Source organism: Cryptomeria japonica, chromosome 8, assembly GCF_030272615.1.
Source record: "Cryptomeria japonica chromosome 8, Sugi_1.0, whole genome shotgun sequence".
Lineage (NCBI taxonomy): Eukaryota > Viridiplantae > Streptophyta > Pinopsida > Cupressales > Cupressaceae > Cryptomeria > Cryptomeria japonica.
This window is the reverse complement of record NC_081412.1, coordinates 29,568,829-29,640,917: the sequence shown is the minus strand read 5'-3', so window position 1 is coordinate 29,640,917 and position 72,089 is coordinate 29,568,829.

Genomic DNA, 72,089 nt, shown 5'->3' with positions numbered 1-72,089 from the left:
AGTTAATTTCTAAAACTTAAATGCCAACTTGTCCTTTTTGAGTCTGCATCAACTTGATTGCTAAGTATTGTTTCATCGAAGTTTGTTGTAGAGCAATTTCCTTCAGGCGAATAATCAAGTTTCTTGTGCTTTTCTTGATAACTCTTGGTTTGTTCTCAAATACTGTTGTGTGAATTACTTCATTAGAGGTCTGTGCTAGTTGCTAGTGGTATAATTGTTTGACCAGAATGGCACCCAGAAGAGAATTGACAGGGAAGGTGAATTACCCGGACCGAAATATCTGTGATGATTTTTTAGAGCAATTAACCATGTCCACCAATGTTGGGGCTAAGGCCAAAGAGCTAGTACCTAAGAACCCTCGTCTAAAAATTGGAGATGGCCTTTATGATAAGGGTAATTGGTTGAGGGACCCTGAAATAGGATTGTCAGGCTTAGGACTCTTCAAAGTCAGTTTTGGGCAGAGGACTTCCCTAGCTCCTTTGAATGGCATATGGGAGTAGGATGTAGGAAAGCTTGTGGTCCCAGGTGTTTTTATGGATGTAGATCTGTTAGCTCTGATTGCATAGAATTATGACTCTGTGGCAAGATGCATCAGGAACATAAAGGGATCAGTCTTGATTGAGATAAATGAATATGAATTCAGGAAAGTGTTTAAACTTAGTGAGTCCTCCAATTTGCTAGAACCTATTGACTTTGAGTCATTAGCCTAGGTTTACAACACACAAAGGGATCATCTTAGAAGTGGCCCATTGAAAGAATTCTTTGTAAAGATAGGGGGGTTAACAGTTGTAGGCCCCAGCACAATGGAACCATTCTCTCTCAACCTATTCAGTCTGAGAGCTAAGGGTATGTATTGGGCATTATGCCAGATTTTTGGAGAGGATGCTGAAAAGAATATGCCAACCCATTATATGTTAATGATTGCACAAATTCTAAACCCCTCCCTAGCAATAACATTTGATTATGCCTCATACCTTGCTGATGCAATTCATAAAGGGCTAGTAGGAATCAAAAATGGTAAGGTGGATAGGCCATTTGGATGGTACTCCATGTTAATGCATATGTTTCTGTTCAAAGGGGTTGATTCTTTTGGAAAGGAGATGGACCTGATTAAGGTCAAGGATAAAGAGGAGATGCCAGTGCAATTGTGGAGTACTATTCTATCTTGGGATAGAGAAGATGCAAGCTATTTAAAGTTTGATAGATGCTTTGCATCTAAAATTAGGATTCTTCTATACAAAGAAAACCCTAGAATTCCTAAGGCTCTTTTGGAGTTTCTCATACCAAAGGAGTTTGCAGAGGATATCAAGATTGTTCACAATTGGGGAGACATATATTTGTACCCTGTGTCTACTATTTTTAGAGTGTTTGGATTTAGAGACACCCCCTTTTTACTACCCTATCAGGTCCCATTGAAGATAGGGATTGCAGAAGTCCTGAGACAAATTGGGGGAGTACAAGAAGCAGAGCTAACCAATAGAGGTAAAGGGACTATTTTCCCAATTATTACCATGGCTCACTATTTTGTGATCACTAAGGGTGGATGGAGATTTTTTGAAGAATTATTTAAGCCATATAGGCTGTCTACTGCAGTGTCAAGATGTGCAGACCCCGACGATTTTTTCAATGGCATGTTCAGAAAAAGAGCAATGTGCAGAGGTAGGCCACATCAATTTCAATTCCCAAAAGATCTGATTAGAAATGAATTCAGCTTAGATGAGCAAGAACTGAGGAAGGAGAAGTGGGTGGCATATAAGAAAGCCCTTGATTTTATCCATCAATTTGACATTGGCTATGACCCCCTTTCTAGCTTCAATCCATTTGAGGAGAAAATAAAATTCCTGATTCTTTATTTTGAAGATCTCATGCAGACCTTAAAAGAAAAGAGGGATGCCATAATGCAAAATGAGCCTGATAAGGCTAAGATGGTATTGGCTAAGTCTGCCTTTGCTAGAGATATCCCACCTGGTGACTATGTAATGCACAAAAGGTCAAAGTACACTGTGATAATGCCAGTGACAGGTGAGCCTTCCACTTCAAAAGGGAAGAGGAAAATTGAAGATGTCAATGACATCTAGGATTCCCCTAAGAAGCAGAGAGTGGGAAAGGAAATTGAAACTGATGAGCCTCAATATTCTCCATCTCAATCTCCTATCCACATTGGAGATGAACAAGTTGTGGCTGAACAATTATTGCAGTTAGGGAGTCTCGGTGAGATTGCCTATACCTATGAGGAGACCCAAGAGGGGATGCCTGAAGAGCCACCTAATGCTGAAATGGATTTGACTAATGGTGAGTTAAAGGGCCAAGAAATGGACCTTACTATTAAGCAAGCTAGTGAAGAATTCCCAGCTGACAGTAATTTTGTCACATCAGGAGCTTTTATACAGTTTCTATGGAAGCAAAATATTGATCAATTCAAGACTAGATGTGAACAAAGGAAAAGTGAACAGCCTCTTAAAAATACAACTCAGGTAGAAGAAGAGGTTAAGCAAGAAATGATGGAGGAGTTTAAAGCAATCACCCCTAAGAAAGGAAGAGAAATGGTAGCAAAGGCTGGTGTGTTGATTCTCCCTGAATGGGATATAGCAGATGCCTTAGTGCTTGATGCAGTGAGGAAAGAAACAAAGCCTATGGAAGGAGTGACATTCAGCAAGGATAATGCTGCTCTTGTCATGTGGTCTTTAAAGAAGGATGAAAACAAAAGAAGGAAGGATGCATCAGATTCTAGCCTCTTAGGAGGCATGATAGTTAAAAGAGTCCAAGACACAGGGGTAGTGGAAGCTGCAAGCACAGTCCTAGAGACTGCAAAATTCAGTGTTGTAGTGGTAGAGAAAGAGGCACAAGAAAAGGCTAATCTCCAATTGAAGTGGGAGACTATTTTAAAAGCTTACAATGATGCTAAAGAAGGAATAGCCAACATAGACAACATAATTGCTAGACTCCAGAGTCAACTGGCAGGTCAATATCATCCTGATGAATCTTCTACACTCATGATAACCTCCTCTCCAGCAAGACCCCCTCCTACTAGTCCCATCATTGAATATCCCCCTTCTCCTATGCCTTCTAGTTCCCAATTACCTGAAAATTTCCAACATGAGTTGGAAAAATTGAAACAAGCTCAGACATTGTATGCAAACAAATATGAGGAGAAGGTGAAAGCCACCATCTTGAAGTTTGCTAACTCAGTCAAAACCTCCAATGTATACATAAATATGAAGAGGATTCTTGAGATTTTGATCAAATTTAGAGAAGAAGAAGCCACTTTGGAACCAATCCTGAATATGTGGGTGCCTAGAGGTAAAGAGTTAGAGCTCATGTGTTCTTCCCATGCAGATGCAGAAGAGAATGACAATCTAAGGTCCACATGTGAGTTTATAAAAGAAATGAATATTATTTTAGTGGAAGGAGCAGGTATAAAAAGAAAAGCCCAACTTTATAGGAAAGAATATTCAAATCATAAATTTGAAATGTATCTAGGAGGTTTCATTGGTCTTGTCCAGATAAAGGAAGAGAAGACTTGGTTAAAGGAGGTGGACCACAATTTGTCCCTAAGGATCAATAAGATTATTAGTACTAATGACACATCCTTATTTGTCTAAACAATTAAGGAAATTGAAAAAGTGAAATCTCATTATGGTTTCATAGAAACAGAGATTGGGCATGTACGAGTCACTTGGAAGCGGCTAGAAGATATGAAACAGAAGATTGCTAGTTTTACTTGGCCTAGTGATGATGTGTATCAAGAGTGGAAAGATAAGTATATGGGATAGAAAGAAGATGCTCAGGAGCAATTACAGGAGGTTGCAACAGAACAACAAGCAGAGGAAGCCATAGATGCTGAAAAGGACTTATAACCGCTTCTTGAAAATGACCGGTTGTTTGTAACAAACTTTCTTTTGAAGGGTCCAAAGCTTGTATGCATCCATACTATTATAAATGGATACCAGGACTCCTAAAAAATTGATCGCAAGTAATTGTAAGAAAACGATGCAGAAATTTATCTGAGCTTTTTTCTAGTCTTATGGAGAATACTCTGAGTTTTGTAATATTTTCTCAAAATTAATATCAATATATAGACTATCAACTTTCGAGCCTAAATTTTGTGTTGTCTTCTGGTCTACTTGCAAATATTTACTGTTTTCAATATGAGTAATCTAGGGTTATTCATTTGAGTATGGATTGTAAGGCAATCTTAAATAGAGGCGTTTCTTAGCTTTTCTTTCTAGGAGGGAAATTAAATATGCATGAAGCATTTCTATCAGTAAATTCCTTGTGGGAGATTTTGAATTTGATGAATGCAGTCTACTTTGATAAGGGTAAATTCTTATGTATGTCAGGCATATGTGGGGTTTTATAGAAGACGAGGTGATGGGATGTGTGGAGATATTTGATTGTGGGAGTATTGTTTAAACTTAGATGACTCTATGGCCTGGATAAGGCACTAGTATGCATACAAGAAACATCTAGTTCTATTAAGGCACAAGCATCAAAGTCTGAGGTTATGACAACTAGTGAAAAACATCAAGAACAAAAAGTTTAGTCTCAAGCATTAGGAGTTGTAATAATAAAACTTACAAGGATGAGGCATATTCATAACTTTTGTAGTCCCACCTTATATATCAACACTAGAAGCAACTCATATCTATTGGACCCTGCAATTAAGATTCAATATACATTATTCAATAAGATTAACTATGCAACATAATGAAATATTGAAAAGTGTGTTACCTTGTTGACCTTCGCTTGGTTTTGAGAATAGTTTAATATTCTCTACTTAACAGGGCCAACCACGTGAAGGTGGAAGCTCATTTGGCCCCTCCCCCCCCCTAACATCACTCTAAATTCCGCGTTAACATCTTATAACATTCATTCATTAATTCTTTCTACCATTAATAAAATATAGCATTCATTCATTTATATCACATAACGTTCATTAACACATAACATTGATTAACATTAATTAACACACAACATTCATCAATATTAATTAACACATATCATCCATAACCATTAATTAGCACATAATTACATTCACTAACACATAAAAATCAGTCATTATCAAATAAGTTAGATTACAATCATTTCTTTCTTTGTTTTTTCTTTGAAGCTATGAAAAGACTAAGTGGAACATCGGTGTCTTCATCGTTTCCCCCCTCTGCAGATGTTCCACCAACTGCTCATGATCTCAATGTATGCCTAGTCCTATACTGAGGACGAGGACATTAAAGCAAAGGGGGGTCCTCTGCAATAACAAAGAAATGGGTTAAATTCAAAAAAAAAAAATTATTATTGTTACAAGTATTTCATTAATTTAGAGAACATAATTGTTGTGCTCTTTACCTGATGGGGCCACATCATTTTGTGTAGCCTCAACCTCAACATCCTGAACACCAATTGCAATTATATTTGTTTAAAGCAATAACAGTGGTCCTCTTTACCTGAGTGGGGAACATCACATTCTTGAGGTTGTGTACCCAGATCATGCTCCACTTGCTCACCACCGACTACATGCTCTAAAATATTAACAAGAAAGGTTACATTAATTACTACTCTAATTACAAATTAAGATGTTTAATTGTACTAATAGCTAAATAAATAAATTTGAATAGCAAATGAATACCTCCACTACTAGGATGCACATCCGGACCTTCATGTACAGGTGGTGTTTCACAATTAGCAGGCCGCATTCCAATGACATGCACATTGTTATCATTGCTTGCTTATTTAAAACAAATATAGTCACTTTATGTTGGAACTCAACATCAATTAAATTATTGGTAAAGTATTCAATTTGAAACAACTTCCATTTAGCATATTTACCTGTGTGACAGATGCACTTGAATATTGTGTATGCCCACTCAATTCTCGTAGCTGATCAGCCACGGCTGAATAGCCTTGCTAGTAGGCAATTCTCTTGTCATCTTCTGTGGGCGTTCTATTGAATTCAAAGCCCTGTATTTTTGCTTGGTACCATGAATTTTGCTTGCATTGTTTGAGACCAGTTATTGCCTGGTACGTTTGCAATTTATTAATATTTTGAGACAACATGGGAGTTTACATGAGATACTTACAATTCGTGCAACAAGTTTCATGTAACCACCAGAGCTGAGTTTGTGTTGCCCATTCTTTTCTTGTCTTTCCTTGCCTTGGTTGCCTTTGACGTGTCACTCAGTCTATAAAAAGTTTGAAATATGTTAGATTATAGAAATATAAAGAATAATTAATTAGTACATAATTACATTCTTAATAGTATCTCAGACCTTCTTCTGGCATCTACTGGTGTATTTCCTTTTTTCCTTTCAATTCTCTCCTTGGCATCCAAAATCAGGTCCTTCCACTCCCTCTCTGGAATCATGGGGGGACGCTCGTACTTTAGGTTCCTCTCCAAATGGGTCCTATATTGGTCCCTCACATACTTTAGATATGTGCCAGCTTTTTCAAGGAGCTTGGTTTTGTCAAAGGTGTCATTTCCAAACCACTCAACCATTTGGTTTGTCAATTCATCTTTTAACCTTTTTCCTTGGTCATTCCACCTTTTAAAGAAAAAACAAACCTATTAGATTCAAAAATGAATTGAAGCTACATTTATTACACTTCAAGAAATGGATCAAAGGAAAAGTATTCTAGCAATGATATGAAATCAAAAGTGGATAAGGGTTAGCTCACATATGATGTACCACCTTTTACGTATGGTGGGCCCAAATATCTGCAATGCAATGTCACTAAGATGTTTATAGAAAATATCATTGCCTACAAAAAATTCATGGGATCATTAGTCCAAAATGAGTGATCATAAAGTAAATTACAATTAGAGTATATATAATAATAATTTTAAAGTACCTGGAACCTTTTGTATCTTTAAGGGAAGCATTTCTTCGTCGCTCACCATGAATGTGGCCTGCAATGTTCCCGTACTAGAAATACGAGAAGATCCAGGAAACGATGCTATGTTATCAATAGTAGTCACCTGTGGCACATCCTCATGCGCATCTCCTCCTGTAAAAAATGAATCCACTATGAAATGGCATTAGAATTCAAGAAAGAACGCTTGAAGGGAAATAAACACATGACAGAAGATAGAGCAAAAGAGGGATCTACCAACAGTGGGCGGGCCAATATGATGTGCACTAGAGGATGTCTGCATGCTACATGTTGCCGACATTGCAGACGGCAATACAGGTGAGGGTGACCTCTGATGAGGCGGTGTTGACATTTGCATAGTAACATTGACAACACCTAAATAATAATACATTAAATATATCAAACATTAAATATATGAAAAGTGCAAGAATTGTAAACAAGGATGAACCTTTATTTTGAAAATTGACAGTATGAAGTATGCTATGTTTTGGGTACTCAGAGTGATAAGCCAAGCAAGTGATAATACAAGAAAATCGTCATCACCTGATCGTGCAACACCCTGATCGTAGGAACGACTTTCATGAGGGTGGATAAATTGTTGTAAAAACAATAAGTACATATTTTAGTTAATGACATAAAAAGAGAATAAAACATAAACCATTATTGAAATTTTGTTATAATTAAATCTTTCATTACTACTTATTTGCAAGTTTTTTGTTGTCTTATACAATAATTCCACCCTCTGTCTTATCTCATCAGTGGTAGGATGCACGGCTGCCAAAGCAACAATCTCTTTTCTAATTTTTATAAAAGTCATTTTAAAGAATTTCACAAGGTCTGAGGGATCTTCAGGGTCATCATTGCTTAACCCTAATGATTCCACATCCATAGAAAGGTGCTTAGGTACTGCAACTCCCTTTCCCTTTCCCTGAACATCTGTCTATGTCAAGAATATCATTAACAATTACAAAATTAGTATAAATCACTAAAAAAAAGAACATAATAATGTAATAGTTTGCTTCTACCTAATTTGTACAATTACAATGAGGTTTACCTACTCGGTAGAAGTGTCACAAGGTACATCTCTATCTGTGATATGTGATGGATCCATGTCAGCCTGTGACAAAGAAAAAATATAAAAAACGTTAGCGAAATTACATCATACACAACATGAACAACATGAACTTTGTAGACAAAAAGAGTATTAAATATTAAAAAGATGTTGTCATCAAAATCATTGAATTTTTTTTAATTCCTTACCTTTACTTTATGTAGACTATGCAGGATCCTCAACTAAATGGTCACATAAATAGTCACATAGCTAATAAACAATCCAATTTCCATAAATAAACATAGTTTAAAAATTGTCACATAAATAGTCACACTCCCTATCTCCATCTCCATATTAAAAGGTGCATCATGAATTAATTATGTAATGGCATTAGAATTCAAAACATAATGAATTAATTATGTAAAAAAAATTCTATCAAGAAGTCAATGTTAAATAGATAATATACTAATCGCATTCCTCATACATTTTATTCTTCATCATCATAAACATCAAGGTCATCATCGCTATCATCATCATCATCATCATCATCATCATCATCATCATCATCATCCTCATCATCGTCGTCATCGTCGTCGTCGTCATCATCATCATCATCATCAACATCTTCGCCATCATCATCACCATCACCTTCTTCTTCTTCTTCTTCTTCTTCTTCTTCTTTTTCATCATCATTGTGAAACTGTCGATCGTGATCATCATCCACTTCATCTTCTACTTCTTCGGTATCTTCTTCTTCCATCACATTATACTTTATCGGCCTTCCTCTTGGATCATGTCTAACAACAAATGACCAACCCGGTTTATGTGGAACCTTTGAGTAAAATACTTGCTCACATTGGCTTGGAAGAACATAGGGCTCATCCCCAACTGGTTCAAATGACCTTGAATTTAGCATTATAAAACCATTATCATGTTCAATAACAGTTCTATCAGGATCATTTTTATTCAATCGTAGCCTGTACCATTTGACGACGAACAAAACTAATTTGAAGGAATTAAAGTCACACTCAAGTATATCATCCAAAATGCTATAGTATCGATTTTGAGACTGTTGAGGATGAATGTCATTTCTCGATGAAATATTTGTCACCTCAAAGACTGCAATGATGCCAGAATCACAAGTTTTCTTCATGTCATCCAACTTTTTAATGCGAAATTTATGACCATTGCAGCACATAGCGTTGTGGTGTTTGACCTGCGATATGTCAAACATGTAAAATTTATTGCATTGTGAGTTGATAAACATATGGGTGATTAATAAATTTATACGTACCTGTTTATCTCTTAAACCATATGCTAAATCAATTTCCCTTTGCATAACATTGGAATCTCCATTACGATGTGCTTCTTTAACCAATGAAGCCACACCTTCCCATGTTAACGTGCATCCAAAATGTTGACAACGTTCAATCCATACCATCATCCAATCAAGAATGTTTGCAATATACAAATGTAGTGCATCCCACTCTCGACCAACTATACAAAAAATAAATAGACGTCTTACAATCGATTTATTTTGAAGATTAAGAATTAATTAACTACAATAACATCTTATAATTACCTCTCACTTTCCTCAATCTACCTTTCCCCATCAAGTACTCCCCTTCGAATTTGTTAATGGTGTTGGGATCCCAAATGCGATCCATGTGGATCTTTGTTGCAAACTTAGGAAGATATTCAGAAATGTACACCATAGTCTGGTATACCATATATCCCTCCACCATAGAACCCTCAGGATGTGCGCTTTGTCGAACCAAAGCCTTCAAAAATTTCAAGTGCCTCTCAACCATCCACATTGACCTAGTGTGTACAGGTCCACACAATTCAATCTCCTCAACTTGGTGTATGAGGTAGTGTTCTTGTGCATTGAAAAAAGATGGAGGTAGACACTTTTGCATTTCACACATTAAATGAGGAATTTTTCTCTTCCAATATTTTATATCCTCTTTATGGATTTCTTTACATGACAACCACCTACAAGGTATTCAAGACGCAAAAAAATATATTACATAAGAAGTAAAACAAATCAAAAATATAATATCTATACAATGAAGTAAACAAATATCACTACTTACCTCATGTATTTTCCAAGGTCATATATGACTTGCTTGACATTATTGTCGAAGTCGTCTAGGAGAGATAGAGGTAGAACGTACTGCAACAATTATAAAATTATCTTTTCATTTTTTTGTAACATAATGAAAAGTACATGTACGCGCAGTACTTAAATACATACTAAAAACACAAGAACATGAATTATCTTAATGAAGGTATGCCAATCATGCATTTTCATCCCTGGCCCAAATTCACTTTTCTTTGATATGAGATTGTTTATGTTCGCAGCAAATCTTGTGGGAAATCGAATTTTTTGTATGACTTCTTTTATAGCATTGCTTTGTTGGTCCGTTAATAACCAAGGAAGCTCACTTATATTAATCTGGTCTCCATGGCTATTTGATTGAATGACATTTATCATTGCATGATTGGAATCCTGAATGTCACTACATATTTTGACAATTTTTTCTTTGTCACGCCTTCCATCCAATATTTTCCATAATGTCTCTATTATATTCTTTCCAATATGCATACTATCAAACAAATGAACAATTTGTAACTGCTTGTAGTAGGGCAACCTACTAAATTGTCGGGGATAACTTTTTATTCCCTTAGGAAGGTGGTCATTTATGCCTTCACGACCTTCATGATCATCAATCACATCATCGGTAAACAAAACAAAATAGAAAAGATGTTTTATGACAAACCAATAGATGGAATGACATTACCTTGATGATTAATTCTATTATATTCCAACTTCCACATGTGAGGTGTCATTCTTTGTGGCTTTGATGTATTCTCTTCTTTCCCATTGAAAAGATATTTTTCAGTATTTCGATACTTATGATTTTTGTGGAGAAAGTGCCTATACTCATCAAACACTTGCTTTCCTAAACTTTTTGAATGATGAGATTTCATCTTTGGACCACAAACAGGACATGCAAATTTTCCCTTTGTTTGAAGACCTACAAGCTGATAATGTATAATTGGATTAAATATGATAATTTTTTAAATTATAATGTTCATGCACAACTTAAACACTATAACATACCACAAAAATGTGTTAGCCCCGGGGCATCATGTATTGTCCATAGAAGCATCGCATGGAATTGAAATTGTCTTTGTCCTATTGGTCTAGAGATGTCATACATAGTGACACCATTCCATAACTCCAGCAACTCGTCGATAAGAGGCTCGATATATGCATTCATATCTTTAACTTGGTACTTACCTAATCGAATGAACAAAAACATTACATAATTATTATGACCATTTTACTGCAATATTTATAATTAAATTTAGACAACTATATTTAAATGATAAAATACCTGGAACAATCATTGCCAACATTATGTGCTCCCTCTTTATTGACATCCATGGAGGAATGTTATTGTTGATAACAAAAACAGGCCACACTGAGTAAACAGATCTCATCTCTCCAAATGGATTGACACCGTCTGTTGCCAATGAAAGCCTGAGATTACGAGGTTCTTCTTTAAAGTGTGGCCACTTTTCCTCTATGTCCATAAATGCTGAACCATCCATAGGCATTCGAATAATGTCATCTCGACTTCTATTGCGTGCATGGTAATCTATAAATTATGCCAAGCTAGTGCACTTGAATAATCGTTGCATATGTGGAATAATGGGAATATAGCGAAGAACCTTGCGAGGAACCCTTTTTGTTATTTGATCTATTTGATATCTACTGATATGACATTCAGGGCATTCAGTTCAAAATTCATGTTGTTTGTGATATATAATATGATCATTGGGACAAGCATCTATTGCTTGATACTCCATTCCAATATCTTTCATAACGACAGATAATTCTCAGTATGAGCGAGGTAGAATATTTGATGGTGGTAACAAAAACTCACCTATCAATCTACAACAACAAAATATAATTTGTTATAATAAAGAATATTAATGGTACAACATGATTCACAGTTTATTATGACATATATGACATGCCTTAACATACATGACATTGTTATGTTGGATAAACCTTTCATAACCTTCAAGTTCACCAACAACAATACAATGGAGAGAAGAGTTGCCTGCGAGCCTTCATAAAGGGCCTTAGATGCCTTCTCAAGTAGAGGGACATAATGAACAACATCAAGGTCATCTTCATCATTATGATCAGCTACGCGAGTACTAAATGAGTCATGGATCAATGTATTTGTACCATCATCTTCAATTGTGTTTTCTAGCTCATGATCATCATCTTCCATGGGATCATTATCTTCAGATTCGATATTCACACCTCCATGTTCGTCCACTTCGAAAACCATATTATCAAGGTTGTGTTGATCCATACCATGTGCTCTGGGGTGCTCGACCAATATAAAATTGATATACATAAATAAACCGTGATCATGATCTCATCATCATGTGATTTATTATGTATATAAATTGTCAAAACGATATAATGAAAAACTTACCAATGGATGATAATCATGTCCACCTTCAATGTGACCATGCAGCCTACAATGTTTCTTTGTTGTTTTGATTAGAAGTCTTCTAGTCTTTAACCCCTTACAAATTTTGCACGAACAATAACATTTTCCATCACCTTTTCTTTTCAAGTTAGACCACAATCTAGCAATTGTCTCCTTATTTTGTTGTTTGTTGATATTGTCTGACATAGTCTTTCTTCATAGGCAAGAAAATAGAAATTATTGTTTGACATGGTCTTTCCCTCAGGAGCTGGCAGATCCTGCTTCCATACTTTAATTTTGTTTTCTCAAAGGACAATCCTAAAAATCCATGCATTGCAAACAACTTTTTACACCTTTGTTGGTTGTGGTGGCGTCACAAAGAGTTTACATCAATAAATGAAGAGCATGCCAATGCTTTTAATGTAGCAGTAGAAGTCTATCTCTTATTCAATATCTCTAGTGAAACCCCCATGATCTTCTGTTGGAGTAGAATTTGTTATATTCTAGAAAGGGTATTGTCCTTTGTTGATGGGATATTCATCTACCTCAAGAAATAACTGTTCTTTTCTCCAACAAGAAGTGGAACTAAATGAAAATCTAGCACCATGAAATTAATCCTCAAAAGGATTACTATAGTTAGTTTTGGTAGATAATGATCTGGGTAAAATACTAATGTGGCTTTATGAAACATTATGTACTAGCTTAGCATACTCTAACAACTTTGGTGTGACATGCTACATCCAATTAAGTCTCCATCGGTATCTCTATTGTGTTTATGGATTGGGATTCAATGTACTCTTTTTATACACAGATTTTACTTTCAACTAAGGAGGTTTGTATGTACTTGTCTTTCGATTGTATCCCTATTTCAAGAATTTCTTCTATCAACAAATCATTTGTTGTAAGTTGTACAAGTGGAAGCTTCAACATGCCTTCCATGCTAGCCTTGTTGATACGTTCAACACCATCTTGTGCAACAAATCTTTAGAACTCCATTTTTTCGAATTGAAGAGTGAGTAGTAGGGACAATCTTGGACACTTACAGAGGTTTTGCAAGAGAGATAAATAGACCTAAATATTATGGCCTAATAATGATCAATAGGTAAACAGATAAGAAACTCTCAATATCAAAATGACTTTCTCAATTGTCTTTACTAGAAATGGATAGATCTGCTAATAATGACTTTATGATTGTATGTCAACTTTAGACTCAATCCAAGAAGAGCTAGAACTAATATGCAATATCTAGATTTATGATCTCTATAATATAACAATCCCATAATTATGTTTCCACACATCTATACCACAACACAAACATCATGCTAGTGTTCAGCCATAGCAATTGATATCCTAATTATAGAATGTGAAATATGCACATAACTATGAATAAAGATTAAGAAAAACAAAGAAAGATGCTTATTGCAAACATAAATGACTAATGGATAAGAATTGAATTCATTGTAGATAGTTTTGAATATCAAATTCACTTATTTGTGTCCATTTAGTAACTCATGTACTTGTGGCCAACCATTTATCTCTTTCATAAATTAAACACTTATTAATAACATTAAATGGCTGAGTAATTATGTTTTAGTTGAAATTGAAAATAAAATATTTTATTTCAGGACAGCTCACACTATTCCCTATCATATTTTAGACTCTCAGTTTTGTTAGTAGTGGTTTGATGTCTTTGGAGCTAAACATTGCATTTCTTTAGTTACGTTTGCCAGCCTACTCCCGGCCTGTGCCAAAATGGGAGCTTTGGAACAGGGTATGGACATCCATCAAAGCATAAAAGATAGAGGAATTTTGTCAGATGTTGTTACAACTACACAAAATGGATTTGTTGAGAAGGCTTTAGAAACTTTCAAGCAAATGCAATCGGCAGGTGTAAAGCCAAATTCCATGACCATTGCTACTATCCTCCCTGCCTGTGCCAAAATGGGAGATTTGGAACAGGGTATGGACATTCATTGAAGCATAAAGGATAGAGAAATTTTGTCAGATGTTGTAGTTGTTGTATATGGTGAAAATGGATAGCAATAAACAACAATATTGAAAGACTAAAATGGATTCAACCACCAAACCCTAGCCCAACAATGAACAAAGATCCACCATAACATATGAAGATAACCTAAGACAATGCAAAATAACTCAAAAATCACAAAGATTATAACATCACATGTCCACTAGGGTTTTGATCTCCATTCTTCCTATCTCCATTGATCTTGTTTGATATGCTTGCTCTCAGATTTTTGTATGCACAAGAGCTCAACAAAGAACGGAATGTGGTTGCAAGTAGAATTGTAGTGTAGTCAATTGATCCAGCAGTTAGGGTTTGGTAATGAAGAAGGCATCTCCTTAAATAGAAGACACAATAGAAAATGGAGGGTTAAGATTGAGAGGTGTAAAAAGGAGGTCGGCTAGGATTAGAGGGTAGGTATAAGAAATACCAAAATAATGAAAGGGGTAGGTAGTGTAGGAAATAAGAGATGAATGACATGTGTCATGTGTAGAAAAAGATAATGAATTAATTAAATAAATAAAGATTTATTTAATTAATAGAAGAAGTAGGGCAATTAAATAAATAAATATTTATTTAATATAGGAAAGGGATAATTTAAATAAATAAATGTATTTATTTAAATGAGAAATAAGGCTAGAAGAGGATAAATGAATTAATTAAATAAATAAAGATTTATTTAATTAATAGAAGAATTAGGCTTAGATAATTAAATAAATAAAATATTTATTTAATTAGACATGACAATTTTGGGTGTCTACATTTTGCCCCTCTTTGAGACAATGCGGCTTGTCGCGTTGTTTCAAAGAAGACAAGATGAACTGATACAGAGTTGCCCCAGGATGGGAATGATATGCCCCCTCGAGAGATTGGATGAAAAAGTCTGGAAAGATTGCAGACAATCTCTCGATAAGAAAGATGGGATAGAATGGACTGATTGGATAAAGTGACAAAGTCACGGGATGAGGAAGACTGACTCGGGAAATGAGGGCGAGGGCTAGGGTAGGCTATAAGATAGACCACGGGCAAAAGACATCCTCATTGTCATCCACACCCATAGAAGATCACAGTGCAGAGCGAGAAAAGAGCAGCAGCAGTCAGCAGCGATGGCATTCGTTCATAGATTCGACCGTGTCCGCCGATTCCAGCGACCAACCGATGCAGGAGAGCCGGTAAGTACCCGAAAACCTCCTCGTACTTTCACGCATTTCGAGTTTTGTCATTAATGCATGTTTAGGAGCAATAAATGCGCTAGGAATAGGATAGTGTAGAAGTGCAAAAACGCGCAACCGCGTCTGTGTCAGCGCCAGGCGCGTTTGTGTCCAACAGGCGCGTCTGTGTCGGGTCCAGGCGCGTCTGTGCCTGGAACCGCGTTTGTGTTGATTGCGGACGCGTTTGTGAAATTCAGCAGCGTCTGTGATTTTTAGTAGCGTTTATGTCATGCAGGGACGTCTGTGTTCCCTGGTCGCGTTTGTGTCTAGCATAGGCACGTTTGTGTTCAGAAAGCGCGTCTGTGTTGCAGAGGCGCGTTTATGCAGTCTATAAGCACGTTTATGAGTTAAAAGCGCGTGTGTGTTGAAACAGTGCGTTTGTGTGTTTAAATGCATGGTTTTAGTCCTTTAGGTCAAATCGGCAGTTCTGTGATGAACATACGCTGTCGATTGGATAAGCTGCTGAGAGGATACACTCAAGCAGGTCCTCTGGGAAGATTAGGATAGATCAAGGCACTTTGTGATGAACAGGGAGCACCAGGATATGCAGCACTTTGTGATGAACAGGGAGTGCGAATGTGAGTGACACTTTGTGATGAACAGGGAATGTCACCCACGTAGTACTTTGTGATGAACAGGGAGCACTACTAGGATAAATAGCAACACTTTGTGATGAACAGTGAGTGTCACTAGGGTAGATAGCCATATGCCTTTAGGTAGCAAGTAGCATTTTGTGATAAACAGTGAATGCCACGATAACTAACAAGATTGATTTGCTTGACTGCAGGAGTATTTGCCGATGTTGGAGTCACGGGAGAGATTCCCGTCGACACAGAGACTGCGACTAGAGTTGTCTATCCAGGACATGATTTTCGTTGAGGAGATGGGTCTCACACATATGCTCTATGTGCCCGAGTTTCAGGCAAACATGGGGTTGCTGACTGCGTTGGCCGAGAGATGGCACTCAGAGACATGCACGTTTCACCTGCCGATGGGTGAGATGACAGTGACCTTAGAGGATGTATACAGGATATTACATGTTCCCATTGATGGAGAGTTGATCCCCTACGACCGTGATGGTGACAGGGAGGCCTTGAGACGGGTCTTTCAGGATCCTGAGTTGGAGATGCGAGCAGGCCATGTAGCCTGGGACACCATGACTGCCACAGGATTAGCATTGCCGGCAGTTGTTGGGGGAGTTATCAGTGGATACTTATGTCCAGACAGGGCCACACGAGGATTGGCAGTGGGCTGGGGAGGGGCCTTGGAGACGCTGATGGCAGAGCATACTAGGTATGCATGGGGGCCATGTGTCCTAGCACATTTGTATTATGAGCTGCATCAGTTTGTATACCATGGATCAGTGGGGTTGGGCTGCGGTGTGACTCTCTTGCAGGTGTGGGCCTATGAGCACCTTCCCATCACACGGCCTATTCATTTCAGAGGCAGAGGACAGGGACAGAGTTTTGTGCACCTATATGCAATGATTACATCCCAGCCTCGGATTGGGAGATTGGAGCACTGGAGGAGAGTCATTGATGACATTGACATGGTGATCTGGAGGCTGTACCTGGGGTGCGAGGAGTGGGAGGATGATGCACTGGAGCTGCCCTACACCTTCCGGAGCAGGTACCTGATTGGGCGGACGCCCTATATATTAGAGAGACAGCTGGTGGACAGGGTATGCAGGCAGTATGGCAGGATTCAGAGGATGCCCCGAGGCTCGGGCATGTATGCCCGTACGGTCAGAGATCAGGTGCAGTTTGGCCCACTGCTATCATATGATCAGGCAGTTATGCAGCTAGCGGAGATGATGCCGATGCCATGGGACATGTGGCCAGAGGTAGATGATGCAGGGATGGACGCAAAGTACTCTGCGTACTGGGCAGAGCATCCATTTCCTAGGTTGACAGATCCAGCAGAGCCAGTGGATGGAGAGGGTGGAGGAGAGGATGATGAGGGAGGAGGGGATGGAGGTAGGGGCCGGCGGAGGCGGAGGGGAGTGGTGGGAGAGAGACGGGTAGCACCTCGGAGGGAGGGAGGTCAGGAGAGAGCAGCTCCAGTGGTGAGAGGACGGGGTGGACTGCCCCTACAGGTGCCAGCAGCACAGGGTCCCAGAGAGGGACAGAGACAGGTGCAGCCAGAGGGACAGAGACAGGTATAGCCACAGGTACCTATACAGGCACAGGGACAGGTGCAGGCAGAGGCACAGGGACAGGTGCAGGCAGAGGCACAGGGACAGGCACCTGTAGAGGAGGAGCCACAGGCAGGGACGGAGAGCGGAGACTCTGAGGAGGATGAGGTGCTTAGGCTGCGGGAGATCTGCCAGGGCCAGGCAGATGAGATTGAGGATTTGGTTCGAGAGAGGAACCACCTCAGGATCAGGGTCCGAGACACAGAGCGGGAGAGGGATCAGGCCATCCAGAGATACACCGAGGCCGAGACAGCTCTGAGGGCAGGGAGGCGGGCAGCAGAGGATGCAGGGGCAGGCTACGCATATGTTTTGCGAGCCGGAGAGGAGATCGCCTACTGGAGGGATCTATATTATGCAGCCGTGCCAGCAGATCAGCGGGCTAGGAGCTTCCATAGATCGTCGCGCACAGCGACGGCTACAGGAGGGAGCCGCAGGAGACAGGCATCCAGCGATGGGGTTATGGGGCCTCCACCACCACCAGAGAGACAGGGGAATCCAGGGGCGGGTCCATCTATAACTCAGACTCCGTCGAGGCGAGGCGGCTCCGAGGGAGGGAGTTCCTCATAGCTATAGTGGGCTCCCATTGTATCAGTATATGTACCATTATTGTATTGTAGACACCTGCGGGTGATTCTTTTGTAACCATATGATTCTTTTGACATCATTATATTATGACACATTTGATTATATATGAGATGATTCATTTTTTGCGGCAGCTATATGCATGTGTACCTTATGTGATGAAATGTTCTTATGTGATGTTTATGATATGGATGCAAATATGTATATGATGCAATGCAATATATATATATATATTATTTTTTTTTTTTTTTTTTTTTTTTTGTTCTTTTATGTTGTATATGTGATGCAAATGAATATGATAATGCAAATGATTATTTACTTAATGAGAATGTGAGATGTGCTAACATGTGTATGCAGGATGTGATGCAATTGTGATATCTATATGTATGTATGAAATGCTTATATGTGGTGATGTAGGTGCAACTATATGAAATGCAAATGTTTTTTGGTGTGTCATTATACTCAGTCATGTGATAGCGGGCTACACGGACTCGAGAAGGACGATGGAAGTCAATCAAGAAAGGGGGATGAAAGACAGAGGATATGAACGTGCAAGAGCTTCTTGTGCGTTATCATCATTGAGCTTTATTATGGCAGAATAGGTTATGACAATCGAGGCATTTGTTCGGCCCAGAAAGTCATTGTACCTGTTTGCATGGAGATAAGACAGTCACAAACAAGGAATGCCCCAGTTCATACTAGACTCACAGTGTCCTCATATCCTTGGACAAGCATTACTAAAAGACAATCCACAGACAACAAATGCAAATAAGTGACGATACCCCATCCTCGCCTTTCTAGTCAAAGACATCCTGGAGATAGAATCTCTAGTCAAAGACATCCTGGAAAAGCTAAAAGACATGTCACCAAAAAGATAAAACCAAAAGAAAACCAAGACTCGACACCAACATCCACTGTAGTCCTCAAGTTTAGTGTCTCTTGTCACTTGTATAAGTCAAATTTTGATTGTGGTCACAATGTTCACTTTCACAAAAAGGATAGATAGCACTGAACCATATGTTGTCTGAGTCTGTTGAAAGATTTGATTTTGTTGAAGCTCATTGTTGCTGCTGTGTCTCATTTGAAACTGACTGAATCCATGAAACTGATACTTTATTGTGGAGAAGACGAAACTTTATTGCGGATTTGCGATGCAAATGTTGCTTTATTGCGGATTGCACGTGGATAGACTTGAAGGAAACTAGAAGAAACTGTACTCCTCGAAACATGTGATGTTCTCAGTTCCACACCCATTACTAGACGTAGGAATTGGCCGTAGTCACAGATAGGATCTGATTTATTATGGATGGAAAGGGAGTGAAAAGGGAGGGTTTATTATGAATGGCTAACCAATCTTGGGTAGATCAATAACAAGCCATGATGGGAATGGGTAAGTTTATTGTGAGTGAATTGGTCGTGAGTGTGTGCGAAGTGAAAAGATGAAAGAGAATCCTGAAAGAGGGAGGAGCAAAGTCTCTACGCATGGCGCTGGTGACCCAGTTTTCACCATGGTACTTGCCCAGGGCGCCACCGAAGTGGTTTTCACCGTTGGACGAAATTATTTTTCTTTACTTTTCTCGATTTTTCAATTTTTTTTGTTGTCACAAGGCGCCTGTTTGCCAGGTTTTCACCAAGTAACGATTTTTTTTTTATTTTTTTATTTTTTGTATTTTTGAATTTTTTGATTTTTTTGTATTTTTGCATTAGGATACTCAAAAAGAGCTTATGTGTAGAACCTGCGAAGGTGCATGCTGTTGATAGGATCCTCCAAAGATTCCCCTTCTGTAGTTGAGAGTTGATATGCTCCAGATCCATATGCTGCTGTGATGATGTAAGGACCAAGTCAGTTGGGTTCAAATTTGCCCTTCTTTTCTCTATCTTGCTGATTCTTGGGGTTCTCTCTGAGGACTAAGTCACCTACCTCAAATGTGCGAGGCTTGACCTTGTGATTGTAACTGCGACTCATTCGTTGTTGGTAAGCCTTGAGATGATTAAAAGCAGTGTGTCGTCGTTCCTCCAGCAGTTCTAGTTCTTGTAAGCGAGAGACCCTGTAGTCTTCATCGTTGATTATGTTTCTCAAGGAGACCCGTAAAGAAGGTAACTCGACCTCAATAGGCAAGATGGCTTCAGCACCGTAGACAAGTGAGTAAGGTGTAGCCCCTGTAGGTGTGCGGACACTGGTACGATAGGCCCAAAGTGCGAGATTGAGTTGGACATGCCAGTTACGGCCAGCGTCGTCGACTGTCTTTTTAAGTATTTTGAGAATTGTTTTGTTAGACGCCTCAGCTTGGCCATTACCTTGGGGGTAATATGGTGTGGAGAAACGATGAGAGATATGGAAGCGCTCACAGAGTTCACGAACATCCTGGTTCTTGAAAGGACGCCCGTTATCGGTGATAATGGAAGTAGGAATCCCGTATCGGCAAATGATGTAGTTCAGGATGAAAGTAGCGATTTGTTTCCCAGTAACTTGTGTGAGAGGCACGGCTTCAATCCACTTTGTGAAATACTCTGTGGCTGTGATAATGAATTTATGTCCATTGGAAGAAGGAGGGTGAATCTTGCCTATGAGATCGAGTCCCCACTGACAAAAGGGCCAAGGAGATGCAAGTGGCTGTAGTTCCTGTGCTGGTGCATGTATGAGGTCTCCATGAATTTGACACTACTTACACCTCTTGACAAACTGATATGCATCTTTTTCCATCGTAGGCCAGTAGTATCCAGTCCTGATGAGTTTCTTGGCCAAGGTAGGACCACTAGTATGTGGACCACATATCCCTTCGTGCACTTCTCGTAACGCAATCTGAGCTTCGTCACTCTCTAAACATCTAAGGAGGGTGCCATCTAGACCTCGTCGGTATAGGATATCAGCTAGGATAACGTATCGGGAGGATTGGCGGATGAAAGTGCGGCGTTGGTTGTTCGATAAATCGGGAGGTAAGATGTTGTCGCGAAGGTATGTGAATATGGAACCATATAACTGGGATTCAGGACCAACAACACATATCATTTCCGTAGGAGTGATCTCATATGACGGAATCAGCAGGTTGTCAACCAGGAACTCATAACAGGTCTCATTTTGCGGTAGGTCAATGAGTGAAGCAATTGTAGCCATGGCATCAGCAGCGCGATTCTGTTCTCTTGGTATCTGCTCAAACTCTATCTTTGCAAAGTGTTGTTTCAGATCATCTACCAGTTGTTTGTAAGGCATTAGCTTTTCATCTTTTGTTTGATAATCATCAGTTGCTTGACGGATGACAAGTTGAGAATCGCCAAAAACACGAAGTTCCTGGATCTTCCACTGAACTGCAATTCTTAACCCAGTTGTTAATGCCTCGTATTCCGCTATATTGTTGGTGCAAGGAAATGATAAGCGGTATGACTTTGGTATAGAATCACCTTGGGGAGTTATAAAGAGTATACCCGCTCCTGCCCCATGCTGTGTGTATGAGCCATCAAAGTATAGTTGCCATGGCTTTGCAGGTGATATTGTTAGAATGGACTCATCTGGAAATTCTGACTGTAGAGGAACATCATCTATCATGGGAGCATCTGCCAGTTGATCTGCGATGGCTTGTCCTTTGATTGCTTTTCTGTCCACGTATTCAATGTCGAATTCACTCAAAATCATTACCCACTTGGCCAGTCGCCCAGTAAGTGTAGCTTTGTTGAGCAGATATTTTAGTGGATCAATTCTGACAATCAACTTGGTCTTGTGAGTGAGCATATAATGTCGTAATTTTTGTGAAGCGAAGACCACAGCGAGACATGCACGCTCAATTGGTGTGTAGTTTAGCTCATATCCCACCAATGTGCGACTGATATAGTAGACTGTTTTTTCCTTGCCGTCAGATATTTGCTGTGCTAGTAGTGCCCCCAGTGCTGTTGGAGTAGCTGATATGTAAAGTAGCAATGGTTGATCCGGAATTGGTGGCATCAAAACTGGTGGGTTCAAAAGATAGTCTTTAAGTGCCTGAAAAGCCTGTTGACAGTTCTCATCCCATTTGAACTTAATGTTTTTGTGTAGCAGGTGCTGGAAAGGATTACACTTATCTGCAAGTTGTGCTATGAATCTTCGTATGGACTGGAGTCTCACTTGTAAAGACCGAAGTTGACTGATATTCTTGGGTGGCGGCATGTCCAAGATAGCCTTGACTTTTGCTAGATCCGCTTCTATTCCTCTTTTAGACACAATGAATCCTAGGAGCTTCCCGGAGATTACTCCAAAGACACATTTCTTTGGATTTAATCTTACCTTGTATTTTTCCAGCCTATCAAAAGCAACTGAAAGTATGTCCAAGTGTGTATTTCTGTCTATTGATTTAACCAAAAGGTCGTCGACATAATCTTCCACCTTTACATGCATGAGATCATGGAAGATAGTAGTCATGGCTCGTTGATACGTGGCACCTGCATTTTTCAGCCCAAAGGGCATGACATTCCAGCAGAAGGTTCCCCATGGACAAGTGAATGATGTTTTATGTTGATCTTCAGGTGCAATCCTGATCTGATTATATCCAGAGAATCCGTCCATTAAAGATAACATCTCATGGCCTGCTGTGAGATCAACAATTAAATCAATGTTTGGTAATGGGAAATCGTCCTTCGGACAAGCCTTGTTGATATCCCTGAAGTCTGTACATATTCGGATGCTGCGATCTGGTTTGCTAACAGGTACTAAGTTGGAAATCCATTCGGGATAATCAATTGGGCGTATGAATCCGACATCTAGTAATTTCTCCAGCTCTGCCTTGACTAGCAATGCCACCTGTGGATGCATTTTCCTCAATTTCTGTTTTACTGGTTTTGCCCCCGGTTTGACTGTTAAATGATGCATTACTAAATCGGGGTCTAGTCCAGGCATATCAGCATAAGACCATGCGAAGTTGACTTGTCGTTCCTTAAAGAAGCTTATGAACCTTGCTTTCTCGGCCTCTGTCAATGATTGAGCCAAAAATATGTTGTGTGGAACCTCTGCTGTACCAATGTTTGTCTTTATAGTCTCCTCTACCAACATGGATGATTTTTCCTCGTATGATGCTGGGAGAATGTCAAGCCTTCCATCTTCGGGCGCCTCAGAGAGGTTTTCACCCTCAGATACGTCCTTTCTTTTTACTTTTTTAGAGTCAGAGAGCGCCACAGTGTGGTTTTCGCCATAAGACCCTTGTTTTGTCTTTATTTTCACATTTTTGCGACTAGAAGGCCCGACACCCTCACCAAAGTATGCCATGTTATTTAGCTCTATGGCGTATCCTGCTTTATGGTCTCCAAGAGGAAGATCATCACGAATGCCAAGATAATCAACAATAGCTTCGTCATTTTGAAATGTATCAAACTGTGGTGGTCCATCCTGATCCCAGTCAATGAGTTGGGGGTGAACGAGGGGAAGGTCTTTAGTGTTTTTAGAGTCCGCAAGGCTAATAGTGAAGATGTGGTTATATTCAGGTATGTCAAGGTAGTCATCGAGGTCGTCAATGGCACTCTCCTCATCAGTGTCGATCGTGAGTGAGTCCAAATTATCATCACTAGTAGCACCCTCAGGGACAGGTGTCCTCATCCTATGTGATCCTGACCTAGGGCCCTGAAACGAAGCTTGTGCGGGATCCTTATGGGTCGGTTCTTGACCAACTCTGAATTTCTTGTAAAACTCCTCCTCCTCTGTAGGTTCATCTGGCTCTCTAAATGTCTCATTAAGTTCATAGTCGCTGGAGGATTTGTCTGAACCCCATTCCCACTCATTGGAGTCTGTGGAATAATTATCCTCTTGTTGAACTTCAGCCACTTTGACTCGCCATATCTGTTTTGTTCTCTTGTTTTGAATCTTGGGATTTAGAAAACCAAGCCCCTTAGAGCGTTCCCTTCTTGTAGTTAGCTCAGGTTGTAGAGGCTCCATGACACCTTCTTTGCGTAGTCCGAGAGGACTTTTTCCATCATACCCGAATCTCTGCAGAATTTTGAAACCTTTACCGTAGTTTTCACAGGGTATTATAATTTGATCATGTGTATCATCTTCAGCGTCCTTATATAGCATTTTATATAAACTTTCTTCCTCTAGTTCGCCCCATTTTTGAAAGACGGTAGGATCCCATTTGAGGAGCATGATGGAGATTTGCTTATTAGGATGTGGTCTCCCATATTCCTTGGGGGAGTTCATGACTTGTCGTAAGAACATTGTTTGATTCAGAGTGTATTCTCCCATGCCTTTGTCTTGAAACTTGGCTCTAAGTTCACCTTGTTTGGATGTCGAGGGCTTTAATGACTCAGGATCAATATATGTTGAAGAAGGAGTAGCCTCACGATTGCTGGGAATGATAATCTCAGTATGTGATCTCAAGTTATTGCAATATATGAATGGATTTGGATCACCATTGACCGTTACCTCGACTCCATTATGAGGAAATTTTATGCACTGATGGTACGTTGATGGGACTGCTCTCATTTCATGAATCCACGGACGTCCTAGCAATATGTTATATGTGAGGTCTAGATCCAGGACTTGACAAATCACGTCCTTTGTGACTGGCCCTATTCTTAGTGGTAAGATGACTGTGCCCTTGGACGAACGCTCTTCATCATCATAAGCCTTAATAGTGATTTGGTTTGTAGCATTCACAGCTTTGTCAGAATATCCCAATTGTCTGATGGTGCTCAATGTACAAATATTAAGACCTGCTCCTCCATCTATCAGGACTCGTTTTATTCGGTGTTTATGTATGAAGGCTTCAATATGTAGAGGTGCATTATGAGGCTGACTTATGGAGGCGTCATCAGCTTCTGTGAATGTGAGGGAGTGTGGAATAGATAGGTATCCCACCATGGCTTGAAACTGATCCACGTTCAGATCAGTAGGGACAGCAGTATCTCTCAAGGTTTTGTCAAGGACAGCTTTATGTGCAGGAGATATACGTAAGAGCTCAAGAATAGAGATGAGTGCGGGTGTTTTCCCTAATTGCTCTACAAGATCGTACTCAGGCTTAGTTGACGAAAGATTGGTATTCTTAGTAGAGGTACCTGGCAATGTGATCTTACCTCGACGGGTTGTAACATGACATTCAGAGGTAGATGCGGACGAAGATCCCACACCTTTTAGGACAATTTTAGGTCGCTGAGGAGGATTCTCAGGATTTTTATTTTTGATAGTAATGGTAGAAATATGATTGTCCATTGAGATGTGATTAATAGTGGAATCATAATTGTAAGATGTTCTGGTGTAATTGGCTTGATCATCTGTGACTTTGCCTTTTCCCTTGTCATGTTTTGGGAATGGTTCCTTAAACACCTCATGCTCTTGGTTAGATGAATGTCCCTCAATCTCAATATCTCCTCTGTCAATGAGATCTTGTACAATGTTTTTCAATCGATGACAATTACTTGTCTTGTGACCCTTGCTCTTATGAAATTCACAATATTCATCATCATTCCACCAATTCAGTTTTACCTTTGGTTCATATGGAGGAAAATCTGGGACCGTGATCACTTTGTTTGCTACAAGCTTTTTTGAATACTGATTCAAGTGGTTCTCCCAATGGAGTGTACTTCCTTCGTGGTTTAGCAGCCATTTGATTGTTCACTTGATTGTTGGTAGAATTTGATCCAGAAAAGATGAACTTTGGTCTCACTGTGTTGGCATCAACAACACCATCATTAACTGTGTTCTTGTTCTTGTTCCAAAACTTTGGTTTGTCCTTTCCCTTAAAGTCCTCTTTGTTTTCTTTGAATAGTTTGATAACTCCTTGTTCAATCAAGACCTTTTATGTTGCTAGGCCCTTTTCAATGACATCCTTAAATGTAGACAAACAAGCTTTTCTGAGATCATAGCCAATAGCCTTGTTAACATTTTGTGTGAACATTTCCACCATTTGTTTTTGCGGGATTTCACAAGAGCATCTGCTAGCTAAGTTTCTCCATCTTTGTAAAAATGACGCAAAAGATTCTCCTTCTTTTTGTTTCGTATTGCACAAGGTAGTAACTGAGACATCTATTTCAATGTTGTAAGAGAAATGTTGAATGAATGCCTCTGCCAAGTCGCCCCATGACTTAATACCAGGAGGTAATTGAGAAAACCATTCCATCGCTTGATCTCCTAAGCTCTGTGGGAACAACCTCATTAAGTATGTTTCTTCTGCCGCTACCTCAATGCAAGCTGTGAAGAATTGTCTTATGTGTGCCTTGGGGTCTCCTCTCCCTCTATATTTGTCGAATTTCGGCGTTGCAAAGTGCGGAGGAAACGGAGGCATTGGAATGCTCTTATCAAAGGGATAAGGGCATATATCTCTCATAGTATATGTGGGTTTTGATGTGCCCATGTCTTCCACTTTCTTTTGTAGATCTCTAATTTGTTGCTCCAAATTATTTTTGGGAGGAGATGGATTTCTTGTAGCATATCCCATGTTTGAAACACCCATTTGAGGAGGAGCTTGTTGCATATATGGATGATACTGATCGTAGACATGTCCATATGGAGGTCTATATTGTTGTGACATGTATGGAGCACTTGGCATAATTTCTTGTTGAGGGACCCCATATCTGTTTTGTGTATATAAACCATATTCAATGGGCCTTTCATTTTCCATTATGTTGCCCCCAATTTTGGCATGAGGTCTTCTTGTGTCAAAATTTTGAGGAAGTCCTTGAGTATCCATTTGTCTTGGTTGACCCATATCTTGAGCATGTGTTTGAACATAAGGCCTCCATGATGGTCTTTGAGTGTAAGTATCATGTATTTGAGCTTGTGTATGTGGGATTGCTGGTTTCTGAAGCAAAACTGATGGTGACTCCGGCATCATATTATTGGGTCCTCCACTATTTGGTTGAGTTTGTTGTGAAGGTCTACTTTCCATAAGTTGAGATAAGTCAAAATCATGTGGTATTTTAGCTCCACTTTGTGCCATCATGTTTAGAAAGTATTGACGATCTCTCCTCATTATCTCTTCAACCAATCTATTGAATTGAGGATCCATTATAGATTCTTGTATGTCTGCTGATAATATTGAAGAATTGTCAACATTGTCATTGTGTGTAGCGTTGTGTATAGCGTTTGCGCTTTCCATATTTGGATTGTGTCTATAAACATTCATGTCTGGTAATGTAGTGTGCTCAAGATTGTAGAAGACATCATTGTCATACTCATAAGAACTCATGTTTACGGACCCTTGAGCTTCTTTAGCTTTTCTCCTAGATTTTTGAAGACGGGTTTCAACCATGAACTAGGTGTTTAGCAATATGTGAGAATCTTAGACGAGAATGACAAGAGTATGTAAGACCAAGAGTTGTATGGAGTGTAAATGAATCTGAAGTTTACTTGCAATGTCCAAAGTGTAAGACCAAGTATGTACGTAGTAGAGTAGGTGTGACTTCCAAAGAGAGGATAGTTTCTCTTGATGAGGTAAGCTGACCTTGACTCTAAGTAAGACCAAATGAGACCCAAAGGTAAGAAACCTTGATGAGGGACCACTTAACAAAGTGTTGTAGTATGTAGTGTGTTGACAAAGTATAGTGAGGACAAGCAAGTGACCTTTTGACTCAAGTTTAGACAAGTATGAATGTAAAATGAGGTATGAAGCAATGATGAACTGTGTAAGACCTTAGAACAGGCTGAATGCTAGATGAAACCTGAAGAGACAACCTAGGAAGCTCAAGTATGCCAAAACTGATTTCTTTGTTTGCTTGATTGTTAAACTTTTTTCAAATCCTGACACAGACGCCTCTGTATACTTCACAGACGCGGTTTGAAGACACAGACGCTATTCTGTTTGACACAAACGTGATTATGAGATTTCCTGTTGATGTTTACTGGGACTGTAACAGTTTTTGCAATTTTGGACCAGACGCTTCTGTATACTTCACAGACGCGATTTCCAGACACAGACGTGTCTCTGTTCGACACAGACGCTGATAAAAACACAGACGCTATTCTGTACTTCACAGACGCGTTTATCAGATACAGACGCGGTTTTAACAGACACAGACGCGTTTCTATAACCTTAGTGCAATCTTTCCTATCTGTGAATTTGTTTTGCTGTGACCAAATCTGATTTTTCGACTGTTTTTCGTGACAAGAGGACACAGTGTTGATGACCCAATGTTTGCAGACTGTTTAGACTCCAAAAAGTGTGTTGTTTGATGTAAAAATTTTTTTGCATACACTTGAAGACACAAAAGACACAATGTTTTGCTGTTTTGTCTTGATTGTTTGAATGTTTATCATAAGTCAAGCACAATTCTTATGGCTGGCCAGGACAATAATTGTTGATCCCACATGGGGTTTTACCCCCGAGGCTACGCTATTCAGAGTGGATACTTAGATGCTTGACCTCACTGGCTCCACCCTCGGCACTCACTTCTCAGGTCAGCCAAGCATCAGTCCCCATGAAAACTCCCCATGGCGAACTTTGTATCTCTACTAAGAACCGTATGTGTGTGGGCCGCTACCAGAGGTCCGACCTCCTGCCTCAACAACTAGAAGGATTTGGGCATCTAAAACAATGAGGTGCTAGTAAGGGCATCCGCTCGTGTGGCCATACATGCGGCACTTTCAGCTCTGTAAATACAGAAGGCTCCCAGCCGGTAGGGGTTACGCCCTACAAATGATCAAATAAATTTGATCAAACGGGTTTATGGGGAGACATAGTGTCGGTATGAACTAATCAGCACACGTTATTCATAGTTTTCACCATGAATACATTTGATTATAGTGGCTTGGAAGAAGATGGCTTTTCTTTTGCTACCACTTGGGTCGTTCTCTTCTCACTAGTAGTCCTAATGACCACACGGGAAGACAGGCCCTCTAAAGAATAAACAAAAAGAGCCTATTGCTCAAGACACAAAAGACAATGGTTCAATTTTAGTGCACCAATCGAAGTGTTTGCTAAGCTATGAAGACAAGGCACACAAATAAAATTTCAAAACCCTAGCTAAGGCCCTGCAACAAAATTGTTAGTAGTTTGGGTTGTTTCAAGTGATAACCCCTTCCTGCAAGCACACAAGTTAGGTAAATTTTAAGAAAACCCAAAAAGACTTTGTGAAAAGGGGCCTTCAACAAAAACGTATTTACCTCCAAAGCAAGCTGCACAAACCAGGTTAGCTAGATCTGCAAAGGTTAGCCAAAAATAAACCAGATCTGAAACCCTAAGTACAAAATCCGAAAACCCGAATCGAAAAACTTAAAAAAATTTGCAAAACAGAATGCACAGATGCTGTTATACCAGACACAGACGCGTCTGTCCGACACAGACGCGGTTCTGTGATTCGCAGACGTGATTTCAGAACACAGATGCCTCTTTATTCTGCAGACGCGATCAGATGGTTCACAGACGCGATTAGGGATCACAGACGCGACTTTCAGAAACCTGCAAAAAAATAAAAATGACAGAAACACAGACGCCTCTGAAATACAAAAACACGATCCAAACACTCGCAGACGCGGAAAAAACCTAAAATGTCGTCGAAATCGTCCGATCTGCAACTTCAAAAATGCAAAATCTGCAACAAAAATGTTAAATGCAAAGGGACAAGAGTCCCACCGGGCGTGCCAAAATGTATATGGTGAAAATGGATAGCAATAAACAACAATATTGAAAGACTAAAATGGATTCAACCACCAAACCCTAGCCCAACAATGAACAAAGATCCACCATAACATATGAAGATAACCTAAGACAATGCAAAATAACTCAAAAATCACAAAGATTATACCATCACATGTCCACTAGGGTTTTGATCTCCATTCTTCCTATCTCCATTGATCTTGTTTGATATGCTTGCTCTCAGATTTTTGTATGCACAAGAGCTCAACAAAGAACGGAATGTGGTTGCAAGTAGAATTGTAGTGTAGTCAATTGATCCAGCAGTTAGGGTTTGGTAATGAAGAAGGCATCTCCTTAAATAGAAGACACAATAGAAAATGGAGGGTTAAGATTGAGAGGTGTAAAAAGGAGGTCGGCTAGGATTAGAGGGTAGGTATAAGAAATACCAAAATAATGAAAGGGGTAGGTAGTGTAGGAAATAAGAGATGAATGACATGTGTCATGTGTAGAAAAAGATAATGAATTAATTAAATAAATAAAGATTTATTTAATTAATAGAAGAAGTAGGGCAATTAAATAAATAAATATTTATTTAATATAGGAAAGGGATAATTTAAATAAATAAATGTATTTATTTAAATGAGAAATAAGGCTAGAAGAGGATAAATGAATTAATTAAATAAATAAAGATTTATTTAATTAATAGAAGAATTAGGCTTAGATAATTAAATAAATAAAATATTTATTTAATTAGACATGACAATTTTGGGTGTCTACAGTTGTAACTGCCTTGGTAGACATGTATGCAAAATGTGGAAGCATAGACAAGGCACGTGAACTATTTGATAGAATGCCTGAAAGAAATGTTGTCTCGTGGACTGTAACGATTGTTTGATATGCACAAAATGGATTTGTCGAAAAGGCTTTAGACACTTTCAAGCAAATGAAATTGGAAGGCATAAAGACAAATTCCACAACCTTTGCCAACATCCTCCCTGCCTGTGCAAAAATGGGAGCTTTGGAACAGGGTATGGACATGCATCAAAGTATAACAGATAGAGGAATTTTGTTAGGTGTTGTACTTGCAAATGCCCTACTTGACATGAATGCAAAATGTGGAAACATGGACAAGGCTCCTGAATTGTTTGATATGATGCCGCAAAGAGATGTGATCTCATGTGAACAATCAACACGCACATATATGGGAGGAAGGGATTGCTGATACAAAATTGAACGCTCACTCCTCAATCATAGTTCTATGGTTTTACGAGATTAAACTAGGACAATTAACCACCACATGTATATTTTTTGCAACATGAAATTAAAAACTAGGGCAATTTGAATCTACCTCCTGCGTGGGATTGCCTTCGATGCGGGCTTGATGTTCTTGGGGGTTGAAGTCGCCACGAATGCCTATGTGGGATTGGAATTCACAAATGAATTCCCCGCCTCTTTTTTTAATTTTGTAATGGCCACTGTCGTTGGAATTACGATGAACTCGAGTAGTTTTTTGAAAAAAAGAAAATTCTCATTGCTAATGCCTTCTTCATCGAAACCAAATGGGTAATTTCCGTTGGAATTACGACGTATGCGGGCATTTTTTCAAAAAAAATCAAATTTGGCCACAATATACCTTCTCCGTCGAAAACCTCAGTTGAAAATCTAGTCCAAATGTATTAGTGTTTCCATAAACTAGCATGAAAGGTAAATTTCATGTATCTCTCTTGGGAGTGATCCTATCAACCCATAAGGTTTTTTTAAACTTTGTATACCATGCTCTTTGGTTTCCCTCAATTGTCTTCTTAATGATCTTGAGAAGGTTCTTATTAGAAGACTCTACTTGTCCATTACCTTGAGGGTAATAATTAGAAGAGGTGCTCAAATAAATTTCATTCTTAAGAGTTGAATAAATTACTCTACTTCCAACAAAATTAAGAGCATTATTTGAGACAATAGATTCGGGGACACCAAACCTTGAAAAAAACACCTCGTAAAAGCTAAGCACAATAGTTTCATTTGATTGCCACAACCTTTGTCTATTTGGTGAAGTAATTAGTGATTGTAAGTACCCATTTCTGACTAGCACTCGAAGGAGATTTATGAATCCAATGAAGTCTAAACCCCATTTCATGAAGGGTTGTTCTACCTGAATGGGCTGAAATAGAAGGGCTGATAACCTCTTCATCCTTGCAAAGATGGCACACTCCCTACATTTCCTCACCCATGAGTGTGTATCCTTGAACAAACTGGGCCAATAACAACCCCCTTTCATGATCTTAAGAGTTGTACCTCTTGAAGAGAAATAAGCTCCAACTAATCCTTCATGAAACTCATGTAAAACTCTATCAACTTGAACGACCCCTATGAATCTTAATGAAAAATACCTTTTTCGACATCACAAGAATCATGAAAATTGGAGATATTAACAAAAAGTTGTGACCTCAAAAATAGAAAATGATTATCTAACTTTAACTAAAAATAGTAGGAACAACAGTAAAATCTAAGAATAAGACTTGTATTACTAGAAAGTACTCAAAACCAACTTTTTTATTGTATCTTGTTTGCTCAAATTCAACTTTGTATGCCCAAGTTATGGCCAAAAGAAAAGAAAAAATAGCTTCTTTGCATACAAATTAGGGCTCAAAGGTGGCTAGGGGAAAAATAGGCTTACGTAAACTTAAAATCAATGGATATACCAAAGAATATTCTTGCCTCACCAAAGAATATCAAGTGTTTAAGAAAGGAGTATTCTCCAAACACTTGCTCTGCTAACATGGTAGAATCTTTTAAAATAATTTAGCAAAAATATTCTTTGTGTTTTTGCTAATGCAAGGAAGCATGCAATGCCTACATAGGTTGTACGAATAATGTAGCTTGCATGCAAAAGGTAAATTGTAGATCCTCTAATGCTAAAACACTTTGAAGATTTTTTTGAAATTTTTGATTAAAAAAATTGTAATTTTTTTTGAAAAAATTCTACAGAAATTGACTAAGATATTTTTTTTTTTTGGTCTGGTTGTAGGGGTGGACCTAATGTACGCCCTAGTACAACTATACAGTTTTTTATACATGAGAAATCAAGCCCATTAAAAAAATATTTTGATTTTTTTAGTGTCCAATTTTGGCATTTGGACAAGGATATCTAGGGTTTGGGCCTCTTAGACACAACGATTTCCATTCTTCATGAAAGTGTACTATTTTTTATTGAATGTTAGATTTTGTCTCAAATTTTGTGCCCTAGAAAAACACCCAAAAAATCAACTCCTTCAATTTTGATGAAACAAGTCAATCCTTATATTTTTGGTCACTCTAAATAGATAGGAAGTCATAAATTTGGTGCTTTGATACCATGTTGGAGTTGATAGCTAACCCACAACTCTCAAAAATCACCTACAAGAAAAATCTATCACATCTAAAGAGAATAAGTCATGATTGATGTTATGCGACCTTGAGAGAGAGATATTGATCTAAGAAAGCATGATAGAAATGTTTGTATTTAATTGATATAATGAACCTAAATAACAACTTGGATAGATTAGAATAAATATAATAAATGTTTATTATATCATAATAATGAAACATTATATCTAAATCTAAGCGAAGACTAAATTGAAGCATGACAAATGTCCCCATCTTAAATGTAATGAAAAACACTCTAAATCCAACTAAGTGTAATAAAGTATTGAATAAACTACCCAAATAATGATTGATTAGCTAATTACTAAAATGATATCCTAATCACTCACACACCCATAATTGAATTAAATTTAAAAAATTGTTAAACTATACACAACAAGCTTAGTGTGAAAGATGAAGATAAACAATGTTATGGATGAGTGAAGAGCCTATGGGCAATTGTTAGTTGCCGTGTTTTTTCATTGCACAAGCATATTTATGTTCATTCTCCCAATTATAAATGCAAAAATGATAGCTTTATGATTCTAAGAGAAATACATACAAATAGATTTTGGTGCATCTATAACATCCTATTATTAGATATTGAGTTCAATAAATTATTTTTGAAATTAGTAAGAAGAAAAACAAGGGTTCTTACCCCATATACAAAATGCTCATAGGAAGCATAAAATAAAGGTAGCAAAACAAGGGTGTCGTTCCTTTACAAACTCAAGTTGAACAGGACCTTAACAATAGGAAGGAAGAACACCATTAAAAACAAAGGCTAAGAAAACCTTTAACAACACACTAGAAGAAAGCTAGGATCACAACTCAAGAGTTGGAAGAAACACCCACAACTCAACTCGGAGCAGTTTTAGGGAGAGGGGGGCAGGAGGGGAGGAATTACCTTTACACCTAGGATAAACATGTTCAGTCCATGCAATACTACTATTAGGAACAACATTACAAGTGGGATCAAGGGGGGGGAGCCCCAAAGATTGTCTCTCAACATCCAGTGTAGATTGTTGTTATAGATTAGGGGAAAACTATTTTTACAAAATAGAAGCAATAGGAGTAAGAACCTCAATTCCAGCAGAGGCCACATCAGTAGGTGGTGGATCAAGTGCGGTAACAGAGACCACAATAGCCATAGGAGGTACAACCTCATCCCAAGTGGGAGGAGTCATCGTTAGCATGAGAAGAGTCTTCATAATCAGAAGCATTGATAGTCAAATGATCAACATTCGCATCTTTCCACCAAGTAGCAGTACTCTTATGGTGCAAGAGAGCAATATGTAGCTAAGTGACCCATTGAGAAGCATCTATGACAATGAAAGGGAGACCCTCATAATCTACCATTTGAGTCCATGGCCTATCCCCAACCATAAGAACTACATCCCTAGGAAGAGGCATAGATCTATGTCAATATCAATAAGAATGTGAACAAAAGTAGAATGACCCATGAAGAATGTGGTCGCATCCACCTTCAATAAGAGTCCAATAGAATTATCAATGGTATCATAACAAGAATGCTTCCAAAAATGAAGAGGAAGATTGGGAAGACAAACCCATACCAGACGCCAAACCACAAAGAGGAGTGACAAGATAAGGAGAGACCTTGGAGGCACTCTTAGGGGGGCTAAGCGCATTAAGTAAATCTGGCAACACAAATGGAACAATCTCTAGAATAGGGAGAGGTAACCCAAAAACCTAAGGCCCTGATGGAACCATAGGAGGACAAACACTCTCCTTTGAGGTATTATACAAAGAGAGCACTACCTCTAGAGAGACTTCAAGAGGAGAATTCATCACCCCATTCACTGGGGAGGTCCTTGCATGGATTAATCTGAGCTAGCGGGAGTAAAGCCTTAGAGCTCACTGGCTTCAATGAAACCTTAAATTTAAAATTCACTTTCTTCTAGTTTGAATCCAGGGGAATACAACCAAAAGTAAACACCCCTAAACCAAGGGAGAGATCATTGGTACTTTGCCTTTTTCCTTGTAGGACAAACCTTTACGACCACCTTTAGGACAATGAATGTTGAGATGGCCCACCAAAGAGAAAATCTAACAACAGGGATTCGATATTTGAAACTCGATTGGTTGAGTCCAAGATCCCAAATGAGATTTCAACTCAATTAATAAAGGAAATGATGAGCCAGACACAACACTAGCACAAAATTGAGAAAACACCACCCAAGACCTTTAATTGGTAATAGAATATAGGGAAAAGAGCTACCCAAAGGAGTTTGCAATAGCAGCTATGATCTCTTCATCCCAATACTCCAAGGATGGAGTCGGGAGGCAGATCCAAGTTGGAATGGCACCTATAGCATGAACCTTAGGTTCAAAGCCTGAGTGCCACTCACAAAGAAGAAGCACCATGAGGAAGAGTCAAGACATAAAAAATCCCCTTGAAAGGCCACCCAGTTGTCATCCACTTGTGAACCATGGCAATCTTTGGGTATCTACCAAAAAAAATACCCACCAAAGAATTTTCCATATTAGCTAGAGAATGGTTCAGAGAAGGGTCTTTTATATTTAAACATGTGCCTATCTTTTGTTCACTAAACACTTTTTAATATTATTAAAACTATTGTATTTATGATTTTTTCAATAACTTTAAAGATTTTTTTATTACAATATTTTTCAATTTTTATATAATTTTTTTTTAAAACTTAAATTAATATTTATATTGAAGGTGGTCCTTATATAAAAAAAACAATACAACACAATTGTGGACCATCAATTTAATTTCTTGAAATTTTTCTGCTTATTTTTCTTTGTTCAGATTGATGACTTCACAACCCTTTATATACTTATTATTGCCCATGAGCATGTGTATTCACATAGTGAAAAGAAGAAAGGTAAAATAATAATTACTATTGATAGTTTATTTTTTGTCACATGCAAATTATATTAGTCTAGAGAACCAATATTGTAAGAGGAAACTTGTTGCTACCTATAAACTAGACATACTAAACATAAAATATAGTTTGCTAAAAATCACTTGCCATGGTAATAACAACCAACACATATATATTATATGTGAGAAATTGATAAAAAATAGGTATGAGAAAGATATATTTCAGCATATTTTATATATATTATTATTTAATATAAGTACACTAGTAGCGACATAACGTGTAAGACCTTAACTGAATTAATATATAATTATATAATGTTATGTTGTTATATATATAAATATAATAGAATTATTTTATATAATAATATTATTAAAATTTTATAATATTATATTTAATAATATAATTATTATTAATTAATGAAATAGGGTTAGGGTTAACCTGTCAAAGATATGATTAGGTTTAGCATTAAGATTAGGATTATGGTAATGATTATAAATAGAAATATTTATGATTGGGGTTAGGGTTATGTTTAGGGTTAGGGTTAGGGTTAGTGTGTGCGTAAGAGTAATGTTATGGTTAGCATTAGGTTTATAATTAGAGTTAGGGTTTTTGATATAGCTACAATTAAGGTTAGTGTTATGATTATGGTTAGATCATATATTTAAATAACATTCAAGTTAGGATTAGGGTTAAGGTTAGGTTTTGTATTAGGATTAGAGTTTACATTACGATTTGGATTAGTGTTAGTGTAAGGGTAAGGGTTATGTTGTAGTTAGTTTTATGGTCAAAAATAGAGTTATGATTATTTATACAATTACATTTAAGGTTAGGGTTAAGATTAGGGTTGGATATCGAAATTATAGTTACAATTCTTGATATGGTCACAATTAAGGTTATATATATATATATATATATATATATATATATATATTTATGTATGTGTATATGTATGTATGTACGTATGTATGTATGTATCTATGTATGTATCTATGTATGTATATATATGTGTGTGTATACACATATGTATATATCTATGTATGTATATATATGTGTGTGTGTATGTATATATATATACACATATGTATATATTTATATATATATATACATATATGTATATGTATGTATATGTATGTATATGTATATATATGTGTGTGTGTGTGTATGTATATATATGTATGTATATGTATATATACATATATACATATACATACATATATATGCATATATATGCATATACATATATACACATATACATATATATATGAGAAAGATATCTTTCAACATATTTTATATATATTATTATTTAATATAAGTACACTTGTAGCGACATAACGTGTAAGACCTTAAATGAATTAATATATAATTATATAATGTTATGTTGTTATATATATAAATATAATAGAATTATTTTATATAATAATATTATTAAAATTTTATAATATTATATTTAATAATATAATTATTATTAATTAATGAAATAGGGTTAGGGTTAACCTGTCAAAGATATGATTAGGTTTAGCTTTAAGATTAGGATTATGGTAATGATTATAATTAGAAATATTTACGATTAGGGTTAGGATTATGTTTAGGGTTAGGGTTAGGGTTAGTGTGTGCGTAAGAGTAATGTTATGGTTAGCATTAGGTTTATGATTATTTATACAATTACATTTAAGGTTAGGGTTAAGATTAGGGTTGGATATCAAAATTATAGTTAAGATTCTTGATATGGTCACAATTAAGGTTTTATATATATATGTATGTATGTGTATATGTATGTATGTACGTACGTATGTATGTATGTATGTATGTATGTATGTATGTATGTATGTATGTATGTATGTATCTATGTATGTATATATATGTGTGTATATACACATATGTGTATATCTATGTATGTATATATATGTGTGTCTGTATGTATATATATATGTATGTATATGTATGTATATGTATATATACATATATACATATATACATATACATACATATACATATACATACACACACACACATGTGTGTGTATACATACATGTGTGTGTGTCTATATGTATGTATGTATAATACATATATGTATATGTATACATATATATGTATGTATGTATATATATGTATGTATGTATATATATGTATGTATATATATGTGTGTGTGTATATATATATGTATATATATATGTATGTGTATATGTATGTATGTATGTATATGTATATGTATATATGTACACACACACATGTGTGTGTGTGTATCTATATGTATGTATGTATATATATGTATGTATACATGCATGCATGCATACATACATACATACATACATATATGTCTGTATGTATATTCGTGTTGACTTTTTGCTTGGCCTGGGTGTCAGTACACCTTGGCATGGTAAACACTTAAGCAAATTGGATATCGGATAAAATTGGATATCCGATTTTTATAGGTAATTTTAAATTAAAAAATAAATTATATGTTATATAATATATAATAATATATAATAATATAATATTTAATATAATATAATATTATATTATATATAATATAATATAATATTATATTATATATAATATAATATAATATTATATTATATATTATATAATATTATATTATATATTATATATTATATAATATATAATATATAATATAATATAATATAATATTATATATTATATAATATATAATATAATATTATATATAATAATATAATATTATATTATATATTATATAATATATAATATAATATAATATAATATTATATTATATTATATATTATTATATTACATTATATATTATGTAATATATAATATAATATAATATTATATTATATATTATATAATACGTATTATATTACATTATATATTATGTAATACATAATATAATATAATATAATATAATATAATATAATATAATATAATATAATATTATATATTATATAATACGTATTATATAATATATTAGATTATATATTATATATAATATATAATATATTATATTATATAATATAATTTTATTTTAAAATAATTTAACTATAAAAATCCAATATCTGATTTTGTGACCCAAATTTGCAAAAGAATCCATTAAAACGTAGGATTTTTATTTTTTTTCATCATTTTCATTCAAAATTTTTGCATTTTTTTTAATGCTTATTTGTTTTTTCATTCAAAATATTTTTTTTCATGAAAACTAGGTTTTTTTAAATTAAATACAAAATTGTTCAAATTTGTTAACTAAATTCAATTGTTTACATTCAATTAGGTTAAAAATGGGGGATAACAATGAAAACATTGATCAACCACAACCACAACAACCAAACCCTCCTTTGCCAACCCCCCCCCTCAATTCAGAATTTAATTGCACAAAATTTGAACCAATTGAGGGGGATTGCAGATGTCTATCATAGGATCCCTCGCCTTAACCCAATGTTTGATCCCCTCACGTCAATCATAAAGATTATAGAAACTGTCATTGAGGAGCACAATGTCTCTCTTTTGTGGCGAGATTCTATGAGGGAACAATATGTGGATGACTTGTCCTATAAGGATATCAAGGATCTCGAGATATCCAAAGCTGCTATCGCTGCATTGTTTGTGAATCCCCGCACTGGTCAGCCCGTAGACCCCAAAAAATTAAATTTTCTATTAAATGGTGCACAAATGATGGTATTGTGAAAAACTTTTGGGATCGTTGGTGGATGGTTTTTGACAAACCACCCAACAACAATCTTGATGTCCCCTTCTACTTCATCAAAAAATTGTATGCTGAGTTTGTTTTAGGAAAACATGTGAACTACTTTAACATCCAACCTTTCCAAGGTGTGCGTTTAGGTATGCCCCAAAATAGACCTGGGGCAATGTTAGCCCCATTTTCAGACAAGTAAAAATTTAAAATTTTCATGTCAAACTCTTCAAAATAATAACTCTCATGGCCAAATATTGTCTCACTTGAAAGTTATGTTTTGTTCTTTATTTTCAAATCAACGGATCTATCAAGAAAATTCACAATCTCCAAGGAAACCAACTATAATGGATCAAAAGCATTGATAAAATGAATTATATAACCTTCTCATATTGGTTGAAGACTAAGGGTTGATGACTTCACTTGAAAAATTTCTCTCTCACTTTTGCTAATGTTGAATTAATGACCACATTTTATTAGCAAAACATAAATGATTATATGTGTTCAAAATGAGAAAGCTACCGATGGTGAGAAAAATGCCAATGATAAAGGCCAGTGGAGAAATGAAAATAATGTCTTGTCAGCACTTTTGCAGCCATTCAGAACTCGCCAACTGATCTTCATTTCACCAATTGCATTGACAAAAAAAAAGTTGAATCGTTGGCCAAAAGTCTTCTCAACGGTGCAAGAATTGGTTATTTTGTCCATCAACAATTTGTAAAAGTGACCTAAGTTACTGATTTGCCAATGAATATCTTAAAGCATTTCAAGTCAATACAAATCGGTATTTTGCACAAGACTCATAACTTATCAAAATGGAAAATGATATCTCCATCGACCATTTTGCTAAGTTGGACAAGTTAACAAAGAAGCCGATGCACTTGGGTTTTTCATCTCAAAGGATCTGAAATTTGGCAACTTGAGGCACTTTTGCAAATCACCAATCAATGGCCATATTCGTGGTGATGAAATAGTTATGAGCCCACTAATCAGTAACTTAGGAATCATAGATAGTGCACATGAAAAGTCTACCAGACTGTTTTAAAGAAATGTCACCTTTTGCAGGAGTATGAGGATTTGTTGGCAATGGACGAGTTAAGACAGTTTTAGAAACCTTCAAACAAATGCAATTGGTGGGTGCAGAGCCAAATTCTATCAAAGTCATTCCCTACGTGAATGTGAAGAAGTTAAAGACTTCATACAACGTCAAAGCACAAAGAACTAATAGATTTTTTATCATATTTTATAGATGCAGTGCTTCCGTCAATATACATGCAAAAATGTAGAATCATATACTCACACCTGAATTGTTTGACAAAAATGCCTCAAGAAGATGTCATCTCATGATGCAATGATTGCAAGATTTGCAAAAAAATGGATTCATTGTGAAGGAATTATTCATTTTCAAGAAAATGCACTTGGTGGGTGTAAAGGTTTTACAATCCTTTCCATCAACCTCCCTGCCTATGCGTCATAGTGGTTGCTTTAAATAGAGTATGGACATTCATCAAAGCATAACAAAGGGAGGATTTTATCAGTTATTATGGTTGGAAACCACCAGAATGCCTCAAAAGGATGCCCTCTCATGTCTTAAGGATGACACGGTATGCACAAAATGAATTTGGTGATTGTCTTGAGAAACTCCAAGTCAAATGCAATCGGTTCGCATAAAGCTGACTGAGCGACTATTTGTCGTCTTCCCTGCCGGTGATGAAATGGGTGATTTCAAACATGTTAGAACATCAATTCAAGATTTGGAGAGAAGATTACGTGGGAAATGCTCTAGTCGACATGCATGTAAAATGTTGAAGCATAGACACAACATGAAAAATGTTGATAGCCGCCTCATAAGAGAGATCATCCCATGTAACACAATAATTCTAAAAATTTGTAGTGAGTGGATTTATTGAAAAGGCTTTAGAAGTTTTAAAATAAAATAAAATGCAATTGTTGTCATCCTCACTCATAACAAGTTTGGTTTATTTTCACCATGGTCAACTGATGCATTTGATACACTATTTCACCCCACAAGGAATGAGATAAGAAAAGCTTCAAAAGTTATGACTTTAAGTGAATTATCACATTGCAAATACAATGTGTATGCATAAGTTCAAAGAAAGTATTAAGGGATATGGGTTCAAGTTATTCAATGAAGATCTCTCAAAACTAAGTATTCTAATGTGTATGTTGATGTAAAGTTATTAAGATTCATGGTGAATTGACATTACACATGCTAGAAAGTCAAAGAGCATTGGCTATGTTGAACGTTGTAGGATTTGAAATGTAAAGTGAAATGTTCACTAGTTTTGTGTTGTACAACAAAGAGGAAAAGCACAGACAATAGTCAATTTCAAGAAGGGCTCCAAAAAGTATTAGAGGCAAAATACATGAAGATTGCAAACTACCTCAACAAGATGAAAAAATCTTATCTCCTCCAAAGTCACATGTTTGAAGTTCTCATTTTGTTAAAGTGACTTATGTCACTTGATGTAACTAAAGTTAGAATTTGTATCTAATGTTTGTAAAAGTTAGTTAAATCCTAACTTGTCTTAAAAAAGGGTAGTTACTCTAAGTGTTCGTTTAGGGTAGTTATCCTAAGTAGATATTTACGTAGTTATTCTTAGGTAGTTATCCTAAGTAGTTACACAAAGTGGTTATGTGTTGGTTATTAAGGTAGTTATTGCAGGATGCCCATAAATACAAGGCCAATTCATATGTAAAAGGGAGACTTTTTAGAAGGGGAGATGCTGGAGAACTTTTGGATTTTACATTTTGTACTCAAAGCTTTTGAATTTGTATACTTTCAAAAGAATAATCAAGAATGCATTTAATTTGTGTGTCTTGAATGTACTTCTCAATTATCGTTATCAATTTCTTGTATTTAAATTGATAATTCATTTATGTACTTGTGCAATCTAGTGCTCTACATTTCAAATGATATATGTATATGATGAAACACAGTCATACCTTGGTATCTTGCTTTGAATGTGATAAGATAACATGTTTCCTTGTAGGTTGAGATTTGTTATCCTTCTTTTGTCTTTACATATCAATCATATTTTGTGCTCAAACCCCCTTATAATAGTCATCATTTGTGAAATCCTATTTGGTGTTCGTATGTTTGACATTCGGGTTTTCATTATTCTCTTTTCTTTACTTTAGTTTTGTCTCCTTTTTGTACTTTCAAGTAAAAAGTACATAAAAATCCTAAAAACCCCCATCATACAAGGGAGATGCCCCTTTCAAATGCAAAGGAAGATTATGGCTTCACCAGAATCTCTCCAACTGTTGGAACGGTTGTCACTTCTCTTCGGGAGAACATGGTCAATTTTGAAGGATAATTCATAGTGAAAAATTTGTTTACCAACAGGCAGTCAGAGTAGTCCATGGCCCATATGTCTTCCCTCCTCCTATTGATCTCCCACCTCCAGTGCAACATCCAGATATCCTTTGTGCGGTGGTGTCACAGACCATATCGACTATTCACTCTTTGAGTAGCCTTTTGGTTTCTCAAGCTAGGGCAGTAGCTCAACCTACTTTTGATGGTAGTGGTGCATTTGGTGGCATTGACATGTCCTCCTTGGCTCCACACATTTGTGTGCCCCATAGTTGTGTCATGTGTGGGCACGTATGCTTGGGTCTAGTTGGACAACCTATTGATCCTCCTATGCACACTGCAGATTATGAGGTGCATGAGATGCATGATACACCAGATGTTGTGACAAAGACTGGAGGATACCCTGGGGAGTCCTCGGATGCTAGAGGCGAGGAGGCACCTTCATCATACATTGATGATGTAGTGGTAAGATTTGTATTTTCATAGTTCATTCTATATTTTAAATGAATATTTATAATCTAGATAATATTAAGGACTAATTTTGATTTACATGGTCTATTTAACAGTTGATGACAGAGGAGGAGTTGACACAAATCCAAGAGTGTACCTTGATGACCATTTCATTTGGCCTTGATAGCTTTATGGTACATATATTATTGCACCTAGTCATTTGTATTTTATTGTACATACATGCTCATCATTTATATTGGTATTAATTAGATTATGTAGTAACTTGCATGTATATCTTATTTTACTCTTGTAGGGCACAAGTAGCATGAGTGTGGGGTTGTGTGATTCGAGATCTGGTAGTGCAGTTGGAGATATGATTGAATGAATAGTCTAAATAACTTAGAATGATTATACATGTCTAGACATAGATTGATAGTTTCATATACTTGTTGTGTATATGTAAAGAAAATTCTTGGCTTCACATCCTTGTTGACTACACCCACTATACCTGAAGATGAAGAAGAAAAGATGCCTCGAGTACATGTGTGTTTATTTAATTTTGTGTTTAGTAGATATAATTCGTTATTATCAGTGACAATTATATGCTAACTTGTATCAATGTCATGTTTGTGAACATATGTAGGTTGTGTATGAAAATTGTTGGTGTAAATAATTATTCATCTTGGATATTATTACACTTTACTTAAGTTTACTTAGGATAATGCATTTCATAGTAGTTTGGGTATGAGACACTTGGGTGTTTGTGTCACATTGGGATAGTGTGTGTAGGAGAAATTCCACCTTTTATAGTGTTGATCTTGTTGTTACACTCCACTCTTGTTGTTACACTCCACATTCAATGGGTGATCCACCTCATGTGGACTATTATATTATTTCTCCTACCTACCCACACCTATTTCCTACCTACCCTTGTTTCTTATTGAGCCACATGTCATGTTTGTGTGCTCACATATCCCTAGCCTTGCCTATATAAGCAGGCTCATCTACATTGTATGTAACTATTGAATTTTGATTATTGATCATTTTCTATTGATGAGAATACAGTTTATTCTTGTTCCATATTATGTCTCTATTTTGTACATTTCATTGAGCTCTTGATCTTGGCAAAATCTCACATGGTATCAGAGCTATTGGGGCTTCATTGATTCGTCTAGAAGAGGATTTATTGTGATGTCAAGAGGCAGATTTGAGAAGCAGCATCTTTTGGAGGCGTCCTAGACCAGATCCAACCCCGCCATTGCGTCCAGAAGGTCGTTTCCATGAATTTTGGTTATAAAGTCACCCTATTTTGGTGAGAAATTTTTTCGCCAATTTTGCTATAATCGTACGGATTTCCAAAAATTTTATTATTTTTTCGGAAAAAAAAAATTTCTTTCTCTGAAAATATTTTTCAAAAATAAAAAATTGAAAAATTTCGAAGAAAAAAAAATCATCAAAAAAAATCAAATAAAAAAAAAAACAAAAAAAAATTGTTGTTTTTGGGCGGTCTGCAGACCCCCCCCCCGTGACCTGTTGTACCCGCAGGTCCACGTGTTGCAGGTCTGCAGGTCTGCAGCTCTGGACGATGCATACTTGTCAGCCCATGCCTCGTTCTACATGTCGTCGTCCCGCATATCGACGTCGTCAGCTCCTCCCAACACCGACGCCCGCTCCTCCTCTCCGGCGCCCACTACCACACGCCGCAGCCGCCCGAGTGCCTCAGCTCTCCCACCACTGCCGGCTTCCCTCAGCTCCAGCCGCTTCCTTCCGCCGGCGACAACCAGACCGAAGGACCCGTGCCCACCACATGGCAGGCGGCCACTGGCCCGCGGGGACAAACCATCCACATCAGGTTTCCATACAAGCCGTACACTATGACACATCAGCTCGTACGCACAGTCATCCACCACACAGATGCCACATGGCTCACCCAGTCAGCAAATTCGTACGGTACGACCTGCACAGTCATCTGCCACATCACCTATCCGTACAGTACGGATGCCCAGTCAGCAGGGGCGAAGTTTTTGCAACAGCATATGGCTGTCAAATTTAACACAGTGACTTGCTGACATCAGTGACACGTCAGCATTTTTCAAAAATTTGGCAAGCCCCTCTCATTTGCATTTTTGATTTTGCAGTTCAACTTCAAATGGTCATAACTTGCTCATTTTTGCTCCTTTTTTCGATCAATGTTTTTTGAAATGGGCTAGAATTTTGTGCTCTCCGCAGTGGTGAAGAAATTTTTGATTTTGATGCACTGATTTTTTAGAAAATGCAGTTTTTGGTGACTGTACCTGAGTAATCCTAGTTTTTGCAACTTCAGAGGCTTCGTTTGGGGTCATACGACCTCCTTTTCAGGTGTCGTTTTTTTTGAAAGTGCATATTTTTTTGTCTACTTTCACATGATGCTATCAGATTGATGCCATTATAAGTAGAAATCGTACTTTCAGATTTTGGCCTTTTTTGGCTTTCTTAGTACTTGTATATTTGCTTGAATCTCAGTTAGATTCATTGCACTATTGATTGAAGTCTCTTGTATCTCATTTGAGAAGTTGTAAAATTTGCATCATAAGTCCACTTTGCCTTGTTTTGCAAGTGGCTCATTGTAATCGCACTAAGTATAAAGTGCCAAAATCATCACTTTGGGGGGGGTACTTTGATTGAGTGAATTTGGGGGGGTGTCTCTTGTTCTTTTGTGCTCTTGTGTTCCTTCCTTTTTGCTGCTATGGGTTCTTCTAAGTTTCCTTTCTTAACTCCACATAATTATGCTACTTGAAAAATTGATGCATGGAGTAAACTTATGGAAAAAGGACTCACTCATTACATTGATGGAACTATTGTTGCTCCCGCTGATCCTAAGGTTGATCCACTTGGTCACTTGGATTGGCTCACTAAAAATATCATGGCAATTGGTACCTTAAGAAAGTATGTATCAAAGGATCTCATTTTTCATATTGAGAAGTGTACTCTAATCAAGGATGCTTGGCAAAAGTTTCAAGACTTGTATGGTCAAGTTGATGAGATTAGGGGATATCAAATTGATAGTGATCTCACCATGTTAGATCCCAAGAACTTTGATACTATACAAGATTATGTCACTAAGACAAATGAGTTGAGGGCACAACTCAAAGATTGTGGCATTGATAAGAAGGATACTCAATTGATATTCAACTTGATAGGCAAGATTCCACAAGAATATGCAACATTTGTTTCTAGTTTCCAAACCCATAGAATGACAATGGGTTCAAGCTACAAAATTCCTACATTTGATGCTTTCAATGAAATGTTGATGATGGAACAAACTAAGTTGATAAGCATGGGCATTCTTAAGGCTTCTAAGTCTCAAGCATTAGTGGCAAATCAAGGGAACAAAGGAAATCAAGGAAAGGACAACTCAAACAAGAAGAAATGGCAATCAAAGCCTAAAGAAAAAGCACCATCTTCTCCAAAACAAGGAGATTCATCCTCTTCCAAGAGAGATAATTCACCAAAGAGGGAGAGACCTACTTGTGCTTATTGTAAAAAGATTGGTCATGAGGAGCATCGTTGCCATTCTAAGAAGATTGATGAGCTCACACATATCATCAAAAAGCATAACATTAATTTGCCTAAAGTCTACAAGAAGGATGATTCATCAACTTCCACTTCCTCACATTCAAAAAGAAAAGGGCAAGCATTCATGTCTTCTACAAGTGGGAAGACTCACTCTTTTGGAACAAGAAAAGGAAAAGCTCTATGTGCAACTATCAGTCATGATTCAGAGAGATGGCTTCTAGATTTAGGGGCTTCTCATCATATGGCATCTTTGCAATCTATGTTCTCTACATTTGAGCCTTGCACCATGCCATAGATTTTGATGGGCAATCATACATACATGGATGTGATTGGGAAAGGATCTATTAACATTGGGGATAACTCCTTCAATGATGTGTTGTGTGTACCCCACTTGACAAACAATCTCCTTTCTATCTATCAAATCACACATGGCACAACTAAGAGGGTTGTGGAGTTCACACCTAACTTAGTTTTCATTAGAGACTTGGAGACTAGAGCTATCATTGCAACTGGGGTGGTTGATCATGCATCTCGGTTATACTCCTTTTCAGATTTTGTTGTTGATGATGATTTCACATTTGATGATTCTACACATTATGATCACACTTCTTGTGATGGTTCAGATTTTGAGGAGAACTTTGGGCACTTGAACATGGTAATTCTCACATGTGACCCCATTCTTGAGTCTTGTATTTCATCTCCTCATATTGATATCACATCACCTATTGCACCTGATGATGCAGATAGTGCGACAATTCTTTCTACATGTGATTCAGTGCAGCAGGATATTCATTGTCTTCCGGCTTCAGATTCATGGGATGATTACTTAACAGACATTGCAGGTTTATTTGTGGAATCCTACATTGCATATTTGGGAGACATCATTGATGACATTCATCTTTTCTTTGATGAAGGTGATCCTTCTTCGATTGTTGCGAGGGCACACTCTGACCCTCTTGTTCATTCTCTACATGATCATTCTTTCGAGGTTGACATGATTGTGGATACTTATGTACAGCAGTTGGAGGAGGTCTCTTTATGTTTTGAGGAGACATGTGAGTCTTTGGGACAAGTTCTATATCCATCTCCACTAGATCTTGGAGTGCCTTTTTCAGCAGTGTGGCACAGTTTACAACCTTTGGAGGGGGTATCTTTCAGCATCGACATGGGGACACTTGAGCAGTTTTCAAAGATTCCTTTCATCATGAGTTTTCTTCATACATCTTCCCTTCTTGATTGGGGAGACTTCATGGATACACCTTTGGTTTTGTTTCTTCCTAAGGGGAGGAATGTTGCTCGACATTCATGGAGCACTTTCTTCATACATCGAGCTTCTATCATTGGTGCAGATTCCACATTGAGGGGGGGATTCCTAGCTTCTCTTCTTCTCTCATATGGGGGGGACTTTTTCCTCACATGGGGTTTTGTCCTTCACATAGTTCTATGAGAGTTTTCTTGTATGTTTTTCATCTCTCTTTTGGGGGAGGGTTTTTTCCCATTGGGTTTTTCTCTCTTTCCCCACTTTGTGAGAGTTTTCATTGCATTGGTTTTCATGCATTTTGCATTTGTACATGGGTACCTAACATGGCCTCATAGCCGGGACCCATCTTGCACTGGTTATTTGCATTGTAGACTTAAGTGCATTCCCCTAAGTTGCACTTAAGGGGGGGTGTTGGTGTAAATAATTATTCATCTTGGATATTATTACACTTTACTTCAGTTTACTTAGGATAATGCATTTCATAGTAGTTTGGGTATGAGACACTTGGGTGTTTGTGTCACATTGGGATAGTGTGTGTAGGAGAAATTCCACCTTTTATGGTGTTGATCTTGTTGTTACACTCCACTCTTGTTGTTACACTCCACATTCAGTGGGTGATCCACCTCATGTGGACTATTATAGTATTTCTCCTACCTACCCACACCTATTTCCTACCTACCCTTGTTTCTTATTGAGCCACATGTCATGTTTGTGTGCTCACATATCCCTAGCCTTGCCTATATAAGCAGGCTCATCTACATTGTATGTAACTATTGAATTTTGATTATTGATCATTTTCTATTGATGAGAATATAGTTTATTCTTGTCCCATATTATGTCTCTATTTTGTACATTTCATTGAGCTCTTGATCTTGGCAAAATCTCACAAAAATATTGAAAAAATACCTCCTCTACCAAAGACATGCATCAAGAGTCCTCCAAAGACAAAGAGAAAACATGGAGATGAGGTAAACAATAATAGTTCAATCATAGTTCATTTTTATTTTAACTTTTCGAATGTGAGTTATATAATATAACTAATCTTAATTGTGGTTTGTTTTTTCTTGTGCAGGATCTTTCAAAGCCGAGCAGTGTGGTGAAGAGGATCGCTTTTGATGATCCATCAGTAGCTTAGGATGTTATAGATAGTTTTGGGATTCTTACATGTCTAGTTGGAATGTATATTTTGTATATGGACATACATTCACGAATATAGACATACATTTTGTTTGAGTTGGTGTTTATGCCATATTTGTGTATGGACATACACTTGTAATCATTTGACATTTTCATATATACAGAAGTTGATATTTGATCATATAAATTGTTGCTCATGTGTGCATGGTTTTATCATGGAAAACTTTAATCTTCAATCCAATAATTAACAATGGTTAATAATGGTTATTTAATGAGCAATACAATTCATTTAATTTCATCATAAGTGTTGTTTGTATAATGAACAATACAATTCATTATTAGCCTATGCATGCTCCTATTCCCCCCCCCCCCCCCCACTCAGTCGAATGCTCGGGGTCATACCCTACCAGCGTCATCCCTTGAGCACCCTGAGTGCTAAAAATTGTCATACTATGATGGGCCCTAACTCGGAATCCATGGCACCTATGAATGATCTATTTGAACCTAGGAGGCCATGAGAGGGGTCCCTACAAAATCCTATCTCATTTTTTCAAGTTTCCCTACGATTTTAATAGGGCAACATTTTTTCAGTTGGCAAAAAAATCGCCAGTCTCATTCAATCAAATGTTGTTGCGTGGCCAATTTCTCATTCTGCCCGTCATGATCATGAACTGTCGGTTCCGACATGTCTAGATAGGAATTATTACCCTATGCATGCTCCTATTTTTTCCCCCCAACTCAGTCGAACGCTCAAGGTCATACCCTACCGACGTCGTCCCTTAAGCACCCTAAGTGCTAAAAATTGTCAAACTTTGATGAGCCCTAACTAGGAATTTGTGGCACTTGCAAATGATCTATCTGAACCTACGATGCCATGAGAGGGGTCCCAACAAAATTCTATCTCATTTTTTCAAGTTTCCCTAAAATTTTAATTAGGGCATCATTTTTTCAGTTGGCAAAAAAATTATCAGCCTCATTCAATCGAATGTTGTCGTGTGGCCAATTTCTTGTTCTTCTCATTGTGATCACGAACCGTTGGTTCTGACATGTCCAGTTAGGTATTATTACCCTATGCATGCTTTTTTTTCCTCCTGCCGCTTGGTCGAACGCTCGGGGTCATACCCTACCGGTGTCATCCCTTGAGCACCCTAAGTGCTAAAAACTGTCAAACTTTGACGGGCCCTAACTCAAAATCTATGGCACCTCCAAGTGATCTTTTTGAACCTACGAGCCACGAGAGGGGTCCCTACAAAATTTTATCTTAGTTTTTCAATTTTCCCTACGGTTTTATTAGGGCAGCATTTTTTAAATTGGCAAAATATTCATCAGTCTCATTCAATCGAATGTTGTCGCGTGGCCAATTTCTCGTTCTTCTTGTCGTAATCACAAAATGTCGGTTATGACATGTCTAGTTAGGCATTATTACCCTATACATGCTCCTATCCCCCCCCCACTCAGTTGAACGCTCAGGGTCATACCCTACCGGTGTCATCCCTTGAGCACCCTAAGTGCTAAAAATTATCAAACTTTGATGGGCCCTAGCTCAGAATTTGTGGCACCTGTGAATGATCCCTTTGAACCTACGGGGCCACGAGAGGGGTCCTTACAAAATCCTATCTCGGTTTTTCAAGTTTGGCTACGGTTTTATAAGGGTAGCATTTTTTCAGTTGGCAAAAAATTTGTCAGTCTCATTCAATGAAAAAATATAGATAAACAAGCATTACACTGTAGACACATAATGATCATCAATATTTTCATGTATTGTATACACATAATTACCATTACACTTGCATGTGACATGCATGAACGAATATGCAAACATGATTTTTCATCATTATCAAAACAACTACACTAGTGTACTCATGTATAGATACATTGTATATCATCAATATAACTAAACCAGTTTGCTCATCGACATCGTATATCATTATAACGAAGTTACATCAATTCACATCCATATACAAATATAGCATCCCACTTCAGCTACATCAGACATCCTCATGCCCTAAGAGAAAAGCTTACGTACAACAATTCCTGCATATAAATGAAGACCAAAATAAGCAACCTTTTTATGCAGAATGAATGTGCTACAAGAAACAAATTATAACACTTAATACAAATTATTTTGTCAAATTATAAATAGATCATTTGAAACATTTTTAAGACGTACAAGATTGTATAATTATGAAACTTACCAATTCCTCTGCAAAGTCTACAAGCATAACTTTGAAGAAAGATGCATGTTGATTAAAGTCCTTCTCATTGCATTTCTCTGCATGGTTGAAGACGATGGTAGATATTGTCATTTCTAAATGGAAATACATTCACTTGACATAGTGTGTGAAAGTTTACAAAATTTAATCACATTGACAAAGTGAGGGACTTAGTGTTTATGCACAAAATTTAATCTCATTAATGCACAAAGGAATATGTACCATCACCAAGAGTAAACTAGTCAACGATGAATGATCTAGCATGAACCTATATTTTTAAGAATTGTTAGTCTACACATAAAATGCATACATGAACACAAAGGCTTTATGATAATCACTTCAACTGAAATGCATGATAATAAATGAAAAGGTGGGATTATATACCATAAAAATACATCCCTTTGAATTATATCAAGAGAACCCATTATGTTGAAGTAAAAATAATAAACTGGTAGTATTGTATATCATCAAAAAGACCTGCATGACCATAAAGGTTTTGCGATAATTATATCATCAAAAATTGTCAAATAGTGTTGTCTAATAACAAAAATTGTTAAGCTCATCAAATGCATGATAATAAGCCATGTTGAAAAAATACGTCCCTTCGAATTATATCGAGTGTACCTGCTATGTGCATACAAAAACCATGTTGCCAAAAAAAACGTTCATCAATAGACCTGCATTTTGAACACATCCTTAATATACACATAACAAACTTGAACATTAAGGTTTTATGATCATTATTTGAAAAGAAATGCATGATAAAAAATAAGGCACCATTAAAGACCTACTACTCAAGTATGTCTGAAGGGTCATCTCTTTGCTTAAGAGTATCCATTATTGCTTCATGATTAGCAGCAATCACTGTCCATAGGTCTTTGGTCTTCATTTTTTCTTGATACTTCAGCAACTTGACATTCAAGTAGCTATAATAAGGCGTGAATACATAAGAATGGTTTTGCGTCTCTCATAGTCTTCAAATGTAGGTATGTCATTCTTTCTAATCATGTATGTTCGCAACCAAGTTCCCACAACAACAACTGAACCTGTAGGATATGTGAACCCATCATCACCTGGCATTGGTTGTGTACACATTGTGCCAACCAATATTTTGATCTCTCTTCATTCCCTTGTGGTGCAACAACTGCAAAAACATGTCTTGGTTGTACAAGATCTAATAGACAGTCATACTCAAGTGAAATTTCCATGTCATCGTTTGACAAGGATATTGTTTGAGATAAAGGAGTTAGATATTGGGGAACCCATGTATCAACCCACTCACTTGACTCGCACTGATCCTAATCACACCGAACACAACTTTGACAAAAACAAGCCAATGCTCATGTCCAAATGGTCCATGTACTTGCATCTGAGCTGAGAAATGAATGCATCTTTTAAGAATCTTTAATTATTTGACAATCCAATCTGTATCCAACTGTGACCTCCTCAACCAACCAAAAGAATTTGGTCATTATTGAATCAAGAGTACCTCCATGTGACAATGTTGAACTACACCAATCAACAATAGAATGTGTATCAGAGAAATTTGCACCTAAAATCCTCAATTTCTCCTTAACTAGAGCTCTCTTCAAATATGTTCCTACTCTATCATGCTCCCCCTTCCCATGCCCTGCCTAAAAAAAACACCAAATATGAGGTATACGCCTCTCTACATGTATTCTACTCAACAAATAAAACATACGGGCATTCTTGAATTGACCCGTATAATTATCTGACCATATGATATGTCGATCAACTGTAATATATTTCTCATGCAAGAACTCAAAAAAATTCTCAAAAGAATGTTGCACATACTCGGAGGAGTGTGATCTATCATCACTCATATAAAAATGATACTCCCTTATTATCTTCTTGTCCTCTTATGTACTATCAGGAGAATGTCTATATGTAATGTGAACAAAAATAGCAATCTTGATTGAATTGTAATACTAAGATTGTACCTCATTCTGTGGTTGCAATGTATAGTTCTCTGCAAAATCAACCACTGATACAATAGTGCCAATCGGTAAAGAGTTCTTACACATCTTGAACTGTTGATCCAACCACTGAGACCTATGGGTGTGCCTTGCATACTTGTAGAAAATGTTTTCCTTAAAATCCAAAATAAAATCAGCAACACTCACTTCTCTTTAGACTAATTTGCATCTAGAACCTTCACCTCCACTCTTCAAAGTATATTTCACTATCTCGTATCTTTTTTTCTCAATGTGATTCTTTCCAAACTCGTGTTTGTTGCCCTCATGAAAACATGAAACAAACTTTGACAACTCACCATATTGTGAGAACTTCTCGTTCAAACAATCATTTCTATCGAAATAGCAGTCATCATCTCTAGGGTATAAAAATAGATCTTGCAAGTCTCTTGATGATCTTAGAATAGCATTGCACCACACTCCTGCAACATCTCACTAGTATGCCTCGTAGAATGAATATGGCATAAAAGTTCATGGCACATTGAAAACTCCACATGGTACTTGCAACAATAAGTATTATGAATCTTAAGAGATACACAATAAAATATCTTCAAAGTTTCAAAGGCCCTTTGTGATATCTACAAAGTTGGATGTACTTCACAAAAAAATTGTACAACATTGTTTGGCTTGATTCCAAGAAATGTTTGGGATGCGATGTGCGGTCTTGGTTGCCGATTCTTAATTTCAAAATGTCTTTTACATTGGGTGATACTCTAGAATTAGAGTGCCAAAATTGTTGAATCCCCTCCTTCACATTGGCAGTCAACTTTATATCAACACGTGGAAGCCTCCTACCAAAAGCCCATGTATCATGTTGAAGTGGATTGTCAAGTCTGTGTCTTCGTGCAAGTGCTCTATCCAAAGTTTTACGTTTTATGTTCAAATCAACACAAGTTTGTCTCATTTGACGAGCCTTCCTCAATTGATGGTTTAATAAGGAGGTTGTAATCACTCTTCGAGCGACTCTCTTATATCTTTCCTTGGTATTCTTTCTAATAGAATTGAGAGCATCAAATATATTTTTGGCAATAATAGAATTGCTCTCCATCTTCTTGTTCATACAAATCTTCAATTTGTTTAGAAATGGTCTCATCTTTATCATCTTTAGCAATTGAATAAAAAATTGGCATTGCTCAGTCAATGTCTTATTGCTAAAATTATAGTCAAAAATTTGTGTAGCCCACAATCGAACAGTTCTTGTTGACCTCTTGCCTTCAAGATTCACAATAATATTCTCATCAATTTCAAGTAACCATTTTGGGGTTCTTCAAGGTCTTGGATTTGGAATCTGTCTTTCATCCATGAGAGGGTCTTCATTTCTGAAGTAATTAGGTATTACATATTGTTCATTTGGTTGAGCAATTCCACCTTCAATATCAAAGTTTTCTACATTTTCAGCTCAAATGCCAAAATTTTCCACATGTTCACCTCCTATGTCAAAATTTTCTACATTTTCATGTCCAATGTCAAAAAAAATCATATTTATACCAAAATTATGGACACCTTCATTGTCAACTCCCAAATTTTCACTTTCCATTCTCACATCATGTTGAGCATTTTCATTATCACTTTCAACATTTTCAACATGTCCAACATTTTCACTTTCAAAATCTACATTTTTCATTTTCAATAACTTGTTTAACATTTTCAAATTCAATTTTCTCTTCACTTGAAGTAACATTAGCAATATTTAACATACCTTGTCTTCTCCTCCTATGACCTTCTCTATCTCTTTCTCTATACACTTCAATTTGGTCATTTGAAAGCTTTCTTTTACGTTTAGACTTCCGATGACTACTACTCCCCATTTACCTCCACAAAGATGCTCCTAAATGATTGACAGTAAGATTTGACTTTAAGAATCTCTAAAAAAAACAATTATCTCAACCTGTCTAAAAACCCATGATTGTTGACAGAAAACAGAATGTGAAGAATGTGGGTCATTGGAATCCACAAAATGGCCCACGAGGCTCTTTTTTATTTTAAAAAAATTGGATATTCGATTATATAATTGGATATCGAATTATATCAGATATCTGATTTTAATGAATAAATTTGTGGTCCCAAAAATTATTCCCATTGCCACCTATTTTTTTACTCTTGCCACATTAATGGCAGTGGCAGAAATTGGATATCCGATTTCATTACTCATATTTTAGAAAGAGAGAGATTAGGCGGAGGAAGGGAGAGAGAGAGAGAGAGAGAGAGAGAGAGAGAGAGAGGGAGAGAGAAATTAGAGGAAAGGGGAGAGAGAGAGAATTTGGTGTTGTAAGAAATCATATGGTGTCCTAAGGGGTCTTAGGACACAATATGACCCCTTAGGATACCATAGGACCCATAACGACCCAATATGGTGTCATAAGGGGTCATATGTTGTCCTTAGGGGTCATATGGTGTCCCATGACCCCTTAGGACACGATATGACCCCTACCGACATTATATGGGGTCATATGACCCATAACGACATAGTATAGAGTCATAAAGGGTCACATTATGTCATGAGGGGTCATATGGTGTCTTAAAGGGATCATATGACACAATATGACCCCTTGGGACATAATGTGACCCATAACGACACAATTTGGTGTCGTAAGGGGTCATATGGTGTCCTAAGGGGTCGTAGGACACAATATGACCCCTTAGGACACCATTGGACCCATAACAACCCAATATGGTGTCATAAGGGGTCATATGTTGTCCTTAAGGGTCATATGGTATCCCATGACCCCTTAGGACACAATATGACCCCTAACGACACCATATGGTGTCATAAGGGGTCATAAGGGGTCGTTTGACCCATAACGACACAATATAGAGTCGTAAACGGTCATATTGTGTCCTAAGAGGTCATATGATGTCTTAAAGGGGCCATATGACATAATATGATCCCTTAGGAAACAATATGACCCATAACGATACAATTTGGTGTTGTAAGGGGTCATATAGTGTCCTAAGGGGTCGTAAGACGTAATATAACCCTTTAGGACACTATAGGACCCATAATGACCCAATATGGTATCATAAGGGGTCATATGTTGTCTTTAGGGGTCATACGATGTCCTATGACCCCTTAGGACACTATACGACACCTAACGACACCATATGGTGTCATAAGGGGTCATATGACCCATACCGACATTGTATAGAGTCGTAAAGTATCATATTATGTCATAAGGGATCATATGGCATCTTAAAGGGGTCATATGACACAATATGACCTATAACGACATAATTTGGTGTTGTAAGGGGTCATATGGTGTCCTAAGGGGTTGTAGGGCACAATATGACCCCTTATGACCCCATAGGACCCATAACGACCCAATATGGTGTCATAAGGGGCATATGTTGTCCTTAGGGGTGATATGGTGTCCCATGACCCCTAAGGACAACATATGCCCCTTATGACACCATATTGGGTCATTATGGGTCCTATGGGGTCATAAGGGGTCATATTGTGCCCTATCCCATGACCCCTTAGGACACCATACAACCCCTAACGACACCATATGGTGTCATAAGGGATCATAAGGGGTCATATGACCCATAACGACACCATATAGAGTTGTAAAGGGCCATATTGTGTCCTAAGGGGTCATATGGTGTCTTAAAGGGGTCATATGACACAATATTATACATAATGATATAATTTGGTATCGTATGGGGTTGTAGGACACAATATGACCCCTTAGGACACCATAGGACCTATAATGACCCAGTATGGTGTCATAAGGGGTCATATGTTGTCCTTAGGGGTCATATGGTGTCCCATGACCCCTTAGGACACCATACAACCCCTAATGACACCATATGGTGTCATAAGGAGTCATATGACCCATAATGACACCATATAGAGTTGTAAAGGGTCATATTGTGTCTTAAGGGGTCATATGGTGTCTTAAAGGGGTCATATGATATAATATGACCCCTTAGGACATAATATGACCTATAACGACACAATTTAATGTCGTAAGGGGTCATATGGTGTCCTAAGGGGTCGTAGGACATAATATGACCCCTTAGGACAACATAGGACCCATAATAACCCAATATGGTGTCATAATGGGTCATATGTTGTCCTTAGGGGTCATATGGTGTCCCAGGACCCCTTAGGAAACCATATGACCCCTAATGACACCATATGGCATCATAAGGGTTCATAAGGTGTCATATGACCCAAATTGACACCTTATAGAGTTGTAAAGGGTCATATGTTGTCTTAAAGGGGTCATATGGTGTCTTAAAGGGGTCATATGACACAATATGACCCCTTAGAAAACAATATGACCCATAACGACACAATTTGGTGTTGTAAGGATTCATATGGTGTCCTAAGGGGTTGCAGGACACAATATGACCCCTTAGAACAACATAGGACCCATAATAACCCAATATGGTGTCATAAGGGGTCATATGGTATCCCATGACCCCTTAGGAAACCATATGACCTCTAACAACACCATATGGTGTCATAGTGTGTCATAAGGGGTCATAGTGTATGATAAGGTGGCAAGATGAACCATTATTACAATATAAAAAGCAGTGCCAATATTGCTTACAAAAATTTGACACCTAAGGGGTTATATGGTGTCCTAAGGGGTCATAGGACACAATATGACCCTTTCCCCCTCCCTCTCTCTATAACTCTCTCTCTCCCTTTCCCCTCTCTCTCTCTCTCTAATATCAAATACTAATTTATTTATAAATTAATATATTGTATATTAATATATTATATATTAATAAACAATAGATTAATTATGTCCAAATTTAGTTATTGAATTTACTTATTAAAATCGGATATCCAATTCCGATTTTTGTTGTACAAATTTCAAATTTCAAATTTTGGCTCAGGAATGCTTTGGGATTTGGCTTGGAAGTGACAAGCCTGGAAAGTCAACTGAAAAAACATGTTTTTCAGTATTCCTTGATTTTCTAGACTTTACACTGGTGGCTGACGATTTTTTTTGTAGCCAAAAATTGATAAAACAAAAAGGGTTTTTTAAAGACGTTCTCATCTTTCCAACAATATAAGGCTTGTCTTATTTCGACTTTAATAAATAATTATTATTTATTTTCTAATTGAATTCTGACAATAATCTTGATTGATAGACTGATTAAAAAACACTCATAACTTTCAAATGGTATAACATTTTTTGAATCCGAAACATGCACCACATCCTATGTATTGTCTACTATAGGGAAAAAATTTAAAAAAATGAATTTCATAAGGTTTTGACCAAGTTAAGGTGGTCAGACGTGGGAGTTTTTGAATTTATAAAAAGTTGTAGTAAAAAATTGATAAATAATTATTTACTTTATAAAAAATATGTGTCACAACCAAAAAAGAATCTAATACTTATATTATAAATCTTATATAAAAATATTATGATTTGATTGTGATTAGGGTGGTCATACATACGCCTACTTCTTATCTTTTTCTTGAAATTTTAGTACCACTGCATTGAAATTTGAAATTTTCATCAAACAACTAGTAGCTTAGAAACTACATTAAATTTTCTATAGATTCTCTTCTTACATATTTTAAAAATAATGTTCACAACTTATTCAAATTTTCATGTCAAGTTGCATAACTCTGATTTTCTGAAATTTCAATGCCACTTAAGGGCTTGTTTTGGCACACCATGATCCTACACATACCCATATGGTTAGGATAAGGGTTGGATATATAAATTAGAGTTATAATTTTATATATTGTTATAATAAAGGTTAGGGCTAGTATTAGGGATGGATATATAGAAATAATATTCAAGTTAGGGTTAGGATTAAGGTTAGGTTTTGTTTTAGGGTGAGGTTATGACTATAATTAGGGTTAGGATTAGTGTAAGGGTAAGGGTTACGTTACAATTAGTGTAGGGTTTTTGATACAGTTATAATTAAGGTTAGGGATAGGATGAGGGTTGGATATAAAAATAAGCAATATATTTTACCCCCAACATCATTATTCCAAGGGGATGGTATAACAATCAAACACCATAATAAACAATGGTTATGCATAGGGGTAAACTTCCACATTACCTCTGAGTAGAGATTGTCATACCCCTATGATCCATTTGTACAAATCTACAAGATTTGGCCATAATAGATTGAATTGGCCAATCTATCCATTAGAGATGTAAAATTTCTCTCATTCTAAGACATCCTTTTTTAGATCCTTAGAAAAGACTAAAACTAGGGATTTAGATGCCCTTTTGATAGGATTTTTTTAGTAGATCTTAGAGGCACCTATCAAATTAAAGGCCATCTCATTCTTTACAAGTCATGCATTTTAGTTCATAGTTCTAACCCTAGTGCTCATAGATCCATGGGAGATGACATCTCTAAATGTAAAACCCTACAGAAGATACACCTCACTATCATGCCAAAAGAACTGACAAGTAAAAATGAAGGGCTCAAGGAGGCACTCTTTCCACTAGAGACAATGCTAGGCAGAGAACACATGACACACACATAGAGAAAATAGGTTGAGAACATCTAGTCAGAGTTAGTACATGCTGCAAATTGTGCACAAAGTTGAGCTACCTGTTCTTTCTTTGTAGAAACTAACATCTCACATGCTACATCATGGGAACCCATTATGGAAGAAAATGCTAGCAATCATTGTTAGGCTAGAAGACCATAGATCTAAAGCCAAGTAAAGGGTGTGCAGAGGGGAAAAATTGTTCAACATTGAGGACTTCTTTTAAGAAAATGATTGTGGTTGCCATTTTTTAGTTAAATGATATCATAGAGGATGAAATAGTTATTTGGGTTGGCTTGTTGCTTGATTGTCATCAAGTTTTTTAGTTGAATGATAGAAGACATGATAGAATAATTGAATAGTAGTTTTTCAGCATTGGTTTTTTGCATGATTGCCATGCTTTTTTAGTTCAATGATAAGGGAGAGGATTGAGTAGTAGTTGTGGTCATATTTGTTGATTCAATGCCTAATATTTTGAATAATATAGTTTTAGTAATCCTTAATATTAATTTGTTTAATTATATATGAATACTCAAAATTGAATGAAATATAATATTTAAAACTAAAAAAGTAACGAAATGCATGTCACCATATTAGCACACAAATAAAACCTAACTTAATTCACAACCATCGCTCTATCCTTTTTTTGTCTTTTTGTTTGACACCCCAACAAAAAAAGTGTTGATGTGGTAAAGGGGCTTCACTAGCTAGGCAATATTATATCATGTGCATTCATATTGGGGGGTTTAGTATCCCGAAAATAAAAAAATAAAAGGGGGTTTTAATTCGAGCTATGAAAAAATACAATATATAGTGAAAATAGGGGGTTTTTAATTTAGGTTGTGTATTTGGAGTGGGTGACAAAAAAAGAGTTTAGGGAAATATTTTTTGAAAATAGGGGAATTCTTTAGTATGCCATGAATGCATGTGATATAACCTAGGTTCACTAAGTGAAGCCCTCATGTGATGTGGCACCATATTTGATAATGTGTACCAACAACCTTAGTTATAAGTAAGGACCATGAGAAACAAACCACTATAAAAAATTGAGAGTGATTCCAAATTGAAATGGATGATTTTGAGAGGTCCAAAATCAAGGTGCTCAACTACAAGGTCATCTCCCCTAGTAGTTCATTTGTTCATATCCACTATGCTCAAAGTTCAATTGATTAGTAAAGATAGATTATTAGGTAACAAATTTCATTTTATATGATGACTATTATAATTATTTATTTTGTAAAAGTTATTACACTCCCACTAATTAATTTTAAAAAAGAATATAAGTAATTTTTTAATAGATTTATTAATAGTATATATTATAATAATTCTTTTATAATATAATTATAGATTGTTCGTAGAAAGCATATTTAGCCTCTCAAAAGATTCATAAAATTATTTGTGGTAGTTATGAATGGAAGCTTAATATTATATGTTAAATATTTAGAACCATTGCAGTCATCTTGAGATGCACCAATAATACCTTTTAATCAACTATGGCTTTAAGCTTCAACATATATACATAAATTCTACCCTATAATTAGGATTGCATAATCGTATCTTTTTTGATGAAATATCCTAACTTTGAATCAATATAAAAAAAATAGTATATTATTATAAAATAAAAAAGAATGGTAGAAAGATAGATCCACATGTCTTTTATTCAACTAGGTATGCAACAATTATTGGTACAAGTGATTTGCAGTCATGGAGATGATATTAGATATTGTTGGAGCTAGAACAAGTGTGATCAACTACATCATGACAATGGAAGACAACTACTTCTAAAATTCCTAATATAGAAAAACTAGTCACTAAAGATACTTGGACAACGAATAAAAACCATGTCATAAATAACCAAGTAGGGCATCATAATGAACCTTTGTCTTTGACATAGAAATCAATTCACTTAGTCGGAATGTTGTGGATCAAGGACACAATTTTTTCCAGACTAGTGAAGGAACTTCCACCCGCTCCTATTGCCTATATTGTTGTTTCTTTCAATTCATATCCCCTCATTCTCATATATTTTCCTTCTTTCCCTTCAATTATTAATTTCATACCTCTCTCTATTTCTGAACTTGTTACAATAAAAACACCATTTGCCACAGCCTCCCTCTTAACCTCCTCAGCCACTCGTAGCTCTTCAACAAAAAGCTTCATTACCGATACTCTCTACCATAGAGTTCCACTCGCAATGGCTCAAGGAGCCCCTAATTGAAGGATCTCTCTCTCTCTCTCTCTCTCTCTCTCTCTCTCTCTCTCTCTCTCTCTCTCTATATATATATATATATATATATATATATATATATATATATATATATATAGAGAGAGAGAGAGAGAGAGAGAGAGAGAGAGAGAGAGAGAGAGTATATTAATGTATATATATGTGTACCTAAGCCTTGGTATGAAAGTAAAAAGTCCACCACAAAAATATACCATTGAAGCCTAAACTTACATCACTTCAACACATTCTAGTTACATGTCTAAACGATGTTCACAAAATTGAAATATAATATTAACAAGTTAAGAAATTCCAATCTACCTGTTGCAAATAAATTAGCCCTACTTGTTTTAGCTTGTGGGTAGTAACGATTCATGTTGTGTGATCCATTATTCATGCAAGGGTAAAAAAAAACACACATTTCAAAGTCTCACTTGATACTTGCTTAAAGATGCCCCAATAACCTTGCACTTAAAATTGCCAATACTTATACACATGTCCTAGTAGTCATGTGATATGGGTAACAATAAAGATGCACAAATGTCCTAGTAGTCGTGTGATTTTGGGGAAATGACTAGTAGTTATGCATGTTCCAATAGTTCTAACAGCATTTGTTGATTTAAAACACACACTTTTTATTTAATGCTTGATATTTTTGACAACATTGCATCAATAGTTGTGACTTTAAAGTTGTTATTGTTGATCATGACTACTCATAACTAAATAAAATGTATCCCCTAGATTTAAAAAGAAACTATCATGTGATGTCACATCATATCATGACTACTCATAATTGAAGGAAATGTATCCCCTAGATGTAAAAAGCAACTATCATGTGATGTCGCATCAGCGCACAATTATCAATCTCCCCTTTGCACAAGTATCTGTCACATTTTATTTTTGGGTTGTTTTGGAGATCTTGGAAAAAATCATGCTAGTGTGGCACATTGTTACTATTTACTAAGTTGTCATTAGTTTTATGCCCAAAGTCATCCTATATCTCTAGTCGATTAATACTACCGAAATATCCAGTCGGTAATTACTAAGGCTATCGGTGTCAGTTACAGAAGAGAGACTACTCATCAAGATGAGACATACCGAGCTACCTACCGAGCACAAAGAAGGTATACCGAGTTAATTTGAACCGAGTGAAAACGTGCTACCAGATTCAATGAACCTGGACACATATGTGAAACGTGTTACAAGATTCGAGAACATGGAACCGTTATTACATAGGAAATTGCATTTAAAGATTTTGTATGATTTTGAGGAAGTTTATCCAAAGAAATAATTTCTATGTTTATTCATTCGATAAAACATGTTTGTATGATGGATGGATGAACAGATCACCATCTCAAAGATCTATATACACAGAATGATTTGAGTATCTAACACAAGAGGGAAAATGATGAGTTGAAAATGAAAATCTTGAGAGAAGATAAGATGTGATGATTGAACAGAGATATTCAGAGGTCATCGAGAAGGTTTTCAAAGAATAGTTTAAGGGACAGAGTATGCAGAAGTGGTTGCCGAGTTGATTTATCAATTACCGAGGTATGCTATGAGCAAGGTAATTTCATATTGAGCACATAGAGTCTACTATAACATTTTAGATGTAAAGTTCCAGATATTTTGTAAAGATTTTGATTAAATTATTTGAGTTGTGTTAAAAACCTTTAACAGGGTAAAAGACTCTAACAAAGTCTATAAATTGTAAAGCCTTTAACCAGGTACAGCATTTTGTAAAAGTGTTTGCAAAATCCTTTAGCAAGGTAGATCTTAAAGATTTCTATACTCCTAACAGGGTAAGCTATCAGAAATAGCTAAACATGTATCTCTAACCGAGAAATCTTGATTATTGCAGTAGTGAAGTTGTGGGTGCCATCCCCACCGCAGTTTTTCTCTCTAACCAGGAGTTTCTGCATAACCAAAATCTTTGAGTTATGGAGTGAAATGTGTATGAATGTTATTTCTATGATTATGTTTCAGCATTATATATTATGAGATCAAAAATATTCAGTTTATGTTTAATAGTAAAATTGTTTTTCAAGAAAAGTTTTGAAGTACTAATTCACCCCTCCCCTCTCAGTACATTAGCTTTCCTAGTCAGACCTAACAATTGGTATAAGAGCTCTACTCTTGGTAAAAGGATTAATAGCCTAAAGAGAAAGATCCTATCAATGGAAGGCTATAAACAATCACTCAGAATTGTGAATCTTCAAGAAGAATTGGATCATGCTAATCAAGTGATTGCAGATATGCAGAGACAAATGCAAAGATCACTGAAAGTCAAAAGAAGGTTGTCTGGTGATTTACAGGACTCACAAGAGTTGGTGGAACAAATTGAGACATCATCTAAGAATAGCATATCAGAAGAGTCTGAAGAAATGATTGAAGAACTGAAAGAAAAGAACAAAGCACTGAATGAATAGCTAAAAGAAATGAGAAGGGAACATGAGTATTTCAGCACACATATGACTGAAAATCTTGATGCATTGAGAACAGTTGAAGATAATATGCAAAATATAGAAAGAGAAAAACAATAGCTAGAAGCAATGGTGTCTGAAAAGAATGATGAAATATCAAGGATGATTGGAGTTCAACATAATATGTTTGATCAATTGGGTTATGCACATCATGAAGTGACTCTAAAAGAAAATGAGAACCAAGCATTGAAACTTGAATTATCAAGATTGACCAATGAACTTGAAGCAGAAAAGAAGTCAAAAGAAACACTGAAGAAAAGTTATGAAGCATCAAGAATGTTAGATGAGCAACTAAACAAAAGATCACCCAACATTATAAAATAAACAACTCTACCGAGAAAGGGATCAACACCACCGAGAAAGGAGAATCATCAAAGAGGGCTGGAAACAAAGATAAGATGAAGGACAAGAAGCTTATTTACAACTACTGTGGAAAACAAGGACATACTGTCAACGTTTTATGGATCAGAAAAGGTAAGCAACCGAATGTTACTAGGTCTGATGGTTATTGTTACAATTGCAATAAGTATGGTCACACATCTAAACAATGTAGGACAAAGTCTGTTAACAATTATCAGAAGGCAAAATTCAAGGGGTTTTGCAAAAATTGCAACAAATATGGACACAATACCGAGAAGTGTTGGTTTAAGCAGAAAAACTATATGTGGTCTCCACACCGAGCAAATACTAGAAGCTACCAAACTCACACAGATCTCAATCGACAATACACTTTAGTACCATGGGATTACAATACAAGAATATGGTGTGAATGCTATGGAAGATACGGACATATAAGTGCTAATTGTATGATAAGGTTTGGAATGAACAACCAGAGATCATGGAGAAATCCTGGAATGGCATGCTTTCATTGTCACAAAGCTGGACACTTGGCTAAAGACTGGAGAGATCAACCCAGAGGAGATACTAAGGAGATAAGAAACAAATTACAAAAATTTTGGAAAAAGAAGGAAAATGGGTCAACTAATGAAGAAAGCACCTTACCTACCGAGTTAGGTGCATCTACTTCGAATTAATCAATAAAGGTAGGAAGGGACTGCATTTTCACAAGGTTAGATCTTAACAGTTCCTATTTAATCATGTACATAATTCCTAAATCTACATAGCTAAGATGCAATAACAATTTTTGAAATATTATCTAGTCTTTTGATTTACCAAAGAGGTCGGTAAATGTATTAAACCTGTCTAGTCAGTAAAGGCTTATAAGGGAGATAGTCGGTTTAGTGGAACCAAGTGCATTTAATGCTTAGTATACCTAACTGCACGAAGCCCGATAAGGTCGAAAGGATGTATTTAAAGTACTCTGCGCGGTCATTTTTTCACTTACCAGTTTTCAAAGAGCAGAGCAAAGTGAATCAAAGGCGATCAAACATTCCCAGAAGTGAATTCAAGGTATTTCACACAATCTTAAATGCATTTTCAAGCAGTTAACCGTTCAAAATTAGTTGTGAATATTTGCATAGTATTTACTAAGTTGGAAGCGTTTTCTGGTTATTTGAAACCCTAAGCTATTTCGTAAGTAGAATTTCAAGTCTGAAATGGCTCCCAAGGTACAAAAACCCATTGTAGTTGAGACCATTGAGAAGTCGTCAGTGAAATACACCTTACCTCCCAAAGTGGCATCCGAACCCGATGAGAAAACTGCATTCTCTCTTATTCCGGATAGGGTTCTGTTAATAGAAGATGTCAAATTTTATACTAAGTGTCGTGTTGAAGAGCTAGGTCATACTAAAATTAAGGATATGTATGATGAATTGTGCACTGATGGAATCCTGGATAGCAAGTTTTAGCATATCAAAGTTAAGGGATTAACTGGAGCCCTAACCTATCCTCGAGTCTTCAAACCCCAATGGGTCAAATTTGTCTTGAGCAGAGTGCATGATGATTGTATGTGGTTAGAGGATCAACCTTTCAAGATCACCAATGAGATTATTCACATAATAACCGGATACCCTATATTTAACCATGCCCGAGCATAGAAGATGATTTCACAGAAGGATTTAATAACATTAACCGGAGTTGAGTCAGATTGCAGAGGTCTTAAGTTGAACAATGTAACTGATGCTGAACTCAACTTTTCTTTTAGAGTTATTGGTTATTGTTTCTTCTAGTCAGTAAGAGAAAACAGTGTATCGTGTGCAACTATAGATTTGGCATATAAAATTGTGAAAAAGGGTATGAAAATTGATTTATGTGAAGTGTTGTTGAAGAATCTTTTTGAAAATCTCAACACAATAAGGAAACCAAAGAAGAATAATATTGCTAACACACTAAAGTTTGGGTCACTCTTAGTGTGTGTGTTCTTCTATTTTCAGAAATTCTTTCCATCTGTCGGTAACATTGTTTGGGAATTACACCGACCGATCACCCATCAAATAAATGATTTCATCAATCGGCTAGGTGATAATTTCAATGTGATAATAGATAATTACTTCAACAATTTTCAGAAAAAGATGCATAGCAGGTACAGGATCCCACCCCAGCTAGTGGAAAAGTACAAGGATACTATATGTTTTGAAGTGGATACCGACTACTATTATGTTAATGCAGTAGAACCTAGGACTCAATCCTTACCGCCTATGGGTTATGAAATCGATTTTGACATTGCTCAACAACAAATAGATGCCTTTTTGGCACTTCCAAGGCACGCTACCGAGATCAGGTATGACACCTATGAAGAGGTAAAAGAAAAAGTAAAAATGAGCATTGTCGTACCGAAGGCTACCAGAAAAGCCACCAAAATGATCAAGGATTAAACAGAAAAATTTGGAGAAGGTTCTACCTCCACACCTACTAAGCCAGCAGGTAGGAAAAATGATCAACTTTCGATCGAGGAAGAATCTGAAGCTCAAGAAGCAACAATTACACTGAGCACCGAGTTGCTAAAGGGCAAAATTTTGAAAAGGAAGAAACAAGATACAACCAAGGTATCACCAACCCCACCAGTAAAGCGACCGAACACTAGATCATCTATTGTGTCACCCGATAAGAGGTAGAAAAATGTTGAAATGCCTAAGGCTACAAAAACTTATAAAAAGATGACCAAAAGACTAATTTTGGGTAAAGAGTCAAGTGACACAAAGTCTAAAGATGCAAATAAATTTTAGATTGTAAAAAGCACAAAGGAAGATGTACATGGTGTTGACAATTTTTGTGCAAAATTGAAACAATATGGTGGATTTGGGTCATTTAGATATGTAAAGTATGACTCCAGAACAGAAGAAGAGAAGAGGCAAATAGAAGAGTCAGTAGTTTGTACACTTCTCAAGTTCTGAGTGGTTCCATTGGAAGTTACTAATTTTCTTCCAAAAACATTGTACTCTCATATTGACAATAGATGGAAATATGCTATGGACTCGGAGAAGCAGATAAGAGAAAGAGTTTTGGTACAACTCTTTCCAGATATGTCGGTAGATGATATAAAAGATCATTTGAAAAACTACCAGACAAATTTTCAAGTAAAGCAAAGGGCCTTGAAAATGATGAATGGCCTTTATCTTGAAGTGGAGAATGAAACTAAAGAAAAATGGCAAGAAATATTCAAAATTCAGACTGAAGAGCCTCAAGGTGAAGTGGAGATAGTTGACATCACCGAGCAAGATCCTGCTTCAACTATTCAGTTAGATGAGGATGTAATGGACACTGAGGCACAGGAAGAAGAGATGATAGAAGAGAATGCCTATGCCAAACTAGTATCAAGTGAATCAATTTTGGAACAGGTTAAGTCCTATCCTCTGGAAACTCAACAAGTTTCAACCAAGAAACCTCAGGACTCAAATTAAGGTAAAGAGGGTCAAAAGGCTACACAAGGTGAATCTACCTCTTAGGCCACCGGGGAGAAAACTTCCCAAGCACCTGCAAGCACCAAAATAGTTGCCACTGAGACCCCAAGCAAGGAAACACTGAAGGATACAACAGAGGCTACAGGAACCAACAAAAGTGTTGCCTCCATTGAGCAACTTATCGAGGAAGGACAAGCCTCCAAAGCCATTGTACCCATTCAATCGGTGAAGGCATCATCATCAAAGGAGAAGAAATCAAAGAAGCATAGTTTTAAGATAGATCTGTCAAAGCCTATTGTGTTGCCTAATGTTGACATTGCAAAACTAAAAGGCCAAGCACTGATAAAATTCGGTGAGCTTTGTAAATCCAAAGCAGAGCATGAAAGACAGATAGCTATTCAGAAGAAGAACCGAGTACTTTAGAAGGTCAAAGCATTATTGACAGACATGCTACCTGAAGCTACCATAAATAAAGTGTTGGCATTATAATAGACAAGGGAGATTGTTGGCATTCCAATTACAATAAGAGATTGTTGGCATTTCAATAAGGATATTGAGAAGGTTGTTGATAACTATGGATATAATTGATTAAGGATGTTCACTGTCTTAACATTATTATTTTGTCATTGATGTCAAGAAATTGATTTTTTGATTTAGTATGATGTTGCCATATCTTAAGCAGTATGATTTCATGAGTATAAAGATGTCAGTAAAAGACACAGAAAGAATGTAATGAATAAGGGGAGGAATAAGTTACTCAATGGGCAACTATTACTGAGTTAGACAATGATGAGATCATGATGTTTAGATTGTTTTGATATCCTACATCTGTTATTGTTTGTAAGGTTAATACTATACTATGTTATCGAGCAAAGAACCTAGTAGGTAAACCCTAAGGAACCTAGTCAGTAAACCCTAAGGTTATCGCTATCGGTTAATGAAGGCAGAATGGCTACGGAGTAAAGTTTAGTATTCACCGAGTTGCAACCAAGTAATAACAGAATGCATTAAATGTATAAAAGCATTATTTAATAAGGAAGCTAATGAGCTGGAGTTGATTAAATGATTGGTAAGTCATGCATGAAGTTTGTTAAAGAATCTATGGCAATGGAAGATCGGCAGGAAGATCTATAGCTCAAATTGAACCGCAATACCTTAGCACAAGTTCCAAGAAATGTATGCAAGTTCCAAGGCGAGGTAAAAAAATTTCAGATCGAAGGATACATTGAACCTGGTCAAGTTTGAAGATATGATGACTATGATTGATCATGGGAAATATGATCAAGGAGATTAAGCGGTTGGTAAATTGTTTATAAATAAAGAACTGTTGATAAACAATGTATGTGGGCAAGTGTAAGCACAAGAATGCTACATAGTGATTACCAAGCACAGAAGCTTGAAGATCTATTTTGATAATAGAGTATAGAGCCCAATAGAGGGACAAGATAAGTCTTATGAATAGATTGTATTGAGCAAATAAGAATCTGCTTTAGCATTTTTAGATGTGAAGTTGCAGATAGATTTTTTATTACTCTTATTTTGTAAAGTGACAGAAAATCTCTTAACTGAGTGGACTTAACAGTCTTATTTGTAAAACCCTCTAGCAAGGTGACATTCAGATTGAGTGTTTGAAACCCTTTAACAAGGTCACCTCTAACAAGGTGAAGATCCTAAAATATCTGAGGAAAATACCTTAACTGGGTCACATCTAGAAATGTGTTTGTAATCTTTACCAGGATTTTCTTTTAACCGAGCATACTCTAGAAGAGTATATTTCTTAGTGGGTCCAAAATCCCACAGTGGTTTTTCCCTATTTGGGTTTCCACATTAAATCTGGTGTTATATGTTGTGTGATCTTATCTGTTTATGAGTCTGCATGCTTTACAGTTTTTTTGATAAGTTTACCGAGGTTGAATCTGTTGTTATTATGGAAGATTAAGTTTGTATGATTCACCCCCCCCCCCCCCCTCTCATCTTGTTAGCTTGGCATCTGTACTAATCATATTAGTATTAGAACTATCAATTGGTATCAGAGCATTGGACTCTAGGAGAAAAAGTTTAAAAGTACTTGAGGCAAAGTTCCAAAGATGTATAAGAGGGATGCACCGAAGCTAAACAAGTCTAGTTTCTCTACATGGCAGAAAAGGATGAAGCTACACCTAGCAGGAGTAGGAGAATATGTTGTATATTATCTAGAGAATGACTACACCGTACCTAGCACCTATCCATTGACAATGAAAGAGATAAAGGCAAAGCAAGATCGTATCCAAGCAATGATTGAAATAACATCTACATTGACCGACTCAGAGTTTAATGACCTAGAAGGCTACAATGATGCAAAGGCAATGTGGGATAAGCTCATATCTATGTATGGTGGAGATGAACATGTTCAAAGAGAAAACGTGGACAGTCCAAGAGGACAACTTGAATCTATGAGGATGAATGAAGGTGAGAACATAACCCAGTACAGTACAAGACTAAAGGAGATTGTCAATCAAATCAAAGGAGCAGGTGGAACTATTGAAGAAAAGGATGTAACAAGTAAGTTGTTAAGAACCCTTCTACCAGCTTATGCAATCCGAGTCTCTGCAATCAATGAATTGAGGTCTATACCCAATATGCTAGTTTCTCTAGATGCTACTATTGGTAAGCTACATGCATTTGAGTTAAGTAACTTTGATAACAGTGGGTCATCAGTAAATAAAGTTGAATTTGCATTTAGTTCTTTCCATCTTGATGAATCTAATGATTACAATGATAGAAAGTATAAGTATTCTGAAGGGAATCACAGTGGAGCAAGTGAAAGATTTTGCAAAAACATGGAGGAGGTACACAAACTGTATGAGGAAATCAAAAAGCAAGAAGAGTTTGAAGCACTATTAGCTAGAAGGTTACCGAGAGGAAAAGGTAAGTACAAAGGAAAGTTACCCTTGAAATGTTTTAATTGTGATAGAATTGGACATATGGCTTCTAACTGTCCTGACAAAGAATCTATTGAAAAGAGAGATTACCGAGATGACAGACAGAAAGATAATCATTACAAAGGACACCGAGACTTCAGGAGAAGAGATAGAAAGACATGTCTAATAGCTGATGAGGAATCTAATGATGACAAATCAGATGAAACTAATACAGAGGAAGTTGTTTATGTGGCTATCAAAGATGGATCAGATGAAGAAAGGTATGAAGAAAAAGCTTTAATATCTCATATAAATACTAATGATTCTTGGATCATAGATAGTGGATGCTCACATCACATGACA